Source organism: Chiloscyllium punctatum, chromosome 43 (assembly GCF_047496795.1).
Source record: "Chiloscyllium punctatum isolate Juve2018m chromosome 43, sChiPun1.3, whole genome shotgun sequence".
NCBI lineage: Eukaryota > Metazoa > Chordata > Chondrichthyes > Orectolobiformes > Hemiscylliidae > Chiloscyllium > Chiloscyllium punctatum.
Window position 1 is genome coordinate 51,286,173 of NC_092781.1, and position 72,089 is coordinate 51,358,261.

A 72,089-nucleotide genomic window follows, 5' to 3' on the forward strand; every position below is an offset into this window, starting at 1 on the left:
AGGGTATTCCACTCAAACCCATTTGCCGACCCCATTTATCTACATTTCCCCTAATGCACCTCACCTACACATCCCTGAACACTACGGGAAATTAATCTAATCTGCACATCTTTGTGTTGTGATCGGAGATTGGAGCACACAGAGGAAACCTGTGCAAACACAGGGCGAATGTGCAAACTCCACACAGACAGTCGCCCGTGGCTGGAATCGAATTTGGTCCCTTGTGCTGTGAGGCAGCAGTGCTCACCACTGAGGCACCGTGCTGCATGAGGTAGAGTTACTGAATGAGTTGATGTCATAGAAGTAGATTCAGATTTTCAATTGAGTTTCTGTTTCTGTGTGTGCACATGAAGAGTGTTTGTTTTATGTGGTTGCAATCGTCTTGCACAGTTGTGAAAATTGCTGCCTCAGAGGACAAATTGCTGGAATGAACAGAACTTGACAGGCCTGGAGACACTGTTTAAATATAGGTTTGTGAAATTGCAATATAATTCCAACCGTCCACACTAATTTTGAAGGCAGGCTAATTGTAAATATATACATATCAAAGAGGAGGCTTAAATGTACTTTCTAACTCTGAGATATGAAGCAGGCATCAGTAATATTGATGACAATGGTATTATTGAAAACATCGATTTAAAAAACTGCAGATGCTGTGAATCAGAAACAAGAAGCACAGATGTTGCTGGAAAGGCTCAGCAGGTCTGGCGGCATTTGTGGAGAGAAATCAGGTTTAACATTTCGTGTCGACTGACGCTTCCTCAGAACTGTTGTCTCCTAGGTCAGCTTATCTGCAGAAGATAGACTGAGGGAGGAGGTAAGGAGTAAGCGAATATAATCCGAAGAAAGAGATGGAATGTTGAACAAATTGATATGACCCAGGAATGTGACTTGCAAATTTACAAACCTGCCTCACCAGGTCAATCAAGCAATTCTGATAGATGTTGAAAATGTTCCATGAAAGTCTATGGCAGGGGACGTTGATCATAAACTTGCAAAACCAGGAATTGTGAAATTGGAAATGGCATTCTTCAGGCACAGGAACGGAAGTGGGTGATAACACTGAGGAACATGAAGGTGAAGGCCATCGAGGAATTCGCAAACCCATCCTCAAAGAAGGAAGTACTACGAGTTTTACAATTGAGTGGATTCTACAGGAAATTTGTTCTAAACATTAGTAACACTATTAGTTCGTATTTCGGGGGTCAACCTCCACTTCATAATAACGTGGATTTCGCTCTTGCATACATTAGATCATCTGTGACATAGCTAGCGTTGAATACAGCTGCAGCATCACTTCCGCGCTCCGATTAACAAAGGCTCGTATACCATGTGCCTTCTTAACGAGGTCACCCACCTGTTCTGATCACAGACTTCTTATGCAGATCAACGAGGTTGACAATCTGGTAGGATAAGGGCTGTCTCACGTTGAAACACTACTCTCTACAATTTCCCCACCACGCCAATATCTGAATCTTCCGTTATTCTCTTGAATTGTTTCCTGTATTATGATTTGCTTTATCTTTACTTGCAGTTGGGTTGCTGGTTCATCATCATGTTTTGGTATACATGGTGATCTGTACCCTTATGCTGGACCAGTCAACCTTATAGTAACTGCAGAAGACAAATTGGATTGGTTCATGTGCTAATCCCGGTTTGTACTGGTCCAGGTTCTAATTACCAAAATAGAAGGACTTTCCGAAATCCTCAGAGAAAGTTGGCGATACTTGTTTAATTGACTGCTAAGGCTTTATACGTAATACTGAGCAGTTATTTATTTTGCATTTGAAGAAGATAATCACATTTCAGACACACAAGTATGCGAACCCTCTTTCTCAGAACCACTGTCTCCCACATACACACACGAATACACATGCACACGTGTTTTCTCACATTCTCTTTCACAAACTTTTTAAAAACATTCTCATTGTATCAATTACATTAACTGAAAGTCACACACGCTGTCTCTCTCGATCTGTCTCTCTCTCACACACAAATGTAGTCACATGCGTGCTCTATCAGACATGCAGAAACTCCTCCCTCGCAGACATACGCTGGCCGTTATCCAGGAGTTCGTGTTTTCATTTTAATGCTTATATTTTGACGGTTCATGAAGACTTCGCTGCAGCTAAAGGTCTTTAAGTAATTCTTTGTGGTTCCAGGCATCTGTTCTGCTCTCTGTGTCGAACGAAGTCCAATTGATCAGTGAATTGAGAGAATTCGTACACTTAATGTGCAAATCAATGACAATTTTCTGGAATAACGGGACTTTCATTTTCAACGATTGTCCCTCTGAGAGGAAACCCTCCAGTACTTTACTGAGGATTGTGGACTATCGTGGCTGTTCAGGCCATGTGTCCTGTCAGAAGAGTCTTCAAATCTCTGCCCTCAATCCTTTACTTCTGGGTTTATTAGTTGAATTAAGAAGGACTTATGCCCGAAACGTCGATTCTCCTGTTCCTTGGTGCTGCCTGACCTGCTGCGCTTTTCCAGCAACACATTTTCAGCTCCGAACTCACTCAACAGGCCAGGCTGAAAGGTAAGTGTGGAGAACAGGCTGAAGGTAGATACTGAAGGGGGCCAGAATTCTTATTATAATAAGTTGTCCTGTATTTCCCTCACAACTGCTTTCCTCACATTATGATGGGCTCTTGCCCGAAACGTTGATTTTCCTGCTCCTCGGATGCTGCCTGAACTAATGTGCTTTTCCACACTAATATATACTCTGCATTCCTCACCTGACCCATAAGTCTCGCCCTTCCTGGAGACAGATGGCAAGGGAAGACGCGCGCCCCCTAAAACATCTGTCAACCTAACGTTCACTCACATTTCGTCTACTTTGCGTCATTCCGACCAGAGCTAAAATGCTGGTCTGCAGCCTTGGCACGTGCCTTGCACGACAGACAATTGGAAAGACTGCTGGCTGGACTTTGTTGACTATAATGTCCTGAGATTGTGGTAAGTTGACGAGGAGCCCTGCTTTTTTTCTTTATTTTTTGAGTGTCCTGTACTGTCCATCAGTCCTACCGGTGTGTCTTTGGTCCGAACTGTTTGTCTTGTTTGTGTCTGGCTTTGTCGGTACTGCAGCCTTCCTTGCATGCGGTCACTGAAGGGGATATGAGTGCACAGCACCCCAGACTCTGCGAGAGCAGACAGCCCACAGGCACAGCTCTGCCTTTCTCCCTCAGTGAGAATGGATCACAGCCACTGATTTTTTTTTCACGGAGGTCACAAAGCTGCTAAGGTAAAACATATGTTTCAATTTAAATAGGAGATCCTCTTGCTACAAGAGTGTTTTGCTGGAAAAGCACAGCAGGCCAGGAAGCATACGAGGCCCGAGTAGGAAGATCGACATTTCGTGCCACAGCCCTCGATATCCAGCCCCACTGCAAGTCCGAGCTCTGGTCCCAACTCTAATCCAGTACCAGATCCCAGCTCCCATCCCTGCCATGCCTTCACCATTCCCCTGGACATCACCCTCACTGGGAATAAATGTTCAGTCCTCAGTAAAGGCTGCACGTTTACCCCTCTACGGTCCAGATTAATGAGGTGAAAACACGCTGTGACCTTGAAGTTATTCCTCCTCCGTGTCCACTTTTATAACCTAGACACTTTCTCCCACCTCCAACACACCTCATCTTCCTCGACACCCCGTTCTAATCTGTACCTGCCCTTGATCACTTAATTTCAAACTGCCGCTGTGACATCAACTGCCTCAACCTGTCCAACCGCCTCACTCAATCTATGCTCTCACCCTCACAATGCGCAGTTCTGCACTCCCTCTGCTGTAACCCGAACCTCACCATCAAACCAGTGGACACAGGGGGTGCAGTGGTAGTTTGATACACTGACCTCTATCCCGCTGAAGCCAGCAACCAACTCGAAGACATATTCTCCTACAGTCCCCCTGATGACGCCCTCAACCCCCATCACCAAACCATCATTTCCTAGACCATACACAAGCTCATCACCTCCAGTTATCTCCCACCCAAAGTTTTTAACCTCATAGGTCGGTATCCACGCACCGCCTGATTCAACCTCCGACCCTTGATTCACAAGCCGGAGTACCCCGGCTGATTAAAAATCTGACCCTATTCCTGCCCTACCAAGCTCACCCCCACCTATCTCGATGCTGTCCAATCCCACTGGCCCAGGAACTCCCTACATACATTCTGGAGACCACCCACCCCTCGACCTCCTCCAAAACCTCCGTTTTCTCGGCCCCAACTCCTCATCTTTACTATGGACAACCAGTTCCGCTACACCTCCATCTGCCATGATCAGGGCCTTCAAGCCCTCCGTCTCTTCCTCTCCCGATTTCCTCACCAATATCCTTCAATGGATACGCTTATTCGCTTTGCTGAAATTGTCCTCACTCTCAACAGTCTCTCCTTCCAATTCTCCCATATCCGTCAGATGAAAGGCTCCAGCCCGAAACTTCGATTTACCTGCTCCTCGGATGCTGCCTGACCTGAAGTGCTTTTCCAACAACACAGTCTCAACTCAGATCGCCAGCATCTGTAGATCTCACTGTCTCCGTGTATATTCGCTCAGTTGACCCCAGAACCGGACTCGCTGATAAATAAGGTGTCTGCTTGTTATCTGTCAGCCGCATAGAGAACATGGCAATCACAGAGCAGTCTTATCTAACTCCGCCACCCAAACCCGCCCAGACCACAAGACTCTCGCAGGCAGGTACTGCTGTCCTGAAATCTCCAGACATGTGCAGCACGATCATTACAGACATAGTGATCAGTTTCATAGAGGCCATTTGGCAGAGGACTATTGGGCAGCCTCAAGTCAGCAACACACGAATCGGTCCACTCTCTCCAAGCCCTCCCACACAAAGCAAAATTGGTTTCCTCTATCGTGGCAGCCTCAAAACGCTGCCTACACTGTGGCTGAGCCATTTCCCCAGACTCCGAAATCCTCGGGCTGCCTCGCAAAGGAGCCGATGCAGGCTGCCTCCATACGCCTCTCCCAGTCTCTGTAAGCAAAAGACAGAATGCACGCGGATTTGGGGGAGAGGATTCTCATTTCAGTCTTGCTTGACTCTGGGCTCATCCAGTGATCTTCTCCTTCCTCTGTGGAACTTTCCTGTAGTTCGGAAATTGGTCCCACCATGGCTCTCTCTGTCGTACCCATTTTACAGTCGTTATCTCGTTTGTCAACTTTTGCATAAATTTTGTCACAGTCCCAGATACATCGACAAAATCTGCATCATTCCCAGTCGCCTTCCTGGGCATGCAAACTGTGTGAATGAAAAGCTAGCATTTCATTGCTCTCCACAAGGTGTTACGCTCGAAATCCCCGACACACATCTTTCCATGCTTCAGGCTGCCACTTCCAAATGCCCAGTGTCCTGTGCGCCTTCAGAATACATCTGTGCCTGATCATGTTCGTACTCACCTGAACGTGACCTCCTTGACTCCATCCTTTCCCTCTTGCCAACAGCCTTTCTATCCCCCACTGCACCCTGCATCTGCTGAGTGGTATTGACAGAGCTGCCTTTGCCAATTGAATTGCACTGCCTCAGGCCCATAAGAGGAGACATCACATCACAGTGTGCTTGTGTACTTTCATCTCGCTCTGACAATCCTACTGGCCCTGATTGGACTGCATTTTGTTAGGACGACAGGAGGGTGCAGCAGAAGTCCAGCTCAATGCAGAGCAGACTGCACTGCTCTGTTACGATCTGGCTGAGATTCTGCATGTTCCTCCCATGGTCTAGAGCCCCTCGCTGCCCAAGAACTAGTAATCTTTGACAGTGCGGCTACAACAGCGACCACTGTAATTTGCCCCCATTGACCCTGTCAGAACTCCCTCAGTTCAGATTGCCTAACTAGCGCAGAATGAGTTCTGCGAGGGTTGCGTTCTGATATCGTTGCTGGCCACCTTCAACAAACAGAGCCCAGTTGCTGACCCCTTTTACGAAGCACCCATACTGCTTAGCAACTTTCCAGCCTCGGTGTGGACACAGAACTCAAATCATGCAGGCCAAGTTCTATCTTCCCCATCACGTACCATAACGCTCAAGCAGGGAAGTGTCCTCCCGTCAGTACGGCAATACAATCTATCACCGTCGGCAACAGTGGGAATCAAATCAGTCATTGATTCCATCTTACAATATGGCGTCTTAGTGCCTACGACCAGCGCCTACAATATCCCTGTGCTGCCTATACTAAAAACCACGAGGTCAGGGATATTGGACTTCATTCATGACCTACAGGAAACCAATTCTGTCGTTGTTCCCTGCTCGCTGGTGGTGCCTGAAACTGATGTCATTCTCAACAGTATCACTGCATCGGCCACTTGCCTCTCTATTATCGTCTTCTTTTCAACCTTTTTCTCCATGTAATTATCCCCTGAGAGCGCGGACCCTTTTTTCCTTTACTTACCGTCGCTGCCAGTGTACATGCACGCGGCTTGCCCAAAGGTATACGGAGAACCCCGCTATGTATGCCTCTGCATACAACGGACACGTGCAACTCTCCACTTGCCAAGCCAAATCAAGCTCCTTCTGTGCGCTGACGATTTATTAGTGGTCTTTACCTCCACTGGTTCATGCAGACAGGGCACTGTTCTCTTATCTCATTGCCTGACTCAGGATGGACACAGAGTCTGCATGGACAAACTGCAACTCTGTCAGAGCAAAATACAATACCTGGGATATGAACTGTCACACAGTATCACAGCACTGTCTAAGGAGCAGGTGGCAGCCATTACTAAGCTCTCCCCAAACGGATCCAGCTGCCAGCTTTTCTGCGGATGATTCAATATTGCAGGCACTGGATTCCTGATTACTGTGTCGTTGATTCACCCTTATGAACGAAATCCTCACCAAAGTAGCCAGCAAAGGGGCGCTCGTCACCTACGATGGAAGAGGCATTCACAGACCTCAAATAACAGCTAATCTCAGTTCGTGCTCTGGGTCTCGCTGACTAAACACAGCCATTTCACTGAGAAAGTGGGACATGTGTTCGCCATCTTGAAAAAGGTTAATTGGAATCTCTGGCGCCCGAGAGCTTTGTACAATTGCCACCAGCTGTAAGGGGAATACAGGCCTGATTGAGAGCTATGGAAACCACTGCGGTAGAGTTAGGGACTGCCAGCCCAATTATGCTGGACTATCGATGCACTGTTTTATTTCCCGATTTGGTCTCCCTGCTGTTTTACACAGCATCAAATCAACATTTCATAGCCACTGGGCGAACAGGCTCCGAGGTCATCTTGCTCCCTTGGACCAACCTCTCCCTTCAGAACGTCCCTGCTTTAAAACATTCATTCGGGTCACCCAGGAGTTCTGCAGACAACAATGATTGTGTGGACTGAGTGCAGCCGTTTGTTACTCCGCGCCCTGATCTCTCTGAGACACCACGAGATAAGACTGACCTGTTCCACTTCACAGATGGGTCTTCTTTCAGAACCTCAGACCATCAGACACTGGCACAGGACGCCATCTGCATCCCCTGTGAGACTCTCCTGTCTGCCTGCACTACCGGATCAGACATCGACACAAGCTGTGGAACTGTTCGCTCTTACCAGAGCCTTTATTATCTCTGAAGACACCTCAACCAACATTTATTCGGACTCCAGGTATACATTCAGAGTCGTCCACGAATTCGGCAATCTCTGGAATGCAAAGGATTTATTACATCAGTAGGGAAGCCATTTCACCACACTCAGTTAATTGACAACCTGCTGAAAGCAATCCTCCTACCCTCTGTCCTGGCTGTTATATATTGTGTTAATAACATCGCGGCCAGTGACTCCATCACTCACGGAGATACCTCCGCTGACACAGCAGATCTAGAAGGTATTTTTAACTCCACTACAAACGTACTGGAGACCCGCAGGATACGGGAATTTCCAGAATCACTTTGACGCCACTGACACTGTACGAGTCGCTAAACAGGTTGCTGGAATGGTGGATAAGAACAGTTGGATCCGCCGGGGGGCTTGGGAATCACCATTTCTACAACTACTGATGCACCCCATAAGGCGGTCTTATCTAACCCAAGACCCACGTCCATCTACTAGATCTGGAAGCCCACAGCATGGACCACACAGCGAAGGGGGGGATGATACATGCGGACAGGTAATCTTCGTATGGGATGGGATTTGTTGCTGTAGCCCCAACCCTACTGTCACGCGGTATGATTTGGCTCCAAGACATTGCGGGTGAGCCGAAAGCCAAATATGACGACCTACCTATTCCTGAGGGACCCTTCACCCACCTATAAGTCATTTTCTTTAAAAAGTAAACTCCTAAACAAGGATTTAAATATATTTTGGTGATTATTGGTATGTTACGCAAGAAAGAGCAAGCATTCAACATGAACAATGATGACGCGAGGACAGCGTGTAAATTTTGGACGAAAGGTGTTATTTCCATATTCAGAGTCCAGGCTAACATTTAAATGGACGAGTGGATCTGGGAATATCATGGAATCATCACGCTCCATATCAGCACCAGTTATCAGATGAAATGGCATGCTTATAACTATCCTACTAACATTATCCAGGAATCAGGTCTGTCCTGGCCAGATGCCTTGCTTTAGCCCTTTACACAATCCGTGGCAAGTTAAACTGGAGCACAGGGCTCACGCCTTTCGAAGTTCTTCCGGGAAGACCCCTGCTGACAGTGACCAGGCTCACAAAACCCCCCACAGGTACAGCGCTACTCCTGACCCAGGAGACTCTGCTGGATTACGTTCAAGCCCTTAATAGGGCCATTAACCTTAACCATGATTTGGGAAAGGCAGCAATGCCGACACTCCACCGTGAGTCAGTTCATACGTTCCAACCTGGGCATTACATAATGAGCTGAAAATGTTTTGCCGGAAAAGCACATCAGGTCAGTCAGCATCCAAAGATAAGGAGAATCAACGTTTCGGGCATGAGCCCTTCTACAGGAATGAGGAGAGTGTGCCAGGCAGGCTCAGATAAAAGGTATGGAGGATGGACTTGGGGGAGGGGCGTTGGAAATGTGACAGGTGGAAGGAGGTTAAGGTGAGGGCGATAGGCCGGAGTGGGGGTGGAGGCGGAAAGGTCAGAAAGAAGATTGCAGGTTAGGAAGGTGGTGCTGAGTTCGAGGGTTGGGACAGAGACAAGGTGGGGGGAGGAGAAATGAGGAAACTGGAGAAATCTGAGTTCATTCCTTGTGCTTGGAGGGGTCCTAGGCGGAAGATGAGGTGCTCTTCTTACAGGCGTCGTTTTGCTATGGTCTGGCGATGGAGGAGTCCGAGTACCTGCATGTCCTTGGTGGAGGGGAAGGGAGAGTTGAAGTGTTGAGCCACAGGGTGGTTGGGTTGGTTGGTCCAGGTGTCCCAGAGGTGTTCTCTGAAAGGTTCCGCAAGTAGGCGGCCTATGTCCGCAATATAGAGGAGGCCAAAACGGGTTCGGGGATGCAGTAAATGATGTGTGTGAAGGTGCAGGTGAATTTGTGGCGGATATGGAAGGATCAACACGATGGCTGGAGGAAGAGCGCCTCATCTTCCGCCTAGGAACCCTCCAACCACAAGGGATCAGCACGACAGCTGGAGGAAGAACGCCTCATCTTCTGCCTCGGAACTCTCCAACCACAAGGCATGAACTCAGATTTCTCCAGTTTCCTCATTTACCCTCCCCCCACCTAGTATCAGTCCCAACCCTCGAATTCAGCTCCACCTTCCTAACCTGCAATCTTCTTCCTCACCTCTCCGCCCTCACCCCCATTCCGGCGTATCACGCTTACCTTAATCTCCTTCCACCTATCGCATTTCCAACTCCCCTCCCCCAAGTCCCTCCTCCCTACCTTTTATCTTAGCCTGCTTGGCACACTCTCCTCATTCCGACAGAAGGGACCATGCCCGAAACGTTGATTCTCCTCCTCCTTGGATGCTGCCTGACCTGCTCTGCTTTTCCAGCAACACATTTTCAGGTCTGATCTCCAGCATCTGCAGTACTCCCTTTCTCATGACATAATGATCAATTCACTGGAAAAAGATTTTCTCATCGAATTTGAAAGACCCATAACTGCTGTTTCTGACAACCCGGAAAACTGTCAAATTGAATAGAAAACCAGCATGAGACCTGCTGCAAGCGAGCTCCACCGCAAACAGCAACAAACAGGAAACAGAGCCAAAGTCAGCTCCGCTCCCTGAGGAAATTCTAGCTGACCGCCGCTATACTAATCATTTATCTCCTCACCCTGATCATCCTGCCACGGGATGATTGGAACTGGGGGCAGGTCGTGAGAAATTTTAGGTGTTCACGAGTTACGGGTCAAGCAGATTAGATGTTGTGTTTGCGCTCATGCCTCCATGCACTCCCAAGAGTGAATTCCCTTGAAACCCATCCCCTTCAACGAATCAGAAATCAATGGCGGCTGGAACGCGACAAGTCCCCGAAGTAACCTCTCTCAGTTTGTCACCGGGAATGGAAAGTTACGGGTGTAAATGTTTGGCCCACTGGAAACCTGCAGGATAGCCATTAAACAAACTTTAGGGATGGGTCTTCGCTTATGCAACCTTTCCAACGATACCCCGGCAATACCCCTCACAGACGCGACCAGACAGTGCAAACCCCTGTAATCTGTCAGCCTCAAAAACAGCCATCCAATCGGATGGAATGCCGGCTGGCGCCAGTGCACAAACTCGTATGTCCTCACTCCCACAGCAAGGTGGTCCACAGGAGAAGACAGTTTACTGATCCTTCACGTCCTCAACGTTACCAGCCAAAACACCACCTTCACCAAACCCTAGAGAGAGTTCCAGACCGACAATTTGAGAATCTATAATGGTATCTATGCTATTTGTGGCCCCAAAGCCTACCTTTCATTATCCTGACCCAGGAGCTGTTATGTTGTATATGCGGTGCAGTCTCATTTGCATACCATTCCCGGTATTTCCCTTTACGACACCACCATATCACAGGAAGCGAAGTCTCACCGATCTTGACCTGGTTCTCTCTATCCTTTCACCCAAATATGCAACCACTCGATTCAAAATAAAAACTTATCAGCTGGCCCCCACCTTGGAGGAGGTAGCCAACGACCAGGTGAATGTCAAAACTGTTGGCATCCCCAATGGTACCCTGCAAAACAGGATGATCCAGGATTATCTGCTGTTCGAGAAAGTGGGCGCATGCACCCTCATCGTTTCCGATTGTTGCACTTAATTACCCAACCCCAGTGTGGACATTAGTAACCCAGCCTGGCATATCCAATGTGCTACCGCAAAAACAAATGGGACCGATGGAACTGGGCAAGAACTGCGACAGTTTACCTGGAGCATAGCCTTGCTATAGGGATTCATATTCGTCATTACTATCATTGTCGACATCGCACGACTTGCATGGCTATTAAAATGTGTTTAAATCCCCAGCGTTTGTCCTCCAAGGTGCTTCCCCCGCCGCCTTACCATGCGTCAATGAAGGCCTACTCGAACAATAACTTTGCAACCGACAAGGAATATGCAGCTTTGGATTCGGACTCCAAATACTAACCAACTGATTCTCGCCCGACCGCGTCAGATTACCCCCCGGTTCTTGCGACACACCCCCTTCACCTCAAACTCAGTTCTCAGACAAAAACAAAACAAGGAGGAATTGTCGGAGAAAAAAAATGAACTACTCTGCGTGCCCACTAATTGCTTGCAGAAGCCGTGTCGATTATTAACTAAACACAACATACGCAAAATACCTCAACTTGTCTGCAACCAGCTCAGTAACAAAACAGCAAAACAAGCCATTTTCTGAACAGCTTCCAGACTCAATGAATCCCCTCCTGAGATGATCTGACAGCAGTATTCCTAGCTCACAATAGCATCATCTCTATAGAAGCGTTGTGATGTGAGGCCATCCCCAGTCTCCTCAAGTACATAACCCCACAAAGCCTACTGAGACTGAGTGACACCTGATACGACGGAAGATTGCACACCACCCTGCATAAGCATTGAAACGAGGAAACTGGAGATGAGCACCTGCACTAGACGAGGAACGGACACCCCTGTTAGAATTATATATTTTTTTCCATTCAATATAATTTAAGTCATATTGTCTTGGAATTAACAATGCACGACCAGAACACGGATGTAACACTATGCACACTATTTGTATCTGCAGCACGGGATATAGAATCCTGGAATTATCTGTGCAGTTTGTCCATGCTGTACCACTCCTAGCAATTTCTCTTGCCCATGATATCGTCAGAAATAAACCAGTATTCGTCTATTTCACAAGATCTGAGAGTGACCTCTTTTTGTCATTTACGATTCTCCACAAGTATTGCTTTGCCATACATAAAATACTCGGTTTTCCAGTTTTTCTGTTCAGTGACAATTAGTAGATGAAACGACATATTCGCATTTGTCTGAACTGAATCTCATCGGGACACTCCCAGTCTACAGTCTGACCGGCTTAACCTGTTTCCAGGAGGGTTTCTGGTTAGACTCTGTTCAATTAAGCCTTATTGTCCTCAACAACCCCATTGCATTTATTCAGTAACTGTGCTGGTGTCAAAAAAACGCAGACTCTTCAAATTTTCTGTGCATTTGTCTACAACATGGTTTGACAATAGATTTCATAGCAGACAAGGCAATTCATTAGGCACAAAAACAAATACGTTCGTTTGGACAAACAAACTCTGAAAATGATTGCTGGCAGCCTTTATTATATTGTTGGTCATCAGCAGTACAGGCAGATTATTGTCTTCTCCAAGCTGGAGAATATATTCACTCTATCATTTACAGTGGCTATACGTATCAATCAGACAGTGCCATTGGTTTTATATGAAGTGATAGAAATGTGCAAAAATCGTCATTATTTCACTTTTTAACTTTGCAGCAGACAATTAAAGCAATGTCCTTGACTGAGTCAGCATTAACAGAAATGGTCCGGGTTTTCATTCAGCTGGGATTGATGAAGCTCTGACTTATCAGTTGGCTCGTTACACGATAGGGTACCGCACAAAACTGGCAATTTCACAGTGATTCCCTCTATCCTTAGCAATTTTGATGTACCCGTCTTCACCCCAGTCTGTTCCCCAGCTGCAAAATAAGAAAATCCTTTGGTGTTGGAATCAAAACGCTGATAAAAGAGACATGTTTGGAGAAGCAGCTGTTTTCACTCTTGTATATAATTGGAATTATTTTCGGGACTGAATTCTGGAATTACTGAGCTAGACAATGAGTTGTAAAGAATAAGGTGCATCAGGGTGGAAAGAGTAAATTGTTTTCTTTAACATCAATTGCTGCTCTGTATACTACGTATAGACTCACTGCAACAATTCAAATGGGATGAGATCATTATCAGGGATAGTCTGCAGCTGGAGTAGATACGAAGTTCTAATTGAATAGGGCCGAGTGAAAGTGTATATGGCCTCCTGGAGATTTCTTTCTTGCCTTATGGTGGAGGAGATTTTCTCAGGGTTTTTTTTCACCCAACATCGTTCTGAGGTTGCCTGCCACAGGATGTAGTCTGTGCAGAGCATATGTTGATTTGGGCAAAGGTTACCCCGTGTCTCCTAAACTGCAACCATACTTCGGCCTTAGAATTTGTTCCATATCCGGTTACCCTGCCCAAATCACATTTCCAAGCTTTACCAAACTATTCCAGCACCCATTACACTGTAATACTATCTACCTTATTACACAACAATGTGTACGTTCTTATAAGCTACCCACATAATGTTTCTTCTGGGAAATCAAGTAGAAATGTGTGTATGTGTCAGTGTGTGTCTGTGTGTGTGTGTGTGTGTATTCACCAGAACCACTGGACTTGTTTAATCAAACATTTTGTATCCAATCTGGCCCTGAAGATGTGACTGCTTCTTACAAACCTGACTGCCGTGATTGTAATGACGGCAGCCAGCGATGCCTCAAAGAATAAATGGCTGAAAGGAGACAGACGGTGGTACTTGATGGAAAATATTCATTCTCGAGTTCAGTTACTAATAAAGTACCGTAAGGATCAGTTTCGGATCTACTTTTGTTAGTCGATTTTTATAGAAATGAACTGAATGAAAGAGAAGGATGGTGGACTAATATGCGGATGACATTAAGTTCGTTAGAGGTGTGGACAGTTACTAAGGATGTATGGATTGCAGAGGTAAGTAGATAAGCTGCAGAGCCAAGACGACAGGTGGCGAATGCAGTTTAACGCGGTAAAGTGTGAGGTGATTCAGTTTGGAAAGAATCCAATGTAATGGGCGAATGGTCAGATTCGTGCTTGTGCAGATGAGCATAGTGATCTCAGTGTCGAGGTACATCGATGTTTGAATATTGCCTCCCAGGTTGATAGGGTTATTGGGATGGCATATGGTGTGTTAGCTTTGATTGTTAGGGGGATTCAGTTTCGGAAACAGGATATCATGCTTCAAGCCATACTAAACTCTGTCGCAACCACATTCTGGGTAATATGCACACTTCTGGTCACCATATTACAGGAAGAATGTGCATGCTTTGGAACGGGTTGAGATGAGATTTACTGGGAAATCGCCAGTTATGGAGGGAGATAGCAAAAGGAAAAGCTGAGGGAGTTAAGGCTGTTTCCGTTAGGATAAAGTTTCAGGTGAATTAATTGAGACACATAAGTTAATTAAAATATTTGATAGGTAGGATAGTGAGAGGCTTTTTTTCCTTGAATGGCGATGGCTGGCAGGAGGGCTTTAAAATCAACAGAGATAGACGTTGGACAGATGTCAGTGGTAGTTTCTTTCCTCAGATTGTTGTCAGGGCTTGGAACTCTGCCTGCATCAGTGGAGGTATTGCCACATTTCAGAAAATTTAAATGGTCTTTGGTCAGGCATATGGATGAGAATGGAATAGTATTTGCTCCATGGCCTTCAGATTGGTTGCACATCGAGTGTAAAAAGACATTTACTGGGCTGTAAAGTTCTATGTTCTACGTTCCAGAATTGGGGCTGTTAATCTGATCCCATCAGTGTCCTAGTGACAAGTGATTAGAGCTTTGTCCTTGTTTCCCTGTGAACAGGTTGTACAGTTGGGTTTGAGATATGACGTTGCCGCCCACTTCCCCAGGAAATTGTTTTCTTTTGTTGTGTACAGCTGTTAATTTTAACCATATGTTTGTAATTTGTACTGGTAAGTTTAAAAACTGGTTGTGATTCAGGGCTAATGACACTCTGATGCCTGCCTCTGTGCGAAGCAATACTTCAGACAAGAACCGTACACTTGTAAGTGCAGCGTTACTTGGTGATGGGATACCTGCCTCTGACTTTTTGTTTAGATATCATCTCAGACAGCACAACCATTAAGCATTCAATTCCAGATAAACACAGAGTTACGTGCTCGCTGAACAGATACAAAAGTTGCAGCACAGAGACAGGAAATTCATTCCATGCCACTGTCCCTTCTCCGTCTGTGATCAGGTGTTTGTTATTTCAAAGAGTACGGACCTGTTTTTAACCAGCCAATATCTCATTCCATCCTCAATTCCAAAACCAACCACCAGCACGTCATTAGTTACATATCCATTGCAATTTTCATCATAGTAAACTCCTGTAAGGAGAAACATATTACATGGTTTATCTGTGAAATATTTAATTAGTGTTAATTTAGCTTTGATTAATGAACACTGACATGTCTGTTTTTACTAACTGTCTTCAAATTGATCGTCCTCACTCCTCACCTTTACGTCTGTTGACTTTAATCAATGTTTCCCAATGACATCGCCTCTGCCATTCTCACTTCCTCTCGGCACATCCTTCAGAGTCATAGACCTTTTTAGTGTAGAAATGCTTCGATGCTTCGATGGAAATCGTCCATGCTGAGCACATATCCTCAACCAATCTAGTCCTATTTTGCAGCACTTGGCCAATATCCCTGTAAACCATTCCTATGCATCTACCCATCCAGATGCCTTTTCTAATGTTGTATTTGTATCACTCTCCACCACTTCCTCTGGTATTTCATTCCAGACACGTACCATGCTCTGTGTGAAAACATTGCTCCTCAGTTAACGTTTAAATCTTTTCCTTCTCACCTTAAACGTACGGTCTCTAGTTTTGGACTCTCCTCCTCTTTATTCGTCCCATACCCATTATTGTTCATGAACCTCCACAAGCTCACCCTTAAATCTCTGTCGTACCAGCGAACAAGGCTGCAGCCTTCTCAGCCTCGGGCAAAAGTGAGGAGTACAGATGCTGGAAATCAGAGTCCAGATTAGACTTATGCTGGAAATGCACAGCAGGTCAGGCAGGATCTGAGGAGGGAGGAAAATCGACTTCATCAGGAAGAGCTGTTGCCCAAAACTTGATTTTCCTCCTCTTCAAATGCTGCCTGTGCTGCTGTGCATCTCCAGCAAAACTCTAAGCTAGACTCAATTCAGCCTCACTCTAACCCTCAAATACTTCAACCCTTGCTAAGTCCTTGTAAATATTTTCTGGATCCTTTCAAATTTCACAACATATTTCTTACAGCAGAAAGTCCAGACTTTAACATAAAATTCTGAAACTGGCCTTACCAATGTCCTTTGCAGCTGGAACATGACATCGCAAAGCATATACTCAATGTACTGACGAATGCTGCTTTCACTCCCCTGTCGACGTGTGACTCCAAAATCATGGAATTATGCACGCGGGCCCCGAGGTCTCTTTTTTTAAAAATAACACTCCCTCAGGCCCTGAAACTTTCTGCATACATTTATTTACTTTCTTTAATTGTCTCCTGTCCATTCCGGCTGGCACTGGACCACCATCCCTTTTCTTATTTAATTTCCTTGTTCCACCTAATCACAGACTATCTGTTTTCCAATTGAAGGTCCGACCTTGATTACATTCTTCCATTTTTTAATAATTTTTGCTGTTGTTTTTATATCTTGCTGAAATTATTTTCGGTGTAGAAATAATTTCCCAGACATGTGCAGAAGACACTGACCATGGTACCTGACCGTGTGGAATATCGGTTTGCTGCCATGTGTGTTAACACATTCTGTTAACGTACAAAATCCTACACCTGGGGTAATGAAGGAGCTCCACTCTGCATTCAGTATTTTTCGGGTTTGTCTCCAATTGTGGGTTGTACAGTAGAAGTGCTTTGTGATTTGAAATGTCGACGGAGTCAATAGGGAATAGTTCTGCACATGGAGACGACCTGTGTCATCATCACAAGGAAGCTGTGCAGGCGTCCACCTCCCTGTTCAGACCACCATCTTTGCAAGTCATCTCGAGTCGCCACACGAGAGGAGATCAAGAACAGAATAGAAACAGCTGCTGAGAGAAGAGGTGGAGCAGAGAGTGAAGGACTCTCAGCACGAGGCCAAGAGATTTCAAGTCGAAGGTCTCGCCCTTCCTCTTAATCCAGATACAGTGACTGTCGCGTCTTCAGTTTACAATTAATAAAACGCTGACATGTGCAGGCACTCAGCAGCACATCAGGACAGTTACACCTCACTGCCAGTTCTCTTAGCTATAGCACAATGTTTTGAGCTATTTGCATCACTCCGAATGGGAGCAGGTCCATTTCTCATTACCATTCATGAGCTCACCTTGTAGCATAGTCTAGCTTTAACTAGATGATATCTGACAGAACTGGACGGCATGTAACACGGGAGGAGTGTAGGGAGGAACAAGGGTAAGGGTCATGGTCCATGGTGAACTTTGCAGTAATATTAATACCAAAATAGTGACAGTAAATGTGTCTGTAGATTTATGATTTCTAATACCTTTTCTTGAACAGTCGATAATCTGATTCAAATACATCATTCAGTGCTCTGCGACTTACCTCCTTTATAATGTTGAAAGGATTTCAGACTTGCATTAATCACAACAGACATCGGTCCTATCTCTCTCACTGCTTGTTCCAATGCTGCCTCGCCTCCCCAAACCCATTTGTAGTCAGTGATTTTAGCAGCAATTTTATCTCGTTGAAATCTGCAGAAGCCGCCATCCTATAGTTTAAATAAAATGTTGAAAAGGAACGCTCATTAAGTTCATGATAAAGCTATTTTTTCTTTTCTTGATACTTTTCTGCATTGCTACTTTGGCAGCCAATTTATTTTACCAAATCTGTGTGATATTTGTTCACTTTTTTTTCGAAAAATATACATTTATAGTGACTTAGCATGAAAACAAGCCGTTTGTTCCAACTCGTCCACGATCATATATCCTGACGTATTGTCGTCCTATTCGCGACCATTTGGCCCTGAACACTTCCAATCCATATACCCATCTGGGTACCTTTTAAATTTTGTAATTGCCCCAGCCTCCACCACTTGTTCAGGCAGGTCATTCCATACATACATGAGCCTTGGCGCGAAACAATCACAAATCAGATCATTTTTAGGGTTTTCTTGTGTCAAAATTAATATTTATTGCTAAATGTATTCGAAATATTCTACACTGAGACCAAGCAATGGTATTGCAAATGAATTGAAATGTGAGTACATGAAGAACATTGTTCTTTGTCTTAACAATTCAATATCCCAATCAAGCTGACTCCCTCGTTAGCTCATAGCGAAACTAGACTAGAAAGAGTTAAGCCTCTTCAGTGTTTTCGGTCGACTCATCTGAAAATTGTGATCGTCCTTTAGTAAACTCAAATCTTCACATGCAGATAAACGTTTCCCAAACCGTCAATACTTGCAACATTAGAGTCATTGGTTTACAACTAATTAGTATTAGTCTCAGTGCCTATTCAAATATTTCCCCTTTCACCTTAAGGCTCTGCTCTCTAGGTTTGAACGCCGATCCCATGGCTAAACCATTCGGCTCTTCACCCGATCCATGTACTTCATGATTTTATAAACATCAATAATATCACCCCTCAGCCTCTGTTCCTCCGCTGGGAGAAATGCCCCGCTTATTCAGTCTCTCCCGATAACTGAAACCCAATCCCAGCAACATCCTCATCAATATTTTCTGCACCCTGTGAAAGTTTAAAAAATCGTCCCTTTAACAGAGCAACAAAACTTGTGTAGAGTTTTACAAATGTGGCCTCGTCGATGTCCTGTACAGCTGCAATATGACGTCGCAATACCTGTACCAATGATTTGAACAATGAAGGTAACTGTGCCAAGTGCCTCCTTCACCATCCTATCTATCCTCAGCTCCACTTCCAAGGAATTATGCACCTGCACACTTGGCCTCTCTGTAAATTCCTGCATGTTGGAAATGATGGAGTATATTGATTGTCTAAAGTATGGCCACTATGCCCGTGTTTTAACGAAAATTGGAAAATTATAAATGTGGTGACTTTTCAGAGTGTTGCTACTGTCTGATGGAGTGAAGATTCTGGTCAATAATTTTCAATTACTTCTCATCAATGTTGCAGATACTTCAGCTTCAGGACACAGGGAAGAACATGATGCCAATTCTGGGGTGAGATTGATACTGGGAGTGATATTGGAATGGGTGTCTGTGTGTAGCAGGAGGGATTGCCACATTCACCTAGGTTTAATTCCAAGGTGGCATAAAATGTAGTTGTGGCAGACTGTGTCAACGTTCATTCAAACTTGGCTTGGAGAAGGTGTGATGAGCTGCCTTCCAGAACATTTCCAGAATTTTTGATTGGTACTATTCTGTTCGAGAGGGAGTTCAAGGCTTATGACCCAAAGTCGGTGACGGAATGACAATAAATATCTGAGTCCGGATGGTGACTGATTTGAGGGGATGTTGCAGGGAGTGGTGTTAATTGTATCTCCTGCCCTCCTTGGCGGAAGTGGCCTTCGGTTTGGAAGATTCTGTCTACAGTCCATCAGTCAACTTCACAGCTGTAGCTCGTGAATTGTATATACTGCTGTCACTTTGTGATGATATTGGAGGGAATTAATATTTGTGGATTTGATGCCAGACAAATGGAGTGAATGGTCCTGGATGGTGTCAAACCTACTCAGTGTCAAAACATAGAACACTGAACAGTGCAGCAAATTGCAGGCCATTCGGACCCCAATGTTGGGACAAATATTTATCTTCATCTAAGATCAACCTAAATACACACCTCTCCAATTGTTGCCGTGCATGTGCTTGACCAGCAGTCGCTTAAATGGTGTGAATGTCTCTAACTTTACTTCCAAAGCTAGCAGTGGAGTCCACGCATCAAAGCATCTGCGGAAACAACCTACCTCTGGTATCTTCCCTTTACTTTCTCCAGTGACCATAACTGTATGACCTCTCGTGACAGCCTTTTTCCTGGATAAACGTCTCTGGTTACCTTCCATTTCTTTATCCAAGCCATTTATATAAAAAAAAACAAACAGCAAAGGCCCAAGAACAGATCCCTGTAGGAGATCACTGGTCTCCGACCTTCAAATGAATGACATCCCATCCACGACCATTTCCTGTCTTCTCTTGGCAAGCCAATTCCGTATATAGGCAGCCAAATTTCAGTAGATCCTATAACCTCCTAACTTGCTGAATGAGCCTGCCGTGGGGAACCCATCAAATACCTTACTGAAATCCATATACATCCTATCCACTGCTCGACCTTCATCAACCTGTCTCAACACATCCTCAAAGAACGCATACGAATTGTGATGCATGACATGCTCATCAAAAAGCCATATTGATTTTCCTTAATCAAAAATCATTATCTAAACAATCCAAAATCCTATATCTGCGAACTTTTGCCAGTACCTTGCTGACCACAGACGTAAACCTACTTAGACAATAATTCCCAGTTTTTTTTTTCTCTATTTAATTCCTTGAAGAGAATTACAATATATTCCTCCCTCCAAACATAACGAACTACTCCTGTGAAGATCTTGGATTCAAAGATCATTGCCAGAGGTGCAGCAATCTCATTTCTCACTTCTCGTAGGAAATGTGGATATATCTAATCCTGCCCTCGAGATTGAATCATACTCACGCTTTTCACAATTTATACCATATCCACATTCTAAATATCAATCAGTTCAAGCCTATTAAGCTCTTCCCCAGTATTCTCGCTATCATCAAGCTCCCTCTCTCTCACGACTACTACAGCAAAAAAAAAACTCATTTTGATCCTTCTCTATCTCGCCACGCTCGATGCTTAAGTTCCCTCCATTGGCTTGGATCCAGCTTAGACTCTCGCAGATCATTCTCTTATTCCGAATGTACGTGTGCAAAACATTCGGATATTTTCAAATCCTTCTCGCCATGGCTTTCTCATGCCCCCAACCAGTTTTCCTTCGTCCAGTTTTGAGTTCTTTCCTTTCGACGCTGTAATCGACAAAATTTTCGCCAGATCCCGTTCTTCTGCTCTTGTCATCCAGGGCTCATTTCCTTTACAATTCCGCACTAGTCTCATTGGGACAAAGTTATTCAACACAGTAAAAAAATGCTACACATTTCTATTAATTGTGCATTTCCGTAGAAGAATTATTCCTAATTTACACTCCACGGGACCTGTCGAAGAGTAGTAAAACATTCCGTCCCCAGATTAAATTCCCTCTCATAAAGGAGAAAGTGAGTACTGCAGATACTGGAGATGAGAGCAGAAAATATGTTGCTGGAAAAGCACAGCAGGTCAGGCAGCATCCAGGGAGCAGGAGAATCGACGTTTCTGGCATGAGCCCTTCATCCTGAAGACGGGCTCATGCACGAAACATCGACTCTCCTGCTCCTTGGATGCTGCCTGACCTGCTGCGCTTTTCCAGCAACACATTTTCGGCTTCCCTCTCATACAGTCCGTTTCTATTCCTACCCACGGCGACTGCACATTTGTGGCATTTATGCTTTCTGTCACCGAAATGCTCTCCCATCGAGATATCTAACACCTGGCCTGGCGAATTGTCTCGCACCAAATCCAATATGGCCTCTCCCAGTCGGCCTATCTATTTATTGTATCAGGAATACTTCCTGGAAAGACCAACAAAATCATCTCCATCCAGATAATCTTCACCACGGATGCTCCAATTAATATTGGGGAATTTCAAATCACCCTTATCAGCAATTCTGTTATAACTTCACATTTCCAAGATTTACTGTCCAATCTGTCCAATGTCTATAGTAGACAACCAATAAAATAACTGTTTCTTTCTTTGTTGTCGGAGCTGTAGTCATCCAGGGATGATGAAGTATTCCACCATATCCTTGCCTTTTCTTTAGTTGATGGAAAGGCTTCAAAGATGTTGATAATGTGAGACTCAGTGATGATTAAATTACCTCACTTGTTGGATTATGTCATTGCCTGGTACTTGTCTGGTGAGAATGTCATTTGTTATTTATCTTCGCAAGTGGAGATATTGTCCACACCTTGCCGCATTGGACACAGATTTCTTCAAAATGTGATAAATTCAAATGTTTCTGACAATCGTGTAGATAATCCCCCTGCTTACCTTTTGGATAGAAGGCCACTGACGAAGCAGCTGAAGGTGGCTGTACCAAGAAGGCTACACTGAGGAACTCCGATCGACATGTCCCGAACAGAAAGCCATCAAATAACTGCAAACACCTTCCAGTGTGTTCGATATAATTACAACCAAAAGATTTTTTTCTTCCAATTTCCATTCACTCCAGATTTTCTTGGGCTCCTTGATGTCACGTCACGCCTGAATGGAAAGGGGTGTCATTCTCACTTCATCGCTTGATATCAGGTCGTTTCCCCAACTATGGAGTGTAAATTAGGGACTAAAGTTGTAATGAATCACAAGCCGAGTATTCGTGCTGGAGTCCAAACTGAGGTTGCCAAATTGGCAATTTATCATACTGAGCAGTTCTGATCCCAATGCCAATATAATTCATTCAGTGGTGAGTGAGGTGATCAACATGAGACGACAACGACATGCAAATGTGTTCAGCATTGATTGTAGATTTAGGGGTTGGGAAAATATCAAGTACCAGTTGACAAAGGGTACCCCTGCTGTTATCAGACCTCACTGCACCACACCCCACCCCAGCCAAACACACCCCTCCTCAAAGCTGTGTTGTTATCGTCACCTCCACTCCTCTCACTCAGTCACTTACTGTTGGTCTGTTACCCAAGATCAATACCAGCCCTCAGGTTGTTGTACTGAATGTTACTGCCTTCCTGATGAGCAGCGCCACTGGCCTTTGGCTGGTAATGACCACTCCTTAGCGCTGTCATTTGTGCAAAGCCATTCTCTTGTCCAGCTCAGTGCCTGAGTGACAATTCCTACACTGGAGCTTCATGAAAAGAGGAGACTCTGTTAATGTTCACTCGCCAGCCAGTGAGTGAGAGGCCATCACTTCCATAAAACATAGCCAGAGAATAGGATTAGTGTAGGGTGGTGCCTGGTCACCAGATCATGTACGCCTGTCATATGACGAGAGTGTTTCTTTCATTCAGTTGTTTCTTTGGCCAATGAAACGCTGGAGTTTGGAAAGCAGGGAGCATGGGCAGACAATGAACTTAAATTTTGCGTTGCTTGTGGTCTCAGATTACCACGGGAACAATTAAACAGTGTTGACACAAACCTAAAACAAAAGCAATTGCTGTCCTGGATAATAATGCGCAAGTCATCTACAATGAGTCCAGACATGAGAGTGTGGAAGATCTGGGGTAAGGACTTGAAGAATTAACTGAAGAACAAGGTGAAACTGTGTAACACTGAGACAAAGAGCTGGGATTTGCACGCAAGAGGCTGATCCCAATCAAATCCAAGACTCGGGGCAATTGTGACGTGTAGAAAGACAACAACGGCTTCTGGAGGAACAACATCAACTGCAAAGCAACTTACACAAAAACGTCTCCTGAGTATCGATTCAAGCCAAGTTTCTTAATTACACCACAATATGCCGAATGTCAACCCAGCAAGTCGCACGGTAAATGACATTCCTAAAGAGTAAACGCCTCTCTTAACAAATCAACATATTTACATTCCTTTTCATGTAAAATTCCAGATTATATGAGAGTGACTGACCAGCCCGTTGGGGCATATGGGAGAAGCAGACAGACATTCCTGACTCTTCAGATCTGTCCATCGCTGTGTTAGGATGTTAACTGTTATAGTGGATGGCGCACGTCCCAGTCTGAAGGACAGAATATGCTGAATGTTCCGTTGATTCAGCCGAACGTCACATCCAGATGCTAAATCACAGTATGATAGAATTCCCAGAGTGTAGAAAATGCCCATTCGGCCCTACCTTATCCCTGTAACCCTGCGTCTCCCATGGCTTAAACACCTAACCTATAATTCCCTTCGCACTCTGGTTAGGTAACATAGACAATCCCCCTAACCTCCACATCTTTGAACTGTGGGAATGGTGAGCATTAATTCACAAAAAGTGAAGTATTCTTAACTCCTCAGACATATTGTCTGAGGGTACGAGGTGTTGTGTCAAGATGTAGGAGAGCTTTCCAAGATAAGGTTGAGATGACTGGGAGTGCTGAAAGATTTTATTCTCTCAGCCTCCTTAATGGTGCTTATACAGTGACACTTTCAGAAACCTGAGGGCAGACTCTTAGGGAAGGATTGAAACAGATCCAGGATGGCAGCTCCCATTTGAAAAGCATTGCGTTTCAGGGTCTAACACCATGGATGTTGGAAAAAGTCCGTGCTTCTGAAAACCACCGAAGAAATTTCATTTGAGTTTTTTACTGTCACATGCATGTTCTTTGCACATACAGTGAAATGTGTTGTCTAGTGTTGCCACGCTGCAGCACCATCTCAAAACACATTTAAAATCACAACATACAATATAAAAGAGAAACATATGGAGATATAAAGAGAACGTCCAACTTCATAGTCCTTGCTAAGTGCTCAATCATGGACATGCTGGTCAGGCATGTGTCCCCTTCTCTATCACCGTCCGAATGAAAGTCGCCAAATCTTTGGCAGCATCTTGACTCCGCTGATGCCTTGGTCAAAAGGAGGCCTTGATGGACCTCAGCAAAGTAGTTGGCACTGATGCTGCTAGGCATGACATTGGTCCAAACACGATTCTGTTGTTACCACGAGGCTGCTTTCGATATCGCTGTCTAATGCAGTCACTGCAGTTGCTGCCGGATCTTGTACTGGGCCTAAGCTCCATTGCTGCCTCCATGAATCTGTGATGGAGACCTGCACTGACAGGTACCCGAACTCACCTTCCCCCCATCTCCATGAATCTGTGCTGGATACAGATCATGACAGGAACCCGAAAACACCTTTCCCGTCCCTCCATGAAACTGTGCTGGATAGCGACACTGACAGAAACAAAACCAATCTGCACTAATCTATGATGGATGCAGTAATGACAGGAAACCAAACTCACCTTATCTGCCTCCATGAATCTGAGCTGGATACAGATACTGACAGGAAACAAATCTCACCTCCGCTCTGGCTCCGTCAACCCCTGCTGGATACAGGCACTGACAGAAAACTAACCAACTTGCACGCTACCTCAATGAGTCTGTGCAGGGTGCAGATGCTGCCAAAATCCCAGACTCACCTGCACAGCTAATTTTGTGAATCTCTGATAGACGCAGACATTGCCATGAACGAAAGCAGAGCTCATCTGCTGCCTGCACGAAACTGTACTCAATACGGACACTGCCAGGTACCTAGACTCATCACCGCCTGAGCAGCCATGAATTGGCGTCAGGACAGGAGCCATAAGCAACCCAAACTCTCTCGTCTATTTCCGTTGTGAGTCCATGCTGCTCGACACACTCACAGGTTTCGTTGCTCTTCACCAAGAGGTAATTAAAATAAACTCCAATAAGACTTACAAGCGAACACAGACAGGACAGAAGAAATGAAATAAAACGAAATGAGAATGAATCCCGACTCCACCACAATCTTACTCGAAGTCTTGTGGATTTACCTTTCCTGTGTAAGGGTAAGTTTCCTCAGAGTTGATGCCTTGAAATACAATCACTTGAAGAAAGCCGTGCCATGCGAATCCAGTAGAGCATCCATCAATTGGTATACTACAATCAATCAGATTTTGTTCACTGAGAGAAACCAGGTTTCCATGCCTTTTTGCCCACTGTCCTTCTATGGCACCAGTTGCACTGAAAGCCCAGGAAGAATGACATTGACCCTAGTGTTGACAGAAATATAACCACATTAACTCATATTGATCGACAAATGATAGCCAGTTTGCATCAACATACATTTGGAACACCGTCTCACACGAACTTTTTGAACTTCATCTAAAGGTTTGTTCAGGTTTCTCAGAATTACATGGAACCTGTGAATATCGGTGTGCCTGGGTTCAGATGTGATTTGATTTATGTATTGTCACGTGTCCCGAACAACAGTGAAACCATTTGTTTATGACCAATAGAGGCACATGATAGTATGCGAGGATGAAGAGTTCAAAAAAGAGTTGGACAAATGGTACATCGCAGAGAGTGGGCACAAGGCAAATTCAATGTCAGCAAGATCAGTAGGATTTGAGCTAGAGAGTTTCAAAGCCGACTAAAAACAGCTGGGGAAAAGCTGTTCCTGCACCTGCTGGTGGATGTGTTCCAGCTTTAGTATCTTCTACCTGACGGAATACATGTAAGTAGTACATTACCGGGGTGAGGTAGGTCCTTGATTATGTTGCCTGCCGTTTCATGGCAGCGAAATGTGTAAGTAGAGTTCATAGATAGAGTATTCGATTCAATGATCGTCTGGGACTCGCATACAACCTTCATGAGTTTGTTATGATCCTGAGCTTCGCAGTTGCTAGACCTGGCCTTCCACTCAGAGGTGCAACTGTCGAAGTTAGTGATGGTCCTTGTTCACATGCCAATATTCCTGAGCTCTCTGAGGAAGAAGAGGCGTTGTTGTATATTTTCCAACGGCACAAACACATGGTATTTTCTGGAAAGTTTGTCCATTATGTTCAGTCTAGGAAATTTGACATTTCCATTCTCTCAACCTCATTCCCATTGATGTAGATGGAGCGTGTTGTTCTCCTTTCATTCTGAAGTTAATTATGTGTTCTTTAATTTTTCCGGAATTGAGAGACAGAGAAGCTATTCCCATTTCACCACGTCAATGATCCCTCTATCTCCATTGTGTCTTTTCATTCATCGTTAACAAATTTCCCTCCTGTTGCAGTGCTGTCGTCAGTGAATGTATAGATGGTGTTCGTTCAGAATTCGTGTGTATAAAGGTAGTACAGTAACTGGATGAGCATTCATTATTGGGGGACGCAAGTGGTGAAGGTTATTCGGGAGAAGGTACAGTTGCCGATCTTCAATGATTGGTATCTGTGGGTCAGACAGCTGCGGATACAGTTGCAGACGATAGAATCATGAACAATGTCACAGGGCTTTGAGTTCAATGTGGCAAAAGTGTGATAAGAGTGTTGAATGCAGAGGCACAGTCAATGAGTAGAAGTCTGACGAAAGTGTCCTATTCCCAATGTTCAAGGCTTGCAGGGCGAGAGATATTTCACCCACCGTGTCTCTGTTACTTCAATAGGCATATTTTAATTGTCAGAGGGAGGCTGGGAGAATGGAGTTGATGTGGGCCCTCACCAGCTTTTCGAAGCACTTCATGATTATTGTGCTCAGGTCACTGGTCTGTATTCATTAAGGAACAATGCATGAGTTTTGTTTCCTCACGTACGAAGATGATGGTGGTCTTCTTGAAGCAGGTTGGGACTTCAGCTTGTAGAAGAGAGAGTTTGAAGATGTCGGAGAATTTTCCTCACTGGAGCTGTGTTGCCTGGCGGGGACAGTGTTTGGGCCAAGCAGCGTCCTTAGCGTTATTCCCAGGAGGACTGATCTGATTTCTACAGCAGTGACCAACAACTTGAAGCATTGACATGTAAGAGGATTATTTGAATATGAAAAGTCTTCTTAATACCAAAACTTGTCTCATTATTCAATTTCCTCTCTTGACAAATTCGCAAAATGTATTGGCTATTAAGGGAACATGGCATTGGCTCTCAAAGAGGGACAGGATGAACGCTGTTTCCGATTGGTTACAAACGACCATGGTGTTCGATCAGACCAAATAGCATCTCAGGGCAAAATGCACAGGCTCCAGTTGTATGGGCCTTGCCCATGAACTTTAGCATCTGGCATTTGCTCGTCCCCAGTCCAGGGATCGACCATAGTCTGGTGCCGGGGAGTTGTCCTTGCGTCTGCAATCCAGAGACTTGGTTTCAACAGGCCTTTGGCTACAAAGTGACTAGTTCGGGGATTGGGAACTGTTGTCACTGGGAGAAGAGTTTGCAATTCTTCACCTCTGAGGGCTGTGCGTTGAGAGGTCTGGGAGATTGCAGTTATGAGCGAGGTTGGGTGATAACACTATATGCAATGATGATTAAAATGAATCTTGGATGGGAAGGGATTCCATAAAGTTGTTGGATGAAGTGTGATGGTGTTAGCAGCACAGCCTTACCTCTGCAAAGCTTGCTCCTCTTCCTTCCACATGCGACACCAAGCTCACAGTACACACGTTGGTCCGATGTGACCATGTCATTGGGCATCATGGTGGTGCAGTTTTATTAAGGCTTCTCTCCACCGAGAGAAAAACAGCCAAGTGGAAGGTCAAGCTGATACCACATATCGAAAAGGATCAAATAACTTACGAGGTTTGTCACGCTTGCCACTAAACTTCATATTCCTTCATTGTCTCAGATTTAATGAATACCAGTTTCTGGGTTGGGCAGGAAGGATCGGACACATTGTTGCAGCCTGTTAGCCCTGCAATGGTTTGTTCAGTCAGTCTCGCAGCAATTTTGTCTGTCGGGCGTGAGGGAGCACTAACAATGCTGAGCAGAACTGGGCAGCAGTTTGGAGGTGGAGGCTCAGCCACTTTTATGATATCTGGAGTCTGGGTCTTCGGAGTGACCTGTGTGTGCCTCCTCCTCCAGCAGGGCACTGTCCCTTTTACTTGTGATTAGAAAGTGGCAACTCGACTACAGGCCTGTGGAGCAGTTGGCGATGGGGTACAGATTTGTGCCCATGGCCAGCAGACGCTGAGGGTGCTGGGCCTGCTTCTCCATGGCAACTGGCATACTGTCCTTGGACTTTAGATGATTCATTGATTGGGGTATCTGGGTCCCCGCAGCGTATCTGTCATCTTTCAAGTGTACATCCCTGTCTGCTGCATCTGCTGCTCCATGATACATGTAGATTTTTGTCGACACCACGGTCTCTTTTGCCCGTCCCGGGTCGCTGGCAGCCCTCTGAGTGCTGTAGGAAATGACACAGTGAGGTGCTTACCAGAAAGTGCTCCCATACCCTCAATAGCTCACATTCCCAGGGAGCTAGTGGTGTGTGCGGGACGCAGCCTTACTGATATTTCCTCTGAGGTCGTAATACTTTCATGCTCAGAGAATGATGAGGTGTCTTCTTTCCCTGTGGAGCTAGAGTAGATGCTGATGGAACCGAAAGAAAACGAGAGACAGAAGTTTCTGGGGTCAATGCAAAGACACACTGAGAATTAATGAGAGTGACAGAATGCTAACAAAGCAGTGATGAGTGGTATTTACTCACTCAGTGGAATGTGGGTGTATCATGTTTTCTGGTGAGAAACAGGAGTCACTCCTCACAGGCTGAGGAATCTGGTGTCAGACACCTCTCCACCAATCCAAGAGCTTTCTGTCCTCCAGTGTTCTCTCATCTCCTGGAATGACAGAGCAGGAAGGATTGAGTGAGAGATTTAAGTTTTGCATGGCCGTTGGTGTTGGTACATGACGGGAGGTATTCCGAGGTCGTGAAGTGGCAATGCCAATGCGATGTTGGTTTTGAAGATGAGGAAGACGTCAGTGACATCATGAATCTGGGTAGGAGGGGGTGCTGGGGCTGGGATATAGACGGAGGGGGAAGGTGGGTGGCCACAGCGCTTCTGACACAAAGCATTCTGATGGCAATGTTGGTTGTTTTTCTGTACCATTCTCTGGCCTGTTCGAAAACATTCCTATCTGAGCAGGGCAATGTTACCATGCTCGTGCTCATTTGGGTTCACAGCAGCTTTTTCATGATGGGTCAGCTCCCAGGATATCGGGCACTAATCATGAATCTATTGAATAGTTCCGGGAAGAATGTGTGGGAAGATTAGACACGGAGTGGATATGTGGGATGTTATAGCTGCATTGACGTGGCTACCGAGATGCTTTTGATAACGATAGTGAGAAATCTCACTGAGCCTCATGGTGTTCTCTCACCCAAACATTCAATGCAACTGACACTTAGTGAATTACAGTATAGTCCGATCGTTTACAACTCCCATTTGTACACAATATTTCATATAATTACCAGCAGGCTCTGCCCTCCTGTCGATCAGCCTTATCCAGTTGGAGAGAATGATTAAGAGAGGTACAAGGCCCAACAGAAGTGAATGTGGTTTTAAAATTTGGGATGTCGAGCATATGATCGAATATTCTTTGAATAAGACTGGACATGGTATCACAAGGAAGCTTGGCACTGCAGCTCGCAACATTACCATTATTGAGTTGTGCCAATTTACATCTGAACTTATATTTATTACATCGGAATTGTACTGGTAGACTTCAATTTTACAATTAAATCTAACCATTGAATTTGTTTTTGCAGTATGATTTCTCTAGATATTATGAGGAAAAGCACGAACATTATCATTGATCCATATACCATGCTCCCTTGAATACCAAGAAACAAATGCAACAAGAAAACAGGAGAAGCAATTTGTGTTAAAAATTATCTACTGAAACGGAGCCTTTCCTAACAATTCCGACAAGCTGATCAAAACGTCCAATTCTGTTGAGAAATTAATGTCTGCACTTAATAATCTTGAGAGCTTTTTCTGATTTGTTTACCTGGTTTTTCACTGGAGTAACTAAACCTTCTCTTCGCCAGTCAACAGTTGCAGTTCTTAGTTCAAAGTGACTTTCTTTAGATGCACTACTTTCATCTGTTTCATCAGCTTCAATTTCAGTCATGTTAACAGCTTCAATTCGGCGATGTCCATTCATGAGCTTATTGAACTCTTCATTGGTCTGAAAATTCAAACACATTGGTGAAATGATTGACTTTTAGTGGTGATTATGTAGGAGAAGTGTCAATAACGTAAGAGAGCGACATTCTACATATTCGCTGACTTTAGCATGAAGTGCGGGGAAAGCAATGAGGGCATTCATTACTCGTGTTTAATCTTGGACTGAATAAATGAGCAGCAGGCAAATAAGTGGCCACCCATTTCGTCCCAATCCAATAAAACGCTGTGTGAGAAGGCTCGAGCAGCTCAAATATCTCTGCTCGATCGTTCAATTACCAAACTGGCAATTGTTTTATACATGTGTTTCATTTTGCAAGAATCAGTTCGATAATGGTCTCTGATCATTAAAACCTGACAGGTCAATTTCATCATGGAAGGATAGGTTAACTCACCTCAGATTGGTGGGGTTTATTGGTGTTTGAGATGAACCTTCCCAATCAGGAGGATTTCACATTCCATCACTGGCCTGATCTGAATTCCGGATAACACGTTGGTCTTGAGTTGGCCTAATTGCCCATGGACTATTAGGTTTAGGTACGAAAATGAAATTGCTCTTTTTCAAGAAGATACTGGATTGGAATGGTTAGAAAAGGACCAAATTTGGTGCTATCTTTCATCAAATATCGTATCATCAGGAACTTTGGATATCTCCATACCCAACTCAGCTTGCAAACTGGTAGCGAGTCATCTGGTGTCTCTTTTTGATGGGTAGGAAGGGATACATGTCGGTTTGAAAGGGGAATGAACATGTCCCATCCTCTGAGTAATAAGCGGGGCCCTCGGTACATGCAAAAGTCAGAGTTGCGCCTGCCTTTTTGCAGGCTATATGGAGCATGCCTTGTTCAAGTCCTACTCTGACCCCTGTCAAAGTTCTGTCTCTGATCCATTGATTGTTGCTTCCTACTCTCACCCAGAATTAGAAATAGTAATCAATTTTACTCCGAATTTCCACCCTTCCCCCAACTTCACCTGGAATCTCTGAAAATCTTCCTTTCCTTTCTTGAGTTTAGTGTTTCCATTTCAGGGCTAGACCATCTCCTGTCTCCCACAGTTACGTTGAACTACGTCTCCGCACACCCTGCGATCTGCAAAGATTCCATTCCATTTCCCAGGTTCTCCACCTGTACAGCATGTTCATCGGTGTCACCACCCACTGGGGTGTTTGTCACATCTTCGTTTTTCCTTACCGAAGGACTCCTCTCAATGCCGTTGACAGGCATTTCAGCTGTCTTACTCAGTTTGCGCAATTGTTTCCTCCCCCATAAGAACATAACAAATAGCAACATGAGTAGACTATTGGCCCCTCCACCTTGCTCCATCATTACATTCAGCCTCTCCCTATCGCTCAAATCCTGCAGTCCTGCCAAAATACTTGTAAATCTTTTCTGACCCCTTTCAAGTTTCACAACATCTTTGCGAGTGGAATGAAACCAGACTTGCACGCAATATATTAACAGTGGCCGAACTAATGTCCTCCACAACAGCAACATGACCTCCCAACAGCTCTATTCAATAACATGACAAATATAGGGGAGAATAACAAACGCTTTCTTCACTGAACTATCTTCCTGCAAAGACATTCAGGCCTCAGAGAGAAGGAATTCCTGTTCATCTCGATTTCAAAACGCTGACCATTTATTGCAATTCGATGATGTCAAGTCCTAGCCTCTCTCATTCGCGTCAACATCATCTGTGCACTCACCCTGTCAAACCCAGTAAGAACATGTAAATTTCAAAGGGATCACCTGTCATTCTTCCAAACCCCATTCAGTTAAGTCCCAACCTGATTAGCCATTACTCACAGGACAATCTTTGGTGCAGTTGTTCCCCTCCATCCCAGAAGAAAAATAGGATTATTTCTGTCTTCACTTTCCATAATCCCATTCTCTGTTTTCTGTTTAGCGAATAAATCCTCAACCAATGCCAATATGTTACGCATTTCACCATAATCATTTATTTTGTTTAGCAACAGCTGATGTGGCCCTGCATGAAATGTCTTTTAAAATTGCAAGTGAACACAATCTATTGGCTTTCCTGTGGTTAAAAAAAGTGTTGCCTGTTTGTTCACTTATTAACATTTGTGTGCACATAGGTCCAGCAAGTTATTAAAGAGGCAAAAGAAATATTTGCCTTTAATGCAGAGCAAAGACAGCATCAAAGTGGGGAAGTCTTGTTGCGATTGGACAAAGTCAGTCAGACAGCACAGAGGGCACTGTGATTAGCATTGATTTCACTTGTTGCAGAGGAATATTAGGAAGGAAAGTTGAAGCAGGTTAATCCAAACTATTCCTACGAAGAAGAGAGTTATCACAAAGAAACAGTTTGACAGACTGGGTCCACTTCTCATGAGGAATGAGAACATTGAGTGCTGAACTTACTGAAACAAATAAGATAAGAAGGCGATTGACAGGGCGAATGGTGAGAGGATGCTTTTCTTGATGGGAAAGGTGAGTACAGAACAATGTCCTGGCATAGACATTGACGCTACTATTTACTAATCTATGTGACTTAACTCTGTGATCTGCCTGTGTTGTTCGCAAGTCAAAGCTTTTCACTGTGCCTCGGTACACATGACATTAAATTCAATTCGATTCAATTCAATTCAATTAAGTTCAATTCAGCTCAATTCAATCAAATTCAATTCAATTCAAGCCAATTCAATACAAATCATTTCTTTTCGATTCAATGGATGCTGGTGTAATGCTGATGTCATTAGTCACATTTTTTTGAAGTGCCGAGAATAGGGGAAATGACCAACTGTCCTGAGGAGCAATAATACAGAGAGCAGGATTATTCTTTAATATGTTTGGAAAGCGGGTTAGTTTATCCGCTGTGTATAAAGTTTAGCCAGCGATAGGTAGGACAGAGGCAGAGATCCAGCAGACTCAAGAAGAATATTATAGCCGAAGGGAACAGCCTCCACAGTACAGAATGCAACTCCGGCGTCCAGACGTCATAATAGACAGAATCGATGAAGGCTCAACAACACAAAGGTGTATCCATGCCGTGATAGGGTGTGCTCAAGCCAGCCAGTTCTGTATAATGCAAATTAGTTGTACAAAATTTGATCATGCAAGTGAGCAGAAATTGTCAAATTCAGGGGATTGCCAATCATTAGAGTTCTCTTCCAAGAGAGAAATGGAGACTTGAGTCATTGAATAGCTTCAAACTTGAGAGAGATTATTTTGATTTCCAGAAGAGTTACGGGTAATGGAAGCCTGGAATGAGAAGAAAGGAATCAACAAATTGGAGTGAAGTGAGATCAGACATTGAGTGTACTGAATGTGTGAGTCAGCTTGGGGGACCAAATGACCAAGTGCTGCTCCTGTAGCTGAATATAACCTTGTACCAGCTTCACAATTTCACAATGACCGGCATCAAATAGATCGTAGACGATATATCCTGTACACACCAGATCTCCAAACTTGTTCATTCCCAATTTAGATGTGCGTTTCCCCAATGAGTGCTCGAGGTTGTGTTGTTCGATGTATCTCATATTGTCCTCCCATATCATTCTCCTGTAGCTCTCCTCATCCTGAATAAACAGATTAATATAAGTAGACTCCAGCTTCTTTCATTCATAAAATAATATAGACGCATTAAAAAACAGTTTGTGAAATCTGAAATAACATTTTCCTGTGAGGATTCACCGTCCCACCCAGATGTGAAAATGATTACTCAGGTTACCCAAACCCAACTCAACATAACGCACCCATCGCAAAACCTGTCGAGCTGCCAGTCTGAGAGATTCATGCTGAAAGTGAATTAAAATTAAAAAGCTGAACAAGGGTCCATGCCTGAAGCAAGATTAGGCCAGTGGCAAGCATGGCATTTTTTGCAAAACAACTGAGGCCACTACATGGGCAATTACTGTTCATGTATGTATCTTCTTAACCTGTTGTGTGAGAGAACTGCGTTAAGCTGCCAGCATAGTAAAGTGGGTTTCGACAAAGAGATGCTTCATTGAATGGGCCGCTTGGGATGATCAGACGGCTCCCCCATCCCTCAGTCTCCAAGATGCCCACTTACAAATGTCTCTTCAACACCAAGAATGGATCTTAATCTTCTAGAGTCAGATTTGTGTTTTTTGTCGTAAATCCAACAGGACTGCAGCGGGATCCTAGTAAATTAAGATAAACCAAGTCGCTGCTGATTCACTTTGTGTTTGGTCAGTTCATTAATGAAGATAGAAACTTGGAGAATACCATTGAATTTCAAGATCAATATTTTCTCAATGTCACTTCACTCAGCAGATGCCTCTCATTGACTGCAACTACATATTCTCAATCTGTCAATTGTGTGCAGTCCATTCTTATTCTGAGTGAGCTGAACAGTACAGACTCTCCTTTTACCTTGGTGTACTGGTTCCCACGTTGTGATTTCCAGTTTTTCTAGTCTTCGTCCAATTTTGAATCAAATGTGTCTGTTGAGACTGCAGCCAGAATAGATACCTCCACACTGCACAGAAACAGCCAGACGTTCATGATGCACAACCTAATAGGCAAGACAGGAATTGGGCAACTATCAAGTTAGCCGTTTCCTTATTCTGAGAAGAAACATTGTACAAAAAATACAAACAATAAAAAACCAACATTTCATCCAATGCTGAAAGTTTAATGTAATTCACCTTCACGAGACATCGTCTGTGGACTGGAATCTTCCAGCACTAGATTGATCAAATTAATGACGTTCCAAATTTAAAACTAATTATTGGAAAGAACACAGTATGGTGAAATTGTACTTTTCCATAAACTGCCTCCGTGTGATGAACGTTATTTGACTCACGGTCCACAATTCATGTCATGATAATTATATTGCAATAAGTTCTTAGAAGGTGTGACTGTGGAATTAGAAACAGGAAAAGATGCAAATGTATCAATATCTTCTGTCACTTTAGACAATGCAAAAAGCATCCGAAGACTACATGTAAACCGCGAGTTGAAAGCGAAGGAAGAAATTGAAACAAATTCAATCAAAATGAAAGATACAGGTAAAACAAATCAAACCGAAAAAGCTCGTATGTCCTCAGTAAAAAGATAGAATTAATAGTTCCCAGATTGAATGTGTGCAGCATTTTTAAAATGTTGATGTAAAAAGTCACAAAGAAATGGATATGACATGAAATTTGTTTCAGAGATGTGTTTCCAAAATGATCACGGCAGGGAACATTCAATTGAGTATTCAAGAATCCTTCATGTTTATGAAGTCAACGAACAAAGCGGAGGGTATTTTGCCAGCTAGTTTGATAATCTTCAATGTGAAAAGGGGATATTGAAAAGAGAGGCAAGCGTTTGTTTTTTTTTACACAGAGTCTGGTACATGCCTGGAAAATGCTGTCAGTTGATGTGCTAGAAGTAGATGCAATGTCGAAGTTAAGAGACATTTTGACAGACACATGAACAGGCAGGATATGGAGGGTCACATAACATGTGAAATCAGGTGAGGTTAAATTAGAAAATCATCATGGTAGGCGCATGCATGGTGGTCCGAAAGGCCAGTTTATTTGCTGTACTGTTTCAAGTTTAAAACATCGGATATCAGTGAAATAGTGAGAAATGGTTTTGTGGATGTTTATGTATGGTGATGAGAAAGGAAAATAAGTCTCTGTTGGGTCTCGTTCATGTGTTTTTTAAGAGTGTAGATGGAGAGCACACACACCAAGGAACAGTGGGACTTTCTAAGAAAGGTACCGAATTAGTCATTACAATAATAAATTTCACGTTGATTGGATGAATCAAATTGAAAAATACAGCCTTGCGGTTGAATTCATGGGGTGTAACTATAAGAGTTTTTTCGAAGAATACGTTCTAGAATCAACTGGAGAACAAGCTATTTTCGTCCTTGTATGTATGAAACGCGACAGGATCATCAATAATAATATCGTAAATGATTCGTTCAACAAAAGTGGTCACAGATTTCCGGAATTTCATATGTAATGTAAAATTGAAAATCTTGGATATCAAGGTAGTGCCGTAATTGAAGGAAGATCAAGCACAAGGAGATGATTACAGCGTTTACCTGAGTGGGAAACGGAAAAAATGTTGAGAGGGAAAAGACTGGATTAACAGCGGGATACAGTTAAGGTAATATTTAGTTGTTCTTATCAAGGAACTATTCGATAATGCAGAATGTAAGAGAAGAATGTACCATTTATGGATAACTACCAAGTTCAAGGCGAGTCTAAAGATATTGATCATCATCGATTAGGACATTAAAAAAAGTAGAAACTGACAGATGACAAACAGAGATGAAGAGAACAAGAATATGAATGTTAATGACAAATAGAGAAAAGAAACTGAAAGCAAGGACGTTTATCCTTATTTAAATGAAGAAGCTAGCTGAAATATTGATTATTTCCATGGTGAGATTTGCGTATGGATAACGGGAAAGAAGAAAGTTGCAAGAGAGTTTGAACAAATATGCATTTTCATGTTAAAAAGACCGAAACAAAAAGATTCAGAATCAAGAGGTAAAGGGAGGGAACTACCTTGATCGCTGAAGGAACAATTACTCAGAAAGCAAATGAGATTAAAGTCTGACATTCACTTGGATCTGAATGATTTAGACCTAAACGTTATAAATATAGTTACTGCAGTGATAATGGCTACAATAGTGGCAATATTACTGCGGTTCAGGAATTGTTTTCGCTACGGGAAATCTGCAAATAGGGCAACCCACAAAAAGGACGAGAATAGCAAATTGGAAGATTTATGCAAGTTAGGAAATATGATGTCATTGGCTAAAATCGAACAAAAAGTAACGACTGTTACAGCACACCAACAGGCCTATCGGCCCTACAAGCTTATGTTGACACATATTGCCCGTCACCAATGAACTGTCTTCAATTAGAGGAGACAGTCAACCTCCGTTCCTATTCTTGTTTTCTACCAGGTACTGCCATTGTGTCTGCTTCCAGCAACTCTTTCGGAATGCGCTCTCAGCACTCATCACTTTTTGTGAAATACTTGCCTCTTTTAAAATGCACGCCCGCTCCGCATGTTTCCCCGAGTAACTGACCCCTCCCCCCTGGGAAAAAGGTCTCCGACTCACCATTCGATCAATGCCATCCATGTCCTATTATCTGACAGGTCACCCCCAAAAAGCAAACCCAGTCTCCGTGATAATGAACATAACACATAGAAAATTACAGCACAGCACGGACCCTTAGGCCCTCGTTGCAGCGACCTGTGGAATAAAAGTAAAACACATCTACCCTACACAATAATGCATTCATCCGTACATTTATCAAATGACCATTTAAATGCCCTTAACGCTGGCGGGTCAGCTGCTGTCGCAAGCAGTACATTCCCCACCTTTACTACTCTCTCAGAAAAGGAACTACCTCTCTCATTCGTCCTCTCTCTAAGGTACAGCCCCACAATTTAAAGATGTCCCGTCGTGCTAGCCATTTGAGTAATAAAGGCTGTCAGTCTCCACTCTGTCTACCTCTCTGACGATCTCTTATGTCTCAATTAAGTCACCTCTCAACATTCCTTTCTCTGACAAAACAGCCTCAATTGCCTCAACCTTTCATCATAAGACCTTCCATCCAGACCAGGCAACACTCACGTAAATCTCGTCGAAAGCCTCTCCAAAGCTTAAACACTTTTCCTCCAATTCAGTGAGAAGAACTGTACGCAATATTCGAAATGAGGACACACCACGATTTTGTACAGCTGCAACATTTCCTCGTGGCTACGAAACTCAATTCCTCTGCCAATAAAAGTGAACACAGCCCGTATGCCTTATCAACAAATTTCTTAACCTGCATAGCTATTTTAACGGATCTCTGTACATGGACACCGAGATCTCTCTGCTCATCTACACTTGCAGGAATCTTATCATTCGCCAAGTAAATTTATTCCTGTTACCCCTCATACTTTTGCGCGTTGACTAACATTTGGCTCCGCAGCCCATCTCTGCAGATTATCTTTCTCCCTCCGTACCTTGTAATATACATGAGCACTATCCACAACTCCAGCGACCTTAATGTCACTCGCAAATTTACTATCATATGCTTGTCCGCCCTCATCCAGATTATGTCCAAAAATAACAAACAGCAGTGTCCCCAAAACAGATCCTTGCATTACACCACTACTAACGGAATCCCAGTAAGCACATTTCCCAACAACCGCCTCCCTCTATCTTCTCTTAACGAGCCAATCTCTGATCTAAACCACGAAATCATGCTGAATCCCATGCCTCAGTACTTTCTGGAATAGCCAGGCGTGGGGAACCTTATCAAAAGACTTACTGAATTCCATGTACACCACATAATCTCTTTACCCTCATCCAACTCGTTGGTCACCATCTTATAGAACTCAATAAGTTTTGTGCGGAATGGATCTCCCCTGCACAAAACCATGTTGACTATCCCCAATCAACGGATTCGTCTCCAGATGATTATAAATCCTGTCGTTTATAAACTGTCCCAACATTTCACTCACAGGAAATGAAAGGCTCACTCGTCTATAATTATAAGAGTTGTCTCTACTAGCCTTCTTGACCAAGGGGAGAACATTTGCCATCCTCCAGTCTTCTGGCAGTATTCCCGTCGCCAATGAAACCTCCTCCTTGTTTCCCAGGATCCGAGGATAAATCCTATCCAATCCAGGGGACGTATTTATTTTCACACTTCTAGAATTGCGACACCACCTACTTGTGAACCTCAGTCCTATCTAGTCTCTTAACTTGCATTTCAGTATTCTCGACAGCCTTTCGCCATAGCCAAAATGTCCCCCATACCAGGCAACATGTTAGTAAACATTTTCTGTACACGCTCCATAGCAGTGACATCCTTCTGGTAGTGTCCTGTACAGAAGTGTGAACATTATGCTGAGTGCGGCCTGAAGTAAAGTTCTGTAAAGTTGAAGCATAATCTCTCCACCCTTACATTTACTGCCCTTTCAATGAAGCCAAGCATGCGATATGCATTTCTCTAAATACCTATCGATATACGCTGTTGCCTTCCATGATCTGCGGACCCAGAAACCCAGATCTCTCTCCATACTAACTCTCCTAATGATTCTTCCATTCACTATATATTTTTCATCTGTACTTGACCTTCCCTAATGCATCAACTGACCTTTTTCGAACTCAACTCCACCTGCCATTTTTCTGCCCATGCAGTGACTGATTTATATCCTGCTGTCTACTCCGAAGGTCATCCTCACTGTCCACAAAACCACCAATCCTTGTCGTCCATAAACTAACTAATTTGGCCAGCCATGTTTTCCTCCAAATCATTTATGTAGATCACAAACGACAGGTGTCAAACCACTGAATACTGTGGAATTTCACCTGTCAGAAGCCACAATTTTGAAATGAATTCTGATTAATTCCACAGCTATACTCTTCCTTGTTCGGGTAAGCAAGGTCTGTTTATATCTTGCCAGCTCACCCCTGAGACAATGTGACTTCACCTTTTATACCAATCTGCCATGAGGGACCTTATCAAAACTTTTACAAAAGTTTTTGTCGACAGCATCAACTATTATTCCCTCATCAATTAACTTTCTCAAACCCTAAAAAAATCGACCACGTTCGTGAAGTGTGACCTTCCCAACATAAATATATTGAGTCTATCCTTCATAAGTCCATTTGCTTCTAAATGCCTACAGATCCTACCTCTGAGAATCTTTTCCCATCGTTTCTCTGCAAACAATGTGAGGCTCACAGGTCTGTAATTTCCATACATATCACTATGACCTTCCTTAAACAGTGGGATAACAATGGCTACTCTCAACTCCATTGGATTCTCACCTGTGGCTTCCGCTGGTGGAATGCATGACAACATAAATATTAAGTAAAGTCACAACATGGAGAAGGACCATGGGTTTCCACTCTCTCAGTGGACGCAGATGGCATGTCAAAGTTAAACATAGGGGTCACCATATCTCAGGAAAGGGCTTAGCTCAAGAATGTGGGACTTTCAAGGTAACCGTATGCGATATGGAAAGTAAAGAATAACAGCACCTTTAAATATCACACTTTCAGCAAGGTCAATCAACGTCGTTTTCTGAAAGGAAATTCCATTTGTTCAAACGATTTTGAGGATATAACTGCAGGTTGGAAATCATAGGACGCAGGATAGTATTGTGTTTCAGTAGCTTAAAATGTTCAAAATTGTTAGAGATGAAAGACGCAAGAGCTCACACTGATAGAGTTGTATATCAGCGGAAATAGAGAGTTAGCGAACAAATAGCAGACAGAAAGTTGGGATGAACAGATAACTTCTAAGTTGACAAGTTGCAATGCGTGGAATGCCGCAGCAATTGAATATGGAACATCATCTGTCTATTAGCTATAACGGTAACATAATGAATGAACAGAGTCTTTAACAGCCAAATCTTAAGGAATCTGCAATGTAAATTGGGAAGAGGACACAAACTGCGTGCAAAGTCACGGAGAGAATTTCTCGGGAGACAGATATTTGGGAGATGGAATAAAATATGGCAAAGTGGTCGATTCTCCATTTCGTTGAGTAAGCAGGAAAGCAGAATGTTATTAAATGGAGAGTAGAATGTAGTTGGACTCAGAGATGCAGGACAGCCTCAAATAAATTCTGGGGAAACTCAGAAAGTCTACAAAATCTATGGAGTGAGAAACAGAGTGAATGTTTTAAGTCTAGTTTGACATTTTCAGCATTGAAAAGGGCTGGGTCTCCATGCCGTGCAACAAAACATGTAGTCACAAAATTATGTGTATCGAAATTAATTTGACAATTGTTAGTCCATTTTGCCCGTTTTATTTGAACAGTTCCCATAATTTACTGTTGCGTACTTCGAAACTTTCCTCAAATTTAGAAATTGTGCTTTTAATTACAAACAACAATCTATTAAAATCAACTAGGAGAAAGTGAGGACTGTAGATGCTGGAGATCACAGCTGAAAAATGTGTTGCTGGAAATGCGATGCAGGTCAGGCAGCAGTCAAGGAGCAGGAGATTCTCCTTGGATGCTGACTGACCTGCTGCGCTTTTCCAGCAATACATTTTTCAGCAACAATCTGTGAAACCAAAACTTGAGTAAAATGGCCATCATCCTATTCTTTAATACACATGACCTGAAGACCAGTGTAGGTTAGGTGGACTTGGATCGGCGCAACATCGAGGGCCAAAGGTCCTGTTCTGCGGTGTATTGTTCTATGTTCTATGTTCTATGAGATCTTCATTTCACGCAGAGATCTCTGAAGCAATCATTCTGTAGAATATATTTTCAATCAGAGTACAAGACTGTGGTGGAAGTCTTATTCATGCCCAATTCTGCCTCACTGTTTCTGATTTCTCGTGTTGTCAGAGATATAGACAGCAGGGGTATATACAATGTGTGCGTGAAATCTTCAGTTCACATATGACACGTGGCGAGAGAGGCACGTCAGTTAGAAGCTGGGTTTGAGGGATTGGCTCGCTGATGGGTTAAAGATTGGTGGGTGATGCCGAAGAGTATACAGTGTTATGGGTCCTTAAGTCAGACTGAAAATGACGAGGAATGCTGCGAACTGCAACATTTGATGGTTATTGAGTGTTTAGGATTGTGACTTCAGGGGGTCATTTGTTTCACAGCGAGTCAGAGCGTTGTGTCAGTGTGAGAGATGGGGCGGGTGGTGCTGCGATTACATGCGGGAAGGATAGTTCTTTTGGATGGGTGGTTTTCCAATTTGGTAGATGACACAAATTTAGGAGTGCAGTGGAGAGTGAAGACTATCCCACAGTAAATGGGACGTTGATCAGATGAATCAATGAGCCAAAAATGACAGATGGATTTTAATTTCGGTAAATGTGAAGTGTTGCATTTTATTCAGGCAATCGAGGGCAGGGCTTATACACGAAATAATATACCCTGGGGAGCGTTGTTGAACCAAGAGACCTATGGGTGCAGATGCAGAGTTCCTTGAAAGTGGAGTCACAAGCAGACAGCATGGTCAATGAATCACCAACATGGACAGCATGGAAACTGGTCCGTCGGTCAACATTTCCATGCTGAGCAGGTAGCCTCAATTAATCTAGTCCCATTTGCCAGCACTGATGCATATCCTTCTAAACCCTTCCTATTCACACACCCATCCAGATATCTTCTAAGTATTCTCATTGCACCAAACTCTACCACTGGTATTTGTGTTCATGCCTTCTCTCACATATGCAATACTCTATTACAGTCGTTTAACAACCCTCCCACCAAATAATTTCTGTCCATTAAAATTTCAAATCTTTGTTATCTTCATCTATGTCAACTCAGTATCATGATTTTCCTGACCAATATCCTTCTTCAGTGTTGGATTTATATGAATCCTTTCCGAACTGTGCCACCCTACCTCCTTTCAACTTTTGTTTGACGACTCATGAGATAGTCAGCTCCTATATTTGGTCACTCTGCAGTCATATCTATGTAAGCATAACTACACCATAACCGTGTATATGTATTTACACAACTGCTTAATTTACTTTACTGCAAATGCTCATCACAATAAACACAAAGTCTTCACACTTCTCTTTTCAATGTTTTTCATCTGCTTAGATTTACGTTGGCTGCTTTTGGTACCCCATGCATTTTCAGTTTTCCACTTTCGTGGACAACTGTTACATTTGAAATTTAGCTTCTTAATTTTGTACGACGTTCCTCACAATTATATGTACAGGACCAATTCCTCGTTCTGAATGAGTCATTGGTACGTACAACGAGAGTGTACTGCTGAAAAAGTACAGCCGCGCAGACTGCTGTCGAGGAGCAGGAGAATCGTCGTTTCGGACACAAATCCCCCAACAGGAAATGTTCAGCACAACACTCTCGACTCTGGAAGCCAGCATCTACAGTCCTCACTTTGTCATGTTTGGTATTGAAATGTCAACTTCAAAATAATGATCCCTCCCCCCTTCCATTCTATGTTCCTTTTCTTACCTGAACAGCTTTCCTAATCCTTTCAATGGCTGGACAAGAGTCTGGACTCTTGCTCAATACTGCAGAAAAAACAACATTCAATACCCTTCACTGTACTGTTTCCTCATCCTAGGTTTCATTATTCTTCTCCAGAAGGTAATGTCTTACTCAATTATGGTGCAGTGGTCCGTGAGGTCATCCATCCCTCAATCATCAAACTCCTCCAAAGAAGGTGGAAGAACCAAACATCCGCTGAATAATAGGAAGGCGTTGTCTCCTCCACCTCTTCGGTCCCCAGAGCTATGCCACCTGCACCCTACCTTACATCATTATTGATCAAATTGGAAGACCATAACCTTAACACTGTTGCTGCCACCTCAAAGAAAGTATCAAATGTACATTGAAACCTCACTGGTGCACCGCATTGTCTTCATCTTGGTCAGTAACTTATGAACTCGAAGGAGAATATCTTCAAGATTAACTTATCCTTTATCCAATAGCCCGCATAAATCCCACACCCGACAGTCACCACACATCACCTGTTCTGCCATTACCATTTCATGAAGCTTCAATTTTTTAAAGTAATTGATAACGATAAAACTATGTACTCTCACTCAAAATTATTAATGCTCTGAATCATAAGAAAAGATAAGGGAAAAAGTATGAAAATATATCCTGGATCTTTTAAAGAAAAAGCAAGTGAACAATCGCCATTCACTCACGAACACATTTCTCTAAGATTCCATGTCATTTTTTCATAACTTCATGCTTTTGGGGTTTGGAAGTGTTCACAGAGCTGACTTTTTGATGGCTTTCTGAAAGTCAACTTTCAGCTCCTGTTCAGCTGCAGAGTGACAAATTAATAAAAGAAAGGATTGTCTAAAATCCCTCACTCACCGAAGTCTCCAATGTGCACTCGGTTTCAGATGTACTACACAATTTCTTTGGAGGACTACAGATTACATATGTAGGGAGATAAAAAGAGATCTGTGAGTTCATTCCAAATTCCATTGGTATGTTTGCTGAATCGACACCATGGTTGAGCAGAAGTGATAAGTAACTAGTTAATATATTCACATTAAGTTTTTACAGTACATATGCCCACAAAGGTCACTGACTGTAGCCGATAAGCAGCATTTTTTAAATTCCACATCCTGCACAGACAACTGCAGAGAGATAGCAGCATTTTAGAACATAAGACGACTGTGTCACCAGGGATTTTTTTCCACAGACCAAAGTGCCATCCTTGAAAGCCAGCAGCTCTTCAATACTCAGTGTGGCCAGATGAATGGTTTCTAAATTAAAAGGTGAAAGGAATGCTCTCTGTCTGGCCTGACAAGCTGGCAGTGTGACAAAGCAACTGAGTCAAATAACTAAGATTAATGAAAAACTCAACAATGCAAACATTCCACATGAAGTAAACAGAGCGATAAAAGTGATTTGATGACAGTATTCCTCTGGCGTGAATGTGAAAATATTGTATCTTCGATTTAACCACTATAACTTGTGATATCTTTTCAATCTATGAATAAAGCCAACCAAGACCCACATGTTCGGAAGAAGGGTCACCGACCCCAAAATATTATCTTGCGTTTCTCTCCATAGATTCTCTCAGACTTCCTGATGTTTTCCAGAAATTTCTGTTTGGGTTTCCACTGAAAACTGTGTTCACTTTCCCCTTTAACAGAATCTCTTCGTGTAATGCCACAGGCCTTTGAAAAGTGTAAGGTTGACTTTGAGCTGACTTGATATTTCTGATTCAGACAGCGTAAAATAAACTTTTCAGCAAAAAATGCCGATCACAAAAGATAATTTTGATACAGACAAAAACGTGAACACGCTTAGGACATTAAACGCCAAAGACTGATCTGTTGTGCAGTGCTACACTTACACATAGAGCAGAGTCATAAAGATTCTATTCTGAGTCTGTCATTGCGCTGTGCGTCTCGAGTTCATTCAAGCTCACCTTAAGAAAGTCAACATTTTTTTTATTACAACCCGAAAACTTATCAATACATCCACCTTGGGCAAATGAATGCCACTAGAAGCTGTATAATCGCATGGGTTGCAGCGTGCGGATGTCACCGCCGAGATTATGAATGTGAATAAGTTTGAAAAAGGACAGTGATCATTATTTGTGCGGAGGCACTGTCATTATACAATGTCTTCATTTATTCAAAATGCGTATACTGCTGAAGGAATAATTGTTGTTTTGTTTTCTAGGTTTAATCAAAGTCATTTCTTACTTACAAATTTCAATTTCAATTTACAAATCTTCATTCAAAAAACGCGCATAAATACTGTCGCTGTAAGAGCAGAACAGAGATTGGTAATGTTAAAACTATGAATGCACCCCCTGTGTCCCCAAAACCTGTCCACGATATAATAGGGACAAGTGGGCCTTAATGACGTATCATTCCCCACTTGTCCAGACAGGTGCAGTTCCAAATCCACTCAGCAGCACGATGGCACAATGGTTAGCACTGCTTCCTCACAGCGCTAGGGGCCCGGCTTCACATTCCCGCCTCGGGAAAGGGCCCGTGTGGAGTTTGCGCGTTTTTCCCGTGTCTCCGTGGGTTTCCTACGGGTTCTCCGGTTTCCTCCCACAGTCCTCCGATGTGCAGGTTAGCTGAATTGGCCATGCAAAATGACCGAAAGTGTTGGGTGAAGGGATAACTTTCGGGTTGCTCTTTGGAGGGTTGGTGTTGGCTTGTTTGGCCGTAGGGCCTGTTTCCACACTGCATAACATCTAACCTGTAAACAAAAAAAGAAGCAGAAGTTGCATGAAAAACGTAGATCTGGCTGCATCTGTACAGTGAAATCCATGTTATGTTTTTTGTGCGCCGTAACACGTTTTTAGAATCCACGGATATTTGACAATTTGCAACCATTCATGCAAAAGCAGCCTACTCAGTTGGCAACATTTCCACAAATATGCATGCCTTCCACCACCGATAGTCTGCAGCAGCAACATGTACTGTCTGCAAAATGCACTGCAGAAATTTGCCTGAGATCCTGGCACAACATATTCCAAACTGGACAACCACTTCCACATAGAAGGAATGGGCAGGAGATGTAGATGGATACAACCAATTGCAATTCACGTCCAAAGCACACAACAACCTGACTTGGAAATAATCATTGCTCCTTCAGGGTCACTGAGTTCAAAACCTGCATTACACTTCCTCATAGCATTGTGCGAATAACAAGGTCATCACCACCTCCTCATGTTTAAAAGAGGAGAGGACAATAAACATCAACCAAATCAATAAGCGCTCAATCCTGTGAATGAGTATTAAGGAAATAACAACTGGACTGAGACCCGATATTCACAGGACCTGCAAATGTTGCTTACCGCGACATTAAACAGAACTCTTTCCTCCTGTATTCCCTCACTGAATGATCACCGTATCCCAGAACATCTCATAATGCTGCAGTTGAACACAGCTGAAGCTGATTCAACCAGAGACGTAACATCCCTTAGACATAAATATCCACCCTGATCCAAACAAATCGTTCTTGAAAACAAAGATTCAAAACAGGAAAAGTGTCAAAAAGAAGATAATAATTACTATTGTTAAAAGTAGACAACTTTCATGGAAAATATCGACATGTAATCATGAGGCTACGTATGTTGAAGGATCCAGATTGAAACTTCCAGGTTAAATCTGTGCAGTATGACTCTGCGCAGTTTTGCGACCTGTTAGCTACTGTCAGTTAGTACAGAGCAGGAATGGCAGGATTTGGAACTCCATCACCTCCCAGATCAGGGGAAATGACAGAGCAGACCGAGGCATAAATCAGAAAAACCCCTCAACGAATCGGGGTTAGTTCGGGTGAGGATGCCTCACAACTCCTCTCTATCGTGGCTGGAGACACTTCAAATCACAAATCTCAAAGACACCATCTCATGTTTCATTTGAAACACCATATTCTATTCCTGTCTGTCCTGTTCCATCTGTCTACCCATCACTGAAGTCCAAAAGGAAAATAATACCTTGCATGAGTAAACTCATCTTTGAGTGATCTTGTCCATCTAAGTACAGCTGTCCCTCAATCTAGTTGAGTTGTGAACTTGTGTCAGTGGTGCGACTTTATATCGACCCAGCTTCCAATATTAATCCATCCTTCAATTCTCTGATTGACAAATAGGACCAATTCTCTTATTAATGATCTCAAATGATGATGTGGAGGAGTTGATATTGAACTGGGGTGGACCAAGTTAAAAATTACACATCAGGTTAACGTCTGACAGATTAGATCTCTATAAACTGGCGTTATGTGCTTTTTAAGTATGCTCAAATCAGTTAGTGCAAGTCCTTGGGAGAGGTACGTAAGAATTTTCCAACATTGTAAGCTTTAAAAGAACACTGTGTCCCAATGTGATCATATGATACGTCCACTTTTTTTTATTAACATCTTTAATTTCCACAAATGGTTTAACTCCCAGAATGTGCAAACAGGCCGTTTGGCCCAGGAAATCTACAACGACGCTATGAAGAGGAGCTCACCCAAACCAATTCCCCGACCACACATCATTTTGTCCCTTATGAATGCAATTAACTGACACATCGCTAAACTCTATTGCCAATTTAGCATAGCCGATTTACTGGACCTGCAAATTTTTGAAATATGGAAGGAAACTGAAGCACGCGGTAGAAACCAGACCAATGCGGGCAGAACGTGAAAGCTCCCCTGGCTGTAATCGAATAAGGATCACTGACGCTTGGAGACACCTTGCTAACCACTGAGCCACCAGGCCATCTCAAAAACCACTGCTGAAGAGGGAGGATCGTCAGCATTGCAAAGGGGAGATTGATCGGAGTGTCACCTAACTGTCAGCAACAAACATGTTATTTTATGGATCCAAAAGTGGACTAAATCTCCTTCTACCCTGCATCAACCTTCAATTAGATCCCCCTGTGGATAAGGATGGTGTTACCAGGAGCAGCGTGACATCGCCATGCCGCAATTATGAGGACAGACCAAGTTCATAATGAACAGTGAACAACTTGGCATGTTTTCCAATTAATCATTCAATTTTAGCGACACTATCGGCAAAACAACCAATTGTTGCTGTTTCCAAACTGTCAGTAAAAGAAAACAACAACCACCGAGCTGTTCTGATTCCATTTTCTAACATTTCATCCATATTCTTGTAAGCCTTGACATTATAATTACCAAGTGAAAATAAGGTTGGCTTCCAACTGAGCCCTGAAACTTCCTCTGAAACTGACCAACATTCAGACTACATTTTTGGAAACTTACACGAGAGGAATTGATTCCTTTTATAATCACCACGAATGAGACTCGCATTGGAGAAATAATTTCATACATCGTCTTAGAACTGATTGAATTGAAAATCCATCGGTTATCGAAGTGGGTTTTGAATCCATATTCCAAACTGATACTACCTGAGGTTTTTGGGTAATCAAAGATGGAGGGCGAGAGAATTTGTGATTGTCAGTGCTGCAGCTTTGAGACGTTTGTCAATGTTAGATTTGATTTCCTCCGTTTTTTTCGGAAGAGTAATCACTGTTTTATATTTTTTTTGCATGCTCTATTAGGTTGGCAAAAGAATATCATTAGATAAACAGACATTGCTGAAAATTTTCAGCAAATATCACAGCATCAGAGATAATTTTTCAAAACGGGTGATCATTCCTCAGAATTCCAAACCTCCAAAGAAGATCAAAGCAATTTACTTTAAAGCAAAAGAGGGAGCAGGGGCCATATGAGAGGTGAAAAATAAAGGATAATTTCGTGTTGCTCAGTCAAGATCATGGAGTACACTGCCGAACAACATGACGGGTTTCCCAACATTACATGGACTGCCGTGATTTAAGCTCATTGCCACCTCCTCTAGTGTAACTAGGACCGTGCACATCTGATGAACCAGGCAGTGAATTTTCAGAGCTGCCTACCTCTGCTATTAGTTCCATGTATCACAGGACAGCCCATTTCAGTCGAAGACGGATATAAAATCAAATTAACAGTTGGCCTTCAGAAAATTCGTGATGGGTAGTTCCTCGCAGAACGGAAACTGCGAAGTGGTTATTTTCTCTAATCATTCTCTATTTGCTTGTAAACTATTAAGTAGTTTTTTTAAAAAAAAGAAGTCCTTCGTCCAATGCTGGAATTGGAACAATGACTAGCCCGAACTGTCAGGGCCAAGGTTATATCTTAAAGAAAGTTTCCCAGTAGGGTGACTTCTTAAATTGTATTTGCAAGTGGGCCCGTGTGTATTGCCTCATTATCGCATTAGACCACAAGTCCGTTCGCTATAGGAACATAAGTAGGTCATTCAGCCTATCAGGTCTGCTGCACCATTCAGTCATTGCTGAGAGAGTCTCGACCCTGATGTCCTGACTTCATCCCTTTACCCTTGATGGCCTTGCGATTCACAGACCAATCTACTTTTGTCTTCACTCCACTCAATGACGTTACCTCAATAGCCTTCGGTGGAAATAGGTTCCTTAGATTCACCACACTCTTCCAGCAGAAAATCCTACTCTCTGTTCTAAAATGACATCCCTTTATGCTGAGGCTGTGCGTTCGAATGTTCATCTCGCCAACTCGCCGAAAATTATTCACCATGCCAACTTTATCTATGTCTCTCGGTTTTCTGTAACTTACAATGAGATTCTCTATCATGCTGATAAACGCAATTGTGCACATTCTCAGAGACTCTAATCCCTTCTTAAATGACAAGCCCTTCATTCTTGTGATTATTCCTGTGAATCCCCTGGGAACGCCCTACAAGCTCAACATATCATTCCTTAGATAGAGACACAAAATTGTTCACGACATTTCCAATGAAGTCAGACCTTGGCTCAAAGAGCCTCAGAAGTGAACCCCTGCTCTTATATTTATTATTGCCTGGAGAAATAGTGCCAGAATATTGGAGGATGGCAGATGTTGTGTCCTTGTTTAAGAAGGAGAGTAGAGACAAGCGAGGTAATTATACATGAGTGAGCCCTACTGTGGTTCTGGGTAAAGTGTTAGGAAAAAAAATTTGAAATTGAAAGGTTGTATTTACAATCAACTACAGCTGAATAAGTTGATGAGCGAGATTCAAAACGATTTCATGAAGGTTACTTCGTGCCACACAAACCTTATTGAGTTCTTTGAGATGGGGACAAAACAGGCGAATAATAGTAAAGCAGTTGTTAAGGTGTATATGGATTTCATCAAAATGTTTAATATGTTTCTCTAAGGTAGGCTATTGTACACGAAATGAAGGCATGGGATTGCGGATGATTATGAGGTTGGGTTTGTCTTGCTGAAAGAAGACAATGGGTGGTAGTTGTTGAAAATTGATCATCCTATAGTTCAGTTTCAAGTCTTGTACCTTACGTCAAGGATCAGTTTTGAGCCCAATGTTGTTTTTATTTTTATGAATGACTACGAATGAGGGCATAAAGGAAAGGGTTAGAAATTTTGCGAATACACCATGTTCGGTGGAGTTGTGAATAGAACTGAAGGATGTTATAGATTTCACAGGCACATAAATAAGCTGCTGAGCTGTTCCGACGGGTGGAAAATGGAGTTGAGCACGGAAATGTGTGAGGTGATTCACACTGAAAGGAGCAAGTGGAATAAAGAATACTGGGCTAAATGTAAGAGTCTTTGTGGTGGGGATAAGCAGAGAGATCTCGGTGTGCCTGTACATAGATCCCCGAAAGTTACCATCCAGATGGATAGGGTTGGTGAGTTAGCTTTTTGTGGTAGAGGTATAGCGTTCCGGTGCCAAGAGGTTATGATGCAACTGTACAATACTCTGGTATCGTCCCACATGGAGTATTGAGTACAGTTCTGGTCGTCGCATTATGCAGAGGATGTTGACAATTTGGAAAGGATTCAGAGGATATTTACTTGGATGTTGCCTGGTATGGAGGGAAGATCGTGTGAGGGATGTGACACTGTTAGAGGGAAGAAGGTTGAGAGGTCATTTAATAGGGATATACAAGATAATCAGAGATTTAGTTAGGGTAGATAGTGAGAGCCTTTTCCCTCTGTTTCTAATGGTTCACAAGATGGAACGTAGCTTTAAATTGAAGGGTGACAGATATACGACAAATGTCAGAGGTGGTTTCTTTCCTCAGAGTGAAGTTCGGCACTGAAAGCACTGCCTGTGACAACAGTCGACTCGCCAACTTAACGGTCATTTAACTGACAATGGATTGACTTGTGAATGAAAATGAAATAGTATACGACAGATGAGCTTCAGGTTCACTCAACAGTTCTGCGCAATGAAGGCCAAAAAGTCTCTCCTGTTTGATGTTCTATGTTCTATTCTAGCCATCTCCAAATGAATGCTAACGTTGCATTTGCTTTCCGAATTATGAAGTCAACGTGAATGTTAAGCTGACAAGAGTATTCACTCGTATCCTACACTTCTACTCTTCCTACTGAAGTCCACAGCCTCACGAGTTCCCACATTAATTTGTATCTGCCACTTTTTGCATACTCTCCTCGGTTGTCCGAGTCCACCTGCAGACTTCCCGCCTCCTGAAGACGACATATCCTTCCACCTATCTTTGTGCCATCTATGAATTCAGCGACATTGCTTTCCGTTGCTTCATCCCCATTATATCAGGATCTGTAAACTTCTGGTTTATGTGAGCAATTCGGCACAATATATGAGAGAGAGGAAACAGCATGGATACGATCGAGTCCGTGGTGGCGACACCGCAGACATAATCAAATTCATCCCTTTTGACCTTTTATTGATAAAACAGAGTTCTAATGTTTGGAAAAGATGTTTTCTTTTCTGCCCAAGACAGGATGCACTTGACAAGCTAAAATAGTAAACTGGGAGTAGTCTGGATTGTGCAGTATATAATGATATCCAGGCTTAGTTCAGGGTAACTTCTGGATTCTATCCAGTTGTTGCATTGATAAGAACATGAATACAACTGTTTGGAGGTGTATGGCCCAGCCAAATGAGACTATTTTAGTTTGCAATTACAATCAACAGAGTTGGACTGAAGAGTCTGTTTCCTTGTTGTATGACTCTCTGAAAGTTCGTTAAAGTTGTGAATGATGAAGTCAGATCCTTTTCCATGAGCATTGTTTTTAGGGAAAAATTTAGTCAACCAAACCTTAAAGCATCATTGAAAGGGTCAAACCAGTTCGGAATCCCATGATATGTACAGATGCGAGCATGCAACGCAGAGTATGTTGCAGCTTGGAGATCATGTTATGAAAATAAGATAAATTCTGTATCAGAATGGAATGGTATGTTCCTCTTGGTTTTGAAATTTCAGGTTGAAAGTGTGACCAATGAAATTTGATTATCTTTCTGAAGACGCTTGTAAACTACAATAACCAATAAGAATTCATCTCAGCAACTGTGGAACAGTCGAGATGTGGTGAACGGCCTCCATCTACACCTGTGTTACTAAACGGGGTTGTTTGCGAATGTTGCAACAGGCCAGTGGATCGTTACTCAACAGTAGGACTATGATGGACTTGTTGAATGCTGACGCTCAAGTGTAACCTGTCTACACAATCTTCCTAGTGCTGATACTATCTCGACAGATATGGACACGAATCAAAATCGTGACGAAAGTGAGTACCTAATGTAACAATTGCATGTTTGATCTGTGTTCCTGTGAAACTGTGCATTGCCCTTAACTGAGATGACATATAATTCAGAAAGTAAAAGGAAGCGAATGTCATAATCTTTAACATTACAAAAAGTTCTGCTGGTCATGCTTGGTTTTCGGAGAAATTGGATATGCAGAAGAAAACTAAAGTAATCGCTCTTGACACTTGCATTACATTGCCAATTACGGGTCTGAATATGTGGACCCTCCTGGAAGACTGCGTCCACGTAATGTGGGAGTCCAATTTTTATTTGCTGGACCTGCACTCACTCACTCACTCATTCACTCGCTGACTCACCTTCCAGTCTTCATTGATTAGTTGGAAGGCAAGGGACAGATCAATACTCATTCGCTGTGGTATGTTCAGACTTAACAGGGCATAAACTCTTCAGTGTCAGCATTTTGGAGAAATTATAAAACTTATTGTACATCACCAGCTAAATGAGCTCCTTTTTCCTGTTTGTTTTACTATTTGCAATTAGATGTCGAAGATGCTGTATTTTCAGTCTATATCAGCCACCACATACTGGCTTGAGAAATTGGTCTCGAATCATCAATGGAAATTTCTGCTTTACTGGTGGGGACTGCTCCCACAATGGTCTTACGGCTTTTGGAGACAATGACACTGACAAAAGAGCTGCAATATATTTCCAGGATGGTGTAGTATATGGAGGGAAATGTGAAGTTGGGGATTGTAAATCAGTCAGTGCTGCTCTCGCCTCCTCAGTGATGGAGTTTGTAACGGAAGAAGCAAGCTCGGTGACTCACTGCAAATCATCCTGTAGACAGTACACACTGCAGCTGCAGGGTAGTAGATATTGCTGGGGGAACATAATCGAGGAGCGGGAACCTCAATCAAGTGAACTGCTCTGTGTTGGACGTTGTTGTGTTGTTGTGGCTTCGACATCAGCATGAGTGTGGTTTATTCCACCATGGTGCTGACATGAAGATTTTTGGTTTTGCGGAGTTTCTGAAAAGTCACGAGTTGTGATAATTCTCAGATTCCCCAGCTTCAGTCCTGTGTCGACAATCATTGTGTTAGTCTCGGTGCTCCAGTCCATCTTCTGGTCAGTGAGGAGGACTATAAACTCATGGTGGTGACTGTTCGGGTGGTTCTATTTTCGGACAAGGAAACCACGATGAAAGCTGCATATCCATGAAATGGTACGTTGAGTTTCTAAATGAAAAACACAGGAAGAGGAGGTAACTCGACTCTGCAATTGCCTAGAGGCATGAGTTGTCTCTCTGGAATGGAAAATTGCAAACGTTACTCTGCTTTTAAAGGAGGCTGAAAGATGAAAATCGGGGAATTACAGACCAGTTCACTTAACATCTTTGAAGGGAAATTATCGTAATCTCTAATCAAGGAGGGAACGTAATTGAGCAGGAAGCCAAAATTCAGATTCCTAAAGGTACAATGACGTTGTCATTGTCTTTCCCAAATTAAAAAGAAATTGATTGGATCTCGCAATTGCTAGTATCAGGACTGCTCTTGTTTGAGTTTTGCTCATCACTGGAAGACCAAGTCACCGGAAGGGCGTTTATATTTTCCACATAATTTCTCCCAAAATAGGGCAGGTGAAGTGAGGGTGGGTATAAAAGTAATGGCAGTCACTGGGTCAGGATGACCACTGTCCAGAACTGGTAGAAATAAGCCAGAATAGAGTATTTGTCTCCATTCAGTGTTTCTGAAGGTTGCATGCGATGTATGTTCGCATTGACATTGTCATTGTAAAACCAATCAGAACACATCTGGAAAATTAATTGAATATTGGAGACAAAGTCCACCAGGTCAAATGTAGTCTTCATTGGTTGTGATTATAACCTTTCCTTCTCTAAATTGATTTGTAGCTTCTTCATCATCTGGTGTGTGGATTTCTTTTCATTTTTTCCCCTTTGAGAGATTATACCGTGAATGTAACAAATTCATCTCAAATTTGAAGGTAGCCCTTTGCTAAACTGCTGGTTTTTTTTCTGCTAACCACACATTCCATTCTAACCGTCACAATACCGTTCTTGAGACAATGATGTCTATTCACCCTCAGTTGGTTATTCTTAGTCGGAAATGCTCATCCTCATTTTTCCCATCATTCTGAATTCCATGAAACATTCCCATACTGTCACTTAATCCATTTAGAGCTGAAAAATATGTTGCTGGAAAAGCGAAGCAGGTCAAGCAGCATCCAAGTAGCAGGAGAATAGACTTTTCGGGCGTAAGCCATTCTTCAGGAAAGGGCTGAAGAAGGCTTATGCTAGAAACGTCGATTATCCTGCTTCTTGGATGCGGCCTGACCTGCTGCGCTTTTCCAGCAACACATTTTTCAGCTCTGGTCTCCAGCATCTGCAGTCCTCACTTTCTCCTACTTAATCCATTTATCACAAATCATTTTGCAAAGCTTCCTTTACCGACGATAGGCTATTCTGTTGAATACTTACTTGGAAAGTTAATCCCTCACTTCCTTTGATAATGTCACTGATACTCCCTCTAACCTTTCATTTGATGCGTGGATCCCCACAATCGTTGCATGGCGTTCACTTCCCAAGACTGGTGGTTGGTATGTCAGCACAATGTCCGTTGTGTGAGGAAGCTCAGTGTGATTGTGCAGCTCACAAAGGAAATTAACTATTACTATCCCAGGAACTGTTTGACTTATTGAAGTGCTCCATTTTATCTACCCGATAATAGTAAATTTTATCTATAAGCTCCGACATATTCTACGTCTATATCCTTCCCACTATTCGGTGGTCGTTAGATCGCACTGAATAATGCAATTATATATTTTCTTTCTCCAGTTTTAATGAAAGCACAGAATCGAACGAAAAAAATCTAAAAAATACCTGGAGGAAATCAACAGTTCTGTCAGCGTCTGTGGATGAAAACCAGTGTTGGCATCACTGAACTTAAAAACTTAAATCTCTGTCCTCTCCTCAGATACAGCCATGCCTGCTAAGTTCCTCCAACGATTTCTGATTTTGTTTCAGATTTCCAGCATCCAGAATCCTTTATTTTCTCTTTGTCCATCCGAAATTGGGAGGCCGTTCGACTGCACTGAATTGCTAATTAATCTGACTGATTATAAATGTTCACCACAACTCGCACAAAGTCTTCACAAATGTCTGTTTACTTTATTTTAATTTTCTTAACTTTATTTTGTACTATTGCCCACTTTACCTCCCATGTCTTTTCAGATTTAACTTTTGCAAAATGAGGATGTTACCTGTGAGATTCGGCCATTTAATTTCGTGCCATACTTCTCACAATAAGTGTGCAGAGCATCTTCCTTGTTCTGTCTTCATTGTACATGCTGACATCGTACATACAGTCAACCTCACGATAACTGAATTCTCCCCTTCCACTCGAGGTTGCTCGTCAGCTCTGAGTAGTTGTCGCAAGCCCAGTCAACGAGAAGGCAAGAGTGTGTTCTGGACTCTTGTTAATTCCCACAGAATAAATTGTCAATATCCTTCACCATGTTATATCCTAATGCTACTGCACTTCATTCTGCACCAGATGTGAAAGCCTCCCGATATTATGGCGCAGTGGGTGTCCGCTGAACAATCCTGCAGTCCTCGCCTTCATCTAAATATGCTGCAAATACCAAAGATCTGCTGGACACCAGCAAAAGCGCCGTCTCCTCTACCTCCTGGGTTCACAGACCGACGACAGCTGCACATTCCAGTACCTCAGCACTGACCAAATTGGAAGACCCTGTTTTAAAATTCTCTGAATGCCAATTCAAATGATGTATCGAAATAATATTACATTGGGGCACCACAGTGTCTTCCGATTGACCAACAGCTCATAAACTCTAAGTTGAATATTGCGAGATTCTTTTGCTCTGTATTCAAGATATCCCACACCCAACAATCTCACCCATTAACTGCACTGCCATTATCTTTGAATCCACCTTTAATTTTGTTACTTAATTGACAACGAATAGACCTTATTAATGTTAGTGAAAATTATTAATTCTCTTAAACTTAACCAATATATACAAAGCCTTAAAATTGCCAAAAGATATCTGAGATTAAAAAAAGTTTAAATATCACAATTTTTCTGAGATGCTCTGCTATTTATCTCATCTACATCTTTTTTTAGGATAGAGAAGTGCACACATCAATTTCCTTTCAACTTCTGCACAGCTGTACAGTTACAAATTATTAAAGGAAACTAGCGTCTAAAATCCCTTACTCACCGAAATCTCTGGATTGTATACTATTTCAGATGTACGACAAAACTGCACCTGAGCACTACAAATTACAACTGCGTGACAGCAAAGAGATGTATGAGGTCAGTCCAACCTGCATTGGTTTGTTTGCTCAATCTATGCAAAATTTGGGTAGGAGTAATAACGATCCAATTAAGATTTTCACATTATGTTTCGACATTAAATCTCCACACAATGACTCTGACTCGACCTGTTATATAACGTTTTCCATTTACACGTTCATTTTCCTTCACCAACAACTTCACACAAGTAGCAGGAGAAAAGGACATAAGAGGACCCCGTCACCAGAGATTTTCCAAAACACCAAAGTTTCATTCACGAAAGCCAGCAGATCTGCATCACTCTGTGGGGATACCAGCAGCTGTCAACCAGCCAATAAACCAAACTAAAGAACGAAGATTAAGGTATAAATTAACAACGCAAGAAGTTCCCCATGAAGTAGAGTAATGGAAAAAAAAGGTTTGATGATAGTTTTCCTCCTCAGTTAATCTGAGACTATTGTAACTGTGACTGTATTCATGAGACTTCTTCGATCTTTTATGTCTAAACTGTTCATTACACACATGTTCAAGATTCGGAGATGCCGGTGTTGGACTGGGGTGAACAAAGTTAAAAATCACACAACACCAGGTTGTAGTCCAACAGGTCTAATTGGAAGCACACTAGCTTTCAGAGCAACGCTCCTTCATCGGGTGATTGTGCTCCTACCTGATGAAGGAGCGTCGCTCCGAAAGCTGGTGTGCTTCCAATTAAACCTGTTGGACTATAACCTGGTGTTGTGTGATTTTTAACTTTGTAAACATATTCAAAGAAGTGTTGCTGGACCCCAAAAAACTAACTCTGCTTTCTATCCAAAAATGATGGGTGACATCCTGAGTGTTTGCAGCAATTCCTGTTTGCGTTTCCCACTGCACACTATATTTATTTTTTCTGTATCAAAGTCACTTCGATTTAAAAAAAAAGCCTAAGATTCATTTTGTGAAATAACTACCAGAGCCGTGATTGAGCAAAGGACTTGTTATTTTTGTTCCAGACCAGAGTCAAATAAAAGTTGAAGTAAAAGATACATTTCACAACAGACAAGAAAAATATAACCGAAGAATGAGAAACATCCTCTGCATTTCTCATTCAATGGAAATTCGTTCAAAAATAATCTTGGTTTTTCAAAGACCAAGATTGATCTGTTGTGCAATGCTACAGTTACCCAGACAGCAATGAAAGCGAACGATTCTATTCTGGGGTTACCATTTCACTCTGGGACTCCAATGCAAACATTCGCTCAAGTTTACCTTGACAAAGTCAAGTTTTTTTTAAATTCAACCCGAAAACAAATTAATTTTTCCAGTTGGGATACTGAGTGTCACCAAACGCTACGTGATCATCTGAGTTGTACAGTGCCAATGTCATCCTTGATATTAAATATATGAACAAGCTTTAAAAACCAAAGGTAATCATCGTTAGTGCGGAAGCACTGTCAATATAAAAGAACTTCATCCATTCAGAATACCTCATCTGCAGATGGAATATTTGTTGATTTTACTAGTTTTACTCAGTTTATATTCCTAATCCATCGGGAACTATTTTCTCGATCTAATCCACATTCAATAAAAAGCATATAAACACTATGACGACAAGAGCTGTACATAGCCGCTAATTTCACAATGAATAACCCACCTCCAGACTTCCCAAAACCTGTCCAAAATCTCATAGACAAGTCAGGCCTATGATGGACTGTTCCCATTTGCCTGTATAGGTGCACCTTCAAAGACACAGAAGTAATAAAAACAAAAATTGGTGGAAACACGAGGTTCTGGCAGCATCGGTGTGCGATGTTTGGGTGCAGTGACAATTCCTCAGAACGCTCGAATAATGGACAATTTGAAGCTAATATGACAAAGCAGCCTCTTGTTTGGCCTCACACCATCAATATGTCTGCCTTCCGCCACCAATGCTCTGTCACAACAAGATGCACTGCAGCAATTCTCCAAAGGTCCTGAGACAATACATTCCAAACTCCATGACCACTTCCAACTGGAATCAAATGGGCATCAGATACATAGGATCACAAAGACCTGCATATTCCCCTTCAAACCATTGTGCATCCAGACTTGGAAATGTATTGCGGTTCCTTCAGTATCACCGATTCCAAACCCTGCATTACACAACTGAACAGCACTGTGCTTTTTCCAACTGCACATCGACCTCAGTGATTTAAGCTCATCACCACCTCCTCAAGTGTAACTCGTAACAGACAAAAAAAACCAATAAGAACTAAATCCTGTGAATGAGTAATGAAGAAACAGCAAATGGACTGAGGCTTGGTATGAGGAGAAAGCGAGAACTGCAGATGCTGGAGATCAGAGTCAAGAGTGTTTTGCTGGAAACCAAAGCAGGGCAGGAAGCATCTGCAATTACACTGCCACCACCCACCACCTGTTCCTCAGCTATATCGATGACTGTAGCAGCGCCAATTCATCAACATAACAAACACCTTTTACACAGACAGCAAATTCACCCACGTTAGTTAGTGCAACGTTTGTGGATGTAAACTTATAATGCAAGAGGCTGGCAACCAAACTGGCAGGTCAGAAAGTCAGCAGAAAGTAGAGGTGACTAGGATAAGCAGGCACAGTGATGAGGGAAGAAATCATAAACGTCCGAATGTCAGTTGTAATTTGGAGTAAATGATAGAGATGAGGCTCAGTATTATGAGGGATTAATAAATAAGAATGGACAATGGAAAGAATAGTGCCGAAGAAAATATTAAAAGAGAAAGCAGATCAATGGAAATTATTGAAAAGCTTTGTACAAAATTGCAAGCAGTATTTGGAACACAATTGATACATTGACAGCACAAACAGCGACAAATGCGTATGATGCGATGGAGATTGCCTGAAGTTCAGGACTGGGCGTTAAAAGCCATAAGCTATCCAGCATTCTAAAAGAATAGACAAGAAGGAGGCGTAGGCGCAGCTGCTCATAGAAGCATAGAATAGAATCCCTACAGGGTTGAAATATGCCATTCGTCCCAACAAGTGGACCTTTATCCTCTGAAGCGTAACCAACCCAGACAGAGTCCCATACAAGTTTGCAGAGTCTTTGGTTTTGGACGTTATGTCTTCATTGCCAAGAAGAAAAATCGCCAGAAGACTAGAGGATAGCGAATGTTTTCCTCGTGTTCAAGAAGGGGAGTAGGGACAAACTTTATAATTAAAGACAAGTACGCCTCACTTTGATTGTAGGGAAAGTGTTGGAAAATGTTATAACTGATCGGAATTATAATAATTGAGAGAGGATTAAGTTGATTAAGGATAGTCAACACGGTTTTGTGAAGGGTATCTTGTACGTCACAAACTTATTTAGTTCTTTGAGAAAGTAAACAAAGTGATGGATGAGGGGAAAGCGGTTCATGTGGCGTTTCAGTACGGCGTTTCATAAAATGCCCCACAGTAGGCTATTGCATAAAATAAGGAAGCGTGGGATTGAGGGTGATTGAGCAGTTTTATTCAGAAATTTTCGAACTGAAAGAAAACTGTTTGATGGGAAATGTTCATCCTGGAGATCAATACCTAGTCGTTTCCCGCAAGGATCTGTTTTGAGGCGATTGTGTGTTTGTCAATTTTATAAATGACCTGTATGAAGGCGTAGCAGGCTACGTTAGTTAATTTGCGGATGACACTAATGTCGGTCCAGCTGTGGACAATGCTGAAGGATGTCAGGTTACAGAAGAACACAGATAAGTTGCAAATGACATGTGCAAATACAATTTACTCTTTGAAAAGTGTGATGTAATTCAATTTGGAAGGAGCAAAAGGAGAAAACATTACGGGGCTAATGGTAAGATTTTTGGCAATGTGGATGAGCAGAAACATCTCGCTGTCGACATACAAAGATCCCTGAAAGTTGAGACCCAGGTTGATAAGTTTGGAAGGAAGGCATGGGGTGTGTAAGCTTTTTTATTGGGAGAAGGCTTGCGAAGCAGCGTTCAAGGGTCATGTTGCGTTTGTCAAAAAACTCTGCTGCAGTTGAACTTGGGGTATTGCGTACAGTTCTGATCACGACATTATATGAAGGATGTGAAAGATGTTGAAAGGGTTCAGAAGCAATTTATCAGGATGTTGTCGGGTATGGAATGAAGATCCACTGTGGAAAGGCAGAGGGACTTGTTGCTGTTTCCATGAGAAAGAATAAGGTTGAGAGGCATCATAATAGTAAAATATTAGAAAATCAGTGTGTTAGATAGGGTGGACAGTCAGAGTCATTCCCTCAGATGGTAATAGCTCGCACCAGGTGTCATTGCTTTAAACCGAGGGTTGATAGATCCAAGCCAGACGTCAGAGATTGTTCCTACACTCAGAGTCCAATACGGCCATGAAATTCCCTCCCTTCAACAGTCGTACATTTGCCAAATTTAAGGGCATTTAAATGGGCAAGTGGTAAATACATGAATGAAGATGGAATAACATGGATTAGATAGGTTTCAGATTGAATTGATCAGTTGGTGCAACATCGAGCGCTGAAGAGTGCGTACTGCACTGCAATGTTCGATGTTAGAGGTATTGTTCTGCATTTACCGCTGACTAATGCACCTGACCTGCACATCGCTGAACACTCTGGGCGATTAAGCTTGAGCAATTTACATAACCTGCGCATCTTTGGACTGCGACACGAACCTGGAGTACCATGAGGAAATCGGCGCAGATACGTGTAGAATTTGTAAACTCTGCAAGAAAACAGTCTACCGAGGCTGGAATCTCACCCAGGTCAACGGCGCTGTGTCGCAGCAGTGCTAACCATTGAGAAACGCTTCCGTCCGACTGGTTAAGAATGACGTAAATGCCGTAGCAATAAATTATATTAGCACGAGGGAGCAGAATGATGGTACAAGGCAAAGGAAGAAACCCATGAAATTGAGTAATTTCCACCACCATCACACCGTAACCAAAAGTGCTGAACAATATAATCCAGACAATAAGAGGACTTGTGAGAAAGGCACACAAGTGAATATGGGTGGTTTGAAGATGCGCATTCACTGGTTTAATACCTTTAAAGATTAGCTGTGAAGTTTGATTCATGAAGTGTACAAGTAATTGTTCCTTCGAGCAACATGCCATGGAACAACCAAAGAAATGGCTACTTCAGATTTGGTATTATATAATGAAGAATAACTGATAAATGGCCTTGTAGTTATGTATCGTCTTGAAAAGAGTGATCACTACGTGCTGGAGTTTCAAATCCAGATTGAAAGAGAGAAGACAGTGACACTTACAAGAGTTTTGGTGATGGGGAATGATAATTATACTGGCATAAGGAAGTAGTTGGTACTGGAATGCACTGAGCAATACACTTTAAAGGGCAGGACAGTAAAAATACAGTGGCAAATATTAGGGAGATGTCAAATACCCCTCAAACAAAGTATATTCCCGAGAAGAAGAGGAAATGTAACAAGGTGAAAAGTTATTCGTTTTCTAATATTGATTGAATAGAATTGAACTGAATTGAATTCAATTTATCGTCACGTGTACCAAGACGCAGTGAAAAGTTGTGTCTTGCGAGCAACGCAGGCAGATCACAGAGTTAAGTAGCATAGATACGTAGATAATAATTTAACAGCCGAAAAACAAAAACACAGGTACAAGCCTATGCCACGAGTATGTTATCAATTCAGTTTTCTGACAACAGTCAGGTAGAAACTGTTACGAAACCGGCTGGAGTGTGTGTTCAGGCTTCTGTACCTTCTCCCCGATGTATGAGTTGTACAAATAAATTGTCAGGGTCGAATAGATTTTTGAGAAAGCTGGTGACCTTTCCTTGGCATGAGGCCTGCTAGATAGATTCCAACGATGGGAGATTAGCATTTCTGTTTGTCGGGGCTGAGTTCAGTACTCTCTGCAACACTCTCAACCGTCTACAATTTTGAATAGTACAGTTTTCATACCAGGTAGTGGTACATCCAGACAGAATACTGTCGATGGTGCACCTATAAATGTTGATAAACGCATTCACCATCATGCCAAATTCCTCAGCTGTCTGAGGAGGAACAGGCATTGATGGGCTGTTGTAACCAGTGCAGCCACGTGAAGAGTCCAAGAAAACTTCTTGCAAATGACAATTCCCAGGCGCATGATACTCTCAACTCGTTCCACTTCTGTGCTGTTAATTTGTTGGTGATCATGAGGACCACCCACCCAAAAGTCAATAATGAGTTCCGGCATTGAGAGCTAGGTTGTTCTCAGTGCACCATTTTTTCAGGTCTTCCACCTCCCTCTGCAGTCTGTTTCATCGCAATCTGAGATTCGACCGACGATGGTGGTGTCATCAGCGAACTTGTAATTGGCATTAGTCTGGAATTTGGCAACGCAGTCATTGATACACAGTGAGTAACGTAGGGGCTGAGGACGCACTATTGTGAGGCTCCCGTGTTGAGTGTTAGTGAGGACGAAATATTGTCTCCGATCTTCACAGATTGTGGCCTGTTGTCAGGAAACGAAAGATTCAGTTGCAGAAAGTGGGGCTTAGTCTGAGATCACTAAGTTCAGCAATCATTCTCGAGGGGATAATAGTGTTGAAGGCGGAAATATGGCCAGTGAGTAGGTTACTTACGTAGCTATACTTGGTGCCAATATGTTCATGGGAGGAGTGAAGGACAAGTGTTATGGCATCTGACTTGGATCTGTTGGTCAGATAGGCAAATTGGACTGGTGCAAGTGTCGTGGGGATGCAGGACATGATTAATGTCATGACCAGCCTTTCAAAGCACTTCAGGGCACCAAAACTTTGGGCCACTGAGCGGTCGTCATTGGGTGATGCTGCATGAGCATTCTTAGGCACAGTGATGATGTTGGCCATCTTAAATCAGGCAGAGAGAGTGGCCTGCTGCATGGAGAGTTTGAAGATGTCCGTGAAGACTTCTGCCATTTGATCCGCACGCGCTCCGAGTGCACAGTCTGGTGTTCCGTCTGGTCCCATCGTTTTCCTGGTATTCACAGGAAGGAAAATGATCTGACGTCTGATGCAGGTACTGTTGCGGCAGGTGCATCGGCACGTGTTGGAAGAAATTTGACTCTCCACCGAAAATCTGCTTAAAACGTACATAGAAGGCTTTGAGACGATCTGGGAGGCATGTGCCATCGTCTGCTGTCTTGCACTGTCCCTTTTTAGAATCTGTGATGTAATTCAGTCCTTAACATATTAGCTTTCTGTCTGTTTGTGTCTCTAGTTTGAATCCGTATTGGTCCTTGGCTGTCTTGAATGCTCTGCGAAGCTAATTTGTCGATTCGTTATATTTGAGTGGGTCTTCCGATCACAAGGCTCAACGCCTGGTTTTTAGCAGGTTTTGTATGTCCTTGTTCATCCAGGTTTTCTTGTTTAGGAACACGCAGATTGACTTCCTTGGTATGCAGTCCTCCACACACTTGCTGATGAAGACTCTGACGATGGTGGCGTACTCGTCCGTGGTACCTGCGGACTGTTTGAACATGGCTTATTCATCCGATTACAGATAGCGCAGGAGTTGATCCACTACCTCCTCCAAACAGTACTGGACCTGTATCCGTGACAGGGTTTCCTGCTTGAGCTGTTGACTGTTAGCTGGGAGAAGAAAAACGACATTGTGCTCGGAGATCCCCAAATGCGGGTTGAGGATGGAGTGTTGGCCATTGTCGCAGTCGTGTAACAGTGGTCTAAAATGTTTGGGCAGATAATGTTACGGCGGTACTTGGGCACAACATTCCTTACATTGGCTTGACTAAAGTCGCCAGTTATAAGAAACAGGACCACGGCGTGTTCCGTCTCCAAATTGTTTGTAGTGATGTACAGCCCATCCAGATCTTCCTCAACCTTTGCTTATGGTGGTATGAACACAGCCGTTAGTAAAGCAGCGGTAAATTTCCGTGGTAGATAGAAGGGGCCGCATTTGATGATGACGAATTCAAGGTTTGGGGAGCAATAGCAGCACCAGGTTGCAATGTCCATTCACCACGTGATTTTGATTAAAAAGCAAACACCTCCACCCTTTTTAAAAATTAAGTAATGGATAACATCAAGGCAAAATTGGGACATATCATGCTGCACAAGGTAATTGCATTGTGCAGCATTCGTGTAGGTGCTGGCCTCGTCATATTAACACTTAATTGTTAACACTTAATTGGGTTTGAATCCTTCCACAGCAGATGTTGGAGTTTGAGTTCACATATTGAATTAAGATACTGATCGTGACCTTGAATTGATTGTTAAGAAAACCCAAGTAGTTCGTTCGTGCCCTTGACGAAAGGAAACAGCTATCGTTACCTGGTCTGGCCTACATGTAACTCCAGACACAACACGGTGGCTGTCTCTTAACTGATACTCAAAATGTTTGGAAAACATGTATTGATGAGGAGTCAGAGATCACAGATAAATATTGACACGCTAGGAAAATGGGGAGGTATTGAATAGATGGAATTTGACGTGGATAAGTACGAGGTTGTCCATTTTGGTCCAAAAAATGAAAGGGAAAATTATTATTTGAATGGAAAACAGATTCAAAGTGCATCAACGATGGCTTTTGCCGCTGTCGATCTGCTTTAATCGCAGACAGCAAGTGTTGAGATGCAGAATTTACTAAGAAAGGCAAAAGAAATCGAGGCATTTGTTACAGGTGTACTGGATTAGAAATGGTAAGCAGCATTGTTACGATTATGAGGTTTCGGTTCATGGCCTGTAAAACAATGTGTAGTTTTGGTCTCCTTATTTGAGAAATTCTGTGTTGGCACTGGTGGTTTTTCACAGGAGTTTCACCAGGTCGATTTTAGGTACAAAAGGTTACATTTGGGGGAGTAGTTGAGTAGCTTGCTGGAGAACAGACGAATGAGAGAGAGAGATCTCATTGAGGTGCACAAAATGTTGAAGGGAATTGGTAGTGTGGACATGGGAAAGATGCTCGCTCTTTTAAGACAGTCTGGTATAAAAGATAAAAGGAGATAGGTTCAAAACTGAGATCAGGTGAAAGTACTTCACTGAGAAAATTTTGAATTTGTGGAACCTACTGACCCCAGCGTGCTGTGCAGGAATAATATATCAACAAATTAAAATTTCATATATGTTTCCGGTGGAGCAGACTGGAAGGGCCGAATGAACACGCGAATTCCTATGTTCCAATGCAATTCGTTGTTTTTTAGTTACCGATAAGGATGGGGTGGCCAGAGTCTGGGGGTTTAGTTGAGGGAAGTGCAGCCTTGCTCAATGTGTATGGAATAAGACAAAGTTAAAAATCACACAACACCAGGTTACAGTCCAAAAGACTTATTTGAACACACAAGTTTTCTGAGGGCTGCTGCCTCTCAACAAGTGCCATAGACTTGAGCTTCAGAATATATCAGCGATTATCTCGCTGCCACCATGTAGAATCGTACATTATAGAAGAGACCCAGAGTGTCTGCCGAGCCAAGTGCTCATCCAATTGTTTCACAAATTTTGTGAGGTTACTTCCTTCAAATACCCTCCGAGGCAGTGCATTCCAGATACAACCCACCGTGTGGGTTCAAAACACATTCCAAAATCCTCTTTCAACCTCTTCACTTTCATTTCAAAAGTGTGCCCTCTAGTTCTCGACCCTTCAACAGCTGTGTCGCCACCCTGTCCATTTCCCAGATGTACTTGTACATTTCTATCAGGTTCCTTCTCAGAGAAAATAAAACATGAGCAAACATAGCCTTCTTCATAGTTTGAGCACTCTATTGCCTTGTTACTTCTGGAGTACATTCCCTCACATTTGTGAATGTTAAATTTCATTGGCCATCTAAAAAATCCGTTTATATTACACCGCAAAAAAACCGAACCCTTCCCTATTCATTGTCAACCACCAGGTTTTAGAACATAGAACAACACAGAGCAGAGCAGTGGCTTCGGCCCTCGATGTTGCGCTGACCCGTGAACTATTCTCAGTTCGTCCCCTGAACTGTACCAGTATCATCTATGTGCTTATATAAGGGTTGTTTAAATCTCCCTAATGTGGCTGAGCTAACTGAATTGGCAGGTAAGGCATTCCAAGCCTTTATAACTCTCGGAGTAAAGACAACTTTACTTTGTATTATCCACAAAAATAGTCATTTATCACCCCACACCCAATCCATTTTAATACTTTCTTCATTATTTAAATTCTTCTTCTTATGCTAGACGTTTCTAGCAATTTGTACACTTTCTTAAGAAAAATCGCTGCATTCCTAAACTCGAAGTTATTTTTATTTTCAATTCTGTAACCAGTACACATGTATATATACCTAGGTATCCTGGACCAAAGATGGCAATAAAAGCAATCGCATTGCAAACATTTATCTTCTCTTATTCAAGGGCACGGAACAATAAAGCAGATTCTAATTCTAATGTATGAATATCACGAACAAGCCCTGATTTTCTTCTTGTCCTCCAGATGTTATTTGGAGTAGAATGGAGAATCCCAGTCTCTTGTTTTTTCCCCTTTATTTCGTTGAATTAACAATGCGATGCAGCAGAGATTTTTCTGAGAGGACTACAAATAATACTTACATGGACACGAAATCTCCTTTTATCGTCTGTCCCTTCTGCATATCATATTCATAACGCTTGTATCTCATTAATATTGGACTCGAATTTGGCACTTGTTTTTTTTTACGCCACCTGGAGAATATGCGATGCAACATTCCCTGCAGTAGTCAGAGATTAAGGAAGTTTTCATCTGCAGGATGGACATAGACTCCTTCATTAAGTACGCTCGAATGCACTAGAGTGATGGGAATAAATATTCAATTAAATTAAACATTATAGACACACTGTAGGAGATCAAACTAAAACTAATGTCTACATTGACTCGGAAGCAAATTGTTCGAACAATTGCCCATCGTTCTTCATATTGAAAAGAAGTGAAAACTGATGACACAACGCATTTGGGGGGAGAAACATTGGTGTCTGCAATTGATAAGACTCATAAATACAGAGATTATGCATGATGTGAACGGGAATCAAGTATTAGAAAAAAAGAAAAATGTTCTTAATTGACAATTGAAACGAGATCAGGATTTTCCTCAACATTTGCGTTTGATTGCCCATCAATCTCTCTTCTCCAAGTACTCCTTTTTCCCTGTCCCTACATTTATCACTTCTCCACTTTCTTCCTACGCTTTCCTTACACTCCTACTTCCTTTTCAATGTCATATCTGCTGATACAATCCCCCTCCCCACTGACCATCTCCCTTCCCACTCCTCTTCTGCCATTCCCACTGTGTGTCACGCCACTCTGCCGGTTACTCCCATTTCCCCTGACGCCCATTTTCTCTTTTTAGTCTCCGACTCGGGTGATGGATGCTGCTGATTTTAATGTCGCTATTAGTCATCAGTAAATGATGAAGTTGGAAAGCTTCGAGTCGATTAGTAACAGACAATAGTGTTTCTTTGCCACTGGTTGATACACGATGAACGGGATGGTCTTGTTCCCCATGGTACAGATTGGAGCTTCTTTATGTCCCTTTATAACGGCACTGAAACACACAGCCTCATTACAAGTCGCACAAAAGTCTGTTTGACAGAATCGGAAGACCATGTAGCAATTAGAACGTGCGAGAGCAGTGAGCACATCCTTCACAAAAATCATTATCTGTCCTTTTGGTTTTCCATGTTTCAGCTGGTATTCGAATCTCAGTTGAGCTGAGGTCAGAGTGACTCCCGTTCTCAGCAAAGAAGCACTTGGCTGAGTGTGGCATCAAGGATCTGGAGCAAAACTGTCTTCAATGGGATTAGAAGACAATTCTGTATTGGTAATTTCTTCGAATGAAAAATGGTTAATCCAGTTTTTGCAACTTGTCTTCCAAGTCTGATACCAACCTAACTCTGGTCTAATTTGCTTTTCTTTCACAAATACGTGTTAATGATTTGGAAACCCCTTGGAATCAGCTCTGCGTGTGTATGTGCATCACTTAGGGAGAAGATGCTCAGAAGGCAGCTTTCTGTCACCTGCTGCATTGCTACTGCGGATGACATATACAGTTGGCCCTGGCTGGTGACTTCCAAAACCCATGAATGAATATGGCCTGTTAAAAATACGAAAGTATTTCATGTTTTCACAGGTTGATCTATAGTCTCAGAAACGTGAGTCCTGGCTGCATGAATGTGACCCCAAAAACAACAGAATCACGGCATGATATTGAGGTAGTATTCTCAATAGCTTTCAATCTATAAATTTCAGAGATGCTATGTCATTGTCTCTGAGTTAAACATGTTCAGAGCGAGTTAAAACAATACAAAAACATGAACGACCATTACTGCACAAAATGTGTAATTTATCACTTAATGTCCATTACCATTTACTTGCGAGTCATTTCAAATACTAGCTCCGTTGTTCCTGTTCAGAAAAGATAATTAGTGACAGTTCAGAAAGAAAAATAAATAGAACATATAACTTCGAACATAGAGCAGCAAAGCACAGTACAGCCACTTCAGTTCACCACGCAATGTCCAACGTTTGTCTTAACCTACAATCACATTCAACAACACATACCTTAACTTACTGCCGTCCTTTTGCTAGTCTAGCAGTACCTTATCTGTCCGTTATGTAACTGACTTTATGACCACCGCTGGAAGTGCATTCCACGCACCCACCACTCTCTGTACAAATAATATTCCTCTGATATGTCCCCTATAATTTCCTCCAATCACCTTACGGCTGTGACAACTCCTTCCAGCAATTTCTGTCCTGTGGAAAAGTCTCTGAGTATCTACTCTAACTGTGTCTCTCATTACATTGTAGATCTTTGTCAAGTCACATCTCTCCATTTTTCTCTCCAGAATTTACAGCCTCACCTCACTCAGGTGCTGCTTTGGCAGCCCTTTACGCCATCAACATCCTTCCACCAACGAGGCGAACAAAACTGGATACAATATTCCAACTGTGGTCTAAATAGGGTTTTGTAGCACGTGAGCAAAATCTCGCGGTTTTAAACTCCTTCCACCTCTTAATGAATCCCAAAACCCCCTACGCTTTCAGCGCAACCAAATCAACTTGGCAACAATGAGGGATCTATATGCATGGACCCCAAGATCCTGCTGTTCCTCCACACCCCGATAATCCTGAACTTAACTTGGTATTCCGCATTCATTTAAGAATTTCTGAAATGAATCAAATCGCATTTATTCACGTTGAACTCCATCTGCCACTTTTCTGTCCAGCTCTGCATCCTATCAATGTCATATTATAGCCTGCGACAGCACTTGATACAATCAACAACGTTCGTGTCTCCGGCTAACTTAGTAAACAACACTTCCACTTCTTCATCCAATAAATGTTATATCCTACAAAGAACAAAGGATCAAAAACAGATCCATAATGGATACCATTGTTCACCAATCTCCTGGTGGAATACTTTCCCTCCACTACCACTCGCTGTCTTTCTTTAGCCAGCCAATTCTGCATCCAAACAGCGAAAATTTCCTGTGTTCCCCTTCTCGTAATATTCTGCATAGGCCTACCTTCGGGAACCTTTATGAATCCGTCAGTGAAATCCATGTACACCACATCCACTGTTCGACGTTGTGCGATTGTCTCGTTACATTCTCAAGGAAATCAATACGGCTTCTGAGTCATGAAGTGCACCTCGCAAAACCATGCTGACTATCTTTGATCAAGTTATATATTTTTTTTATCTCCAAATAGTCATCAATCTCATTTCTCAGACCCCTTTCCATTACCTTGCTTGCCACGTAAGTAAGACTGACTCATCTGTAATTCAAAGGGATTTCCCCATACCACTTCTTGAACAGTGGAATATCATTCACCTCCTCCCAGTCATTCGGTAGTTCTCCCATGGAGAGTGAGAATGCAAAAGGCATCCCCGGCGCCACAGCAATTTCAGTTGTCATTTTCTGTAGTAACGTTTGATACGTCTGGTACAGCCCTGGGGACTTACCTACGTTGATGCTTCCCAGATTTTCCAGCACATCCACTGCCTTAATGTAAATCTATTCATTACAAGTAACCTGGTCCACAGTATTCTTACGTTAAACAAGTTGCCTCTTTCGAGTGAATGCTGAAGCAAAACATTCCTTTATGTCCTCCCCTACATCTTCCAACACCAGGCACAAGTTCCCTCCACTATCCCGATTCGGCCCTATCCTCCCGATGGTCACTCTATTGTTCCTAACGTAAGTGGAGAACGCCTTGGGTTTTTTCTAATCCATCACGCCAAGTCTTATTAGTTCCCCCCATCTCTCCTCAGTCCATTATTGAGTTCTTTCCTTGCTACACTGCAATGCTCCAAATCTGTGTAAGAGCCTTGCCTCCTCAACGTTCAGTAAGTTTCCTGCTTAGGCGTGTCGAGAGTTCCCTTTTCTCTTGTCATCCAAGGCTTCGTCACATATCCATTCCATGCCTGTATCTGTGGAACAAAGTTATCCAACAGTCACAACAAGTTCTCCTTAAATAGCCTCCGTATTTCTTCTGTGACTTTCCGATATATTCCACAGCTCCTGTCTCACAGCAGTTGAATTTTCCCATCCTCAATTAAATGCCTTTCAGACTGTCCGCTCCTATTCCTCACTATAGCTATGGTAAAGATTATGCAGTTGTGGCCACTGTCATCA

General features: G+C 42.7%; 1 protein-coding gene across 1 annotated transcript; it reads right to left on the reverse strand.

The window, feature by feature from the left end:
• Nucleotides 1–12,646: 12,646 nt before the first annotated feature.
• Nucleotides 12,647–44,597, reverse strand: LOC140466557 (cathepsin J-like). Its single transcript, XM_072562030.1, has 8 exons — nt 44,561–44,597; nt 35,142–35,283; nt 34,202–34,324; nt 30,611–30,790; nt 25,688–25,906; nt 17,724–17,889; nt 15,398–15,500; nt 12,647–13,028 (listed from the first exon to the last, which is right to left on the reverse strand). Exons 3-8 carry the CDS (start codon nt 34,301–34,303, stop codon nt 12,929–12,931), a joined length of 870 nt encoding a protein of 289 aa, XP_072418131.1. The 5' UTR covers nt 34,304–34,324; nt 35,142–35,283; nt 44,561–44,597; the 3' UTR covers nt 12,647–12,928.
• Nucleotides 44,598–72,089: the final 27,492 nt, after the last annotated feature.

What these genes read in the sequence shown, in the direction of transcription:
- LOC140466557 (XM_072562030.1), bottom strand. Translation starts at nt 34,303, where the DNA reads ATGATATGGGAGGACAATATGAGATACATCGAACAACACAACCTCGAG. An exon ending in TGAACAAGTTTGGAGATCTG is followed by an intron (nt 30,791 to 34,201) that starts GTGTGTACAGGA and finishes TTGAATTTTCAG; the next exon opens with ACCAATGAAGAGTTCAATAA. An exon ending in CTTTCAACATTATAAAGGAG is followed by an intron (nt 15,501 to 17,723) that starts GTAAGTCGCAGA and finishes TTCTCCTTACAG; the next exon opens with GAGTTTACTATGATGAAAAT.